General features: G+C 40.8%; 1 protein-coding gene across 3 annotated transcripts; it reads right to left on the reverse strand.

Moving 5' to 3' along the window:
* Positions 1-19,440: 19,440 nt before the first annotated feature.
* Tmem67 (transmembrane protein 67) lies at positions 19,441-60,107 on the reverse strand. 3 transcript variants are annotated; one of them, XM_036178045.1, is made up of 29 exons: positions 59,866-60,107; positions 58,326-58,414; positions 56,727-56,820; positions 53,528-53,627; positions 51,782-51,851; positions 51,606-51,680; positions 49,082-49,144; positions 46,920-47,074; positions 46,694-46,802; positions 45,890-45,967; positions 45,063-45,128; positions 43,118-43,274; positions 42,494-42,617; positions 41,382-41,487; positions 38,368-38,424; positions 36,583-36,681; positions 33,953-34,051; positions 33,646-33,732; positions 32,357-32,456; positions 32,127-32,266; positions 30,360-30,500; positions 27,098-27,178; positions 26,479-26,595; positions 25,812-25,928; positions 25,603-25,707; positions 24,932-25,034; positions 21,969-22,111; positions 20,763-21,122; positions 19,441-19,702 (listed from the first exon to the last, which is right to left on the reverse strand). In XM_036178045.1, the coding sequence occupies exons 1-28, from the start codon at positions 60,086-60,088 to the stop codon at positions 21,042-21,044; spliced, it is 2,979 nt and encodes a 992-aa protein (XP_036033938.1). In that variant the 5' UTR covers positions 60,089-60,107; the 3' UTR covers positions 19,441-19,702; positions 20,763-21,041. The 3 variants fall into 3 exon arrangements, with proteins under 3 accessions (XP_036033938.1, XP_036033937.1, XP_036033939.1); XM_036178044.1 differs by lacking the exon at positions 19,441-19,702 and adding an exon at positions 19,726-19,905; XM_036178046.1 differs by lacking the exons at positions 19,441-19,702; positions 33,646-33,732 and adding an exon at positions 19,726-19,905.
* Between the last annotated feature and the right edge of the window lie 841 nt (positions 60,108-60,948).

Genomic DNA, 60,948 nt, shown 5'->3' on the forward strand with positions numbered 1-60,948 from the left:
AAACAATTCAAAGCTGAACCACATATTACATAATGCCTTGTGTTAGAAAATCCATGACCCATAAAACACTTACCTACTTTGTGGGCTTTAAATAAAGCAGAGTGGTGTGCTTTTTTTACAGTCATCTTTCTGTCAGAATTCCAATTATTCTATGACTCAGTGGGTATGTGTCTAGCTTTTTAAAAGCTCGGTTTTTTATTATTTTGGATAAGAATGAAGAAGTTTTCATATGAAGTTTGCAAAGGAAAAGTTTATTTAACAATGAGCTGTTCAAACACGTACACATTTTAGTTCATGTTTGAAAGAACGTGTTTTAAGTGATGCTTTAAGAATTGAGGTTTACCCTTTTGGGAGGAACATTGTCATTGGTCTCGCTATCTGAATGTGCAGCAATTCATTTCTGTCTAGAAACTGAAATCTGTGGCAAGGATGGGGGTACCCAAGCAACCTTGGTTGGGCGTTGGGATACAGACCACCATAAGAAGACTAATCAATGACTACACACATGAGGGGCATCCCCCCCATTTTCACAAACCTTGTCTATAGGCTCTTTTAGCTTCCATCTACAGCACAGCCTGGCTAGCTGTTCACTTTGTAGACTTCCACCGTCCCCTGGGAACTCAGCTAGACCATCTTTCTCAGAATCCTTGCACACTGGGGTAGGCTGAGACTTGTCCTACCAGTAGGGTATGTTCCAAATGAGGCGTTCACCTTCCTCTGACCCAATGAAAGTTCTGTGTGTCTTTACCCCACCATGCTCACTGGGTGGCACAGGATCCAAATAGTCCTCTAAAGGAAGTTGAGGTCACAGAATAAGTGGCCACATACCAATCACTCATATGCATGTGACTATGAACTTGGAGAAAGTGAGAAATAAGATTTTGTCATCTTAAATCACTACAGTTTGAGTGTTTATGTCTATTTTAGTAGTAGCTCTCAATGCATTACCTGTTGCTGCTCTTGGTCTCCTTGTCTGTCTGTTTGTGTCTGTCTGTCTCTGTCTGTCTCTGTCTCTCTGTCTCTCTGTCTCTCTGTCTCTCTGTCTCTCTCTCTCTCTGTGTCTGTGTGTGTGTGTGTGTGTGTGTGTGTGTGTGTGTGTGTGTGCATGTGGTAGCCATAGATTGACAATGAATGTCTTCCCTTATCACTCTCCATTCAGCCATACTGACTGGATAATGAGCTCTGGGGATCCACACACCGGTCTCTGCATCCCTGGGACTGGATTTCCAGATGTGTGCCACTGTGCCTAGCTTTTACATGGGTGCTGTGGATCTGAACTCAGGTACAAATGCTTTCATAGTAAGCATTTTATTCCTGGACTGTAGTTCTCTATTCATGACTAAATTGGGGTATCCGTAGGTGGATGTGGGATTTAAGCCTTCACTGTGTCAACATGACAATCAGACTTAAGAGAAAAAGTTTTACCAATTCAACTTTTTACAAAGTTTACAATTTAAATACTTGAGGTAATTTTCGTTGAGTAACTGTTTGAGTGGATAGTGACACAGACCATGTAATTCCCCTGTGGGAACTGTGACAAATGTAGTGATCTCCACACTAATGACCCAGCAGATGTGTACATGACAACCCTTTGTTGATCAGCAAAATCACCAATATGCACAGACTTGCAGATCAATATTTGTCTGAGCACACAGCTGACTCTGGATGGCTGTGTGGCTTCTGGACTTTGTAGCCTGGTGTCAAGCTGAAAGCAGCCTGGGGAAAGGCATCGGAACTGCTTACACTGGATGGGGCTCCCAAAAGAATTCAAGTTTCAAAAGCTTTAAAGAGCAAACAACCCTCCCAGCTAATGTTCCAGTGTGACCTTGCTTAGGACCTCGGAACCACATTCTCTCAGCCGTGGTGTTAGTTAACCCTTTCACCTCGTTGCTTCTTGCCCCGAGATGGTAGTTCTGCAATCAGCTTCAAGGTAGCCCCATTCAGAGGCTGTCCCACAAAGTGGACCCCAGGCTACTCACTCTGGATTCAACCAGAAAAACTTCATTTTGATGTGCTTTGAACATTGCGTTTTGACATAGGAATTTATTTTTGTTTGAGAGTGGGAGACCCCCATGGCCTTACAGATTTCATACCATCTCATTAGGTTTCCTAAGAATACCACATCAACGCCTAGTTTGAGTCTCACAAACCTCCAGTGATGTCCTTATCTGAATCTACAGCACATCACTTCCTGGGCTCCCACACAGTCCCACTCACATTCCACCATCTTCACTTGCTGGATGTCTCATAGACACCTCCTCAGAGTATTCCCGGAATACAGCACTTCTCCCTGCCTACTCTTCCATCTTAACTGATGACATCACCATCCTCCTGATGACTTAGCATGAAGCTCTGAACCGTACTTCCTCCACATCTAGCCAGTCCTGTTTGTAAGCTATCCTAAATTATCATCTCCTTCCTCTCCATCTTTACTGCCCCTGCCTTGGTATGGGGTCTGGTCATCAATCTTCATCCACCATTACAAGACTCCAAGCAACTCTGACAGAAATCTGCCTGATGACTGCCCTGACCATTCTCTAAACTATGAAGGAAATTATAGTAGTTGTTATTTAGTTGCAACTTTGTAGTTAACAAACTGCTTTCTTGTACATTCCCACACTTAAACCTCACAATATTCTATTTTTTGTTTCCTTGTTTAATATGATATTTTGTTGATTTTTGAGAATTTCAGTGTATTTTAATCATATTTGCCTTCCACTCCTTTCCGCTAATTCCTCCCAGATCCACTCCACCTTCCATCCTGCCCACTACTACTTGTTCTCTTTTTGAAAATAGCCTACCAAGTCAATTTGTGCCAGACCTCCAACTCACCAGGGGCCACACTGACTCTCCTTCTCTTAGAAGTTCATAGCTCCTCCGATAGGAGTGGAGGCTCATGCTCCCCTCCCCAGCTCTAGACTAGAATGTCAACTGGCTTCATCTTGAGCAGATCTTGTACAGGCAATCACAGCACTGTGAGTTCATGAATATAGAGGTCTGTCATGTCTGGAGTAAACTGTTCTGCTCTGCTCCTCCACAACTTTGGCTCTTGCAATCTGTCTGTCCCTCTTCTCTGATGGTCCCTGAGACACTGTGGAGGAATGGTGTGATACAGATGCAACATTTGTGGCTGAGCACTCCACTAACTGACACTTGTTTTCTGCACTTTGGCCAGTTGTGAGTTTCTGCATTGAGCAGGTCTGAGAGCTGCACTAGTCTGTGAGTACAGAGAATGGAATTTAGATGAAAGGTTGATAGTACGCTTTAATAGACTATTAGTAGTAGGCTCACCCCAGGAGCCTGTGAGCTCCCCAACCATGTTGGCCAGTAAATCTCACAACATTCTAACAAGAAGACATTGTCATTATGCTAATTTACAACAGGAAACTGAGGCATGAATTGTTACATTGACCAAGGAGTCTTGTAAAGACACAGAGCTCTGAGATTTGAACCCAATTCTGAGGACTGTGTGTGCCCATGACACTGAGCCACAGAGTCAAGCACACATCACCACTTCCTTCAGGAGCATTCCAGAGCTTTCAGTGCAGAGAAGAGCTTTAGAACTGTGCCTTAGAGCTTCTTCATGGCTTCATAGTACAGCATGAGTTGGAACTCACATTCTGGTGTGAAACCTTGGATCAGTTTAAGCAAGCTCTCTCAGCCACAGCTCCTTAATCTGCAGAGCAAAGCTAACAATAGTGTATCCCCTGGAGCTGTCATGGGCCTTGAACAAGATAGAGCATGTGATGTTCTCTGCATTTTGCTTGTATTGAAGTACTTAGTAGTGTTGAATGTTGGTACCAATTTAACAGTCTCATTGTGCTGGCTAGTTTATATCAACTTGACATAAGCTAGAGTCATCTGACAGGAGGGACCCTCAATTGAGAAAATGCCTCCCTAAGATTGGGCAAGCCTGTGGAGAGCAGTTCTCAACCTGTGGGTCATGACTCCTTTGGGGGCTGCATATCAAATATCCTTCATATCAGGTATTTACATTTCAATTGATAACAGTAGCAAAATTACAGTTATGAAGTCTCAATGAAATAATTTTATGGTTGAGGGTCACCACAATATGAGGAACTGTATTAAAGGGTTGTAGTATTGGGAAGGTTGAGAATGCAACTGTAGGGCATTCTGTTAATTAGTGATTGATGTTAGAGGGCCCAGCCCATTGTAGGTGGTGCCACACCTGGGCTTGGTGGTTCTGGGTTCTATAAGAAAACAGGCTGAGCCGGGTGGTGGTGGCACATACCTTTAATCCCAGCACTCAGAAGATAGAGCCAGATGGAACTCTGTGAGTTCGAGGCCAGCCTGGTCTACAAAGCAAGATCCAGGACAGGCACCAAAACTACACAGAGAAACTCTGTCTCGAAAAAACAAACAAACAAACAAAAAAACCCAAAAAAACAAAAAAACCCAAATAAACAAAAAAAGAAAGCAGGCTGAGCAGGCCAAGAGGAGCAAGCCAGTAAGCAGCACTCCTCCATGGCCTCTGCATCAACTCCTGCCTCTGGGTTTGAGTTCTTGCCTTGGCTTCCCTCAATAGACTCGGTGTATGTAAGCCAAATAAACTGTTTTCTCCTCAAGTTGCTTTTGGTCACGGTGTTTCTGCACAGCAACATTAACCCTAACAAAGCAATTCATCTCTTGCCATTTCCTTTCCATTTTCTACCGGCAGGCAGACCAGATCACAATCTGTTACTTTCTCTATAAAGCCTTAAAAATATCAGTTGATGACCAGCTCTCCTCCACAACACCATATGTGTCTGCCTCTATAGTTAGATACATGGTCAGATAATAAAGTCCTTAAGATCAGCATGGGATTTCTTCTGAGACTGGTCAATAGGTCTTCAAGAATGTCCCTGCCCATAACAGATTTGAATTGCTCTTCCTGCAAACGCTTCTGTCTAGTTATTTCTCTTATTTTTGCACTGCCTCTCCTTGACTCCTCCCACTTCTGACCTCAGGTTTGTCCTTGAGGCTCTTTCTTGCTCCAGCTTGCCTGCCCTGACTCATCTGGGGAGAGTGAGCAGATCTCAGCCCCAGACTAGTGTGTGTCTCCAGGCAGGGCTATTGCTTTTACTCTGTCCTCTGTTCACAGCTTTTGTGGTGCCGACAATTCCCAAGGACTGACCAACAGTGGTTCCAATGGGATGATCACAGCTCCTCTCCTCACTGTTGTCTGTTACTTCTTTGTCTTTCTTGTCTGATAGCTGAACTCTCCCAGGACATTGAGACCTCGTCCTTGACATCAGTATATCCTCCACAGAACCTGGTTTAGAATAAGCTTGCATTGAATGACCACTGATGGAATGGACTATTCCTTCCCACCCCAGTGGCAGTGGGTCCTCGGGCTCTGTAAGTTTTCAAGACTACCAGGAGGCATTTCATGGCACATACACTATAACTCCCATTACACAGCCAGGTACAGCTAAATGGGAAGAGCAGATAGTGATGACTGTGTATGAGATTTAGAATTTTCATCAGAATGTGAAAGCATATTACCATCTCAACTATGAAAGACATTTTTTTACCCTTTTCCATTATAGCATTATTCATCATTTCTATAAACTTGAGTGCTATCAACATCTTTTATTCATTTAGCTACATATTTCAGAATTAATGCTTAGTTTTTACTTTTTACCAAAGTGATTTGTTAATATTAATCTCTGACTTTTGTCCATTAGTTCCCTGAAGGAAAGCTTTTCTGATTTCCTAGGGTTTTGTTCTTTGTTTGTTTGTGTATGTGTGTGGGTCTGTGCTGACACATATTGTGAAGTATATATTACAAAATATTGATGAAATTGAAAGACACAATGCATTTTTTCAGCCATAAGCTAATCTTATCTGTTTGATTCAGCAGCATAGCTCTGAATAATTATTTTTGGCTGTAAAACAGTAGAGATGCCTAAATGATCAAGTTTCTTTTCACTCCCAAATGTTTTTATATGTGGTTCTGAGACAGAATTTAAGACCCTGATGTCTGCTTGTCTCTGATGATCTCAGAATTAGTCACCTGTAATGAGACCTGGCGCCCTCTTCTGGCAAACAGGCATTCCTACATGCAGAACACTGTATGCGATAATAAACCTTTGAAAGAAAGAAAGGGAGGGAGGAAGGAAGGAAGGAAGCTACAAAGCAACACATGCCGCACATAATCTCATTATGAAGAACGGTGTAAATAAAGGCATATGTTATACATAATGTAAAGAAAACTGGGAAATATGCTGAGCTAAAATATTATCTTGGTATCTAAAAAGTCATGGCATTTTAAAATTTGTATTTGTACTTTTCTATATTTCCTAAAACTTCTACGAAGAATATATACTATTTTGTAAGTTGAAGGACATTTAAATGTATCTGTACTAAGGGGTAGAAAACAGTGTCCTAAGGGTTGCAAGTCACTAACTGTCCTAAAGATGTAGAAGAGACAAGGGCTTCTCTGAGGAAATGGCTTGGTGCAGCAGCGTGGATGAGATTCCAGTCTGTGAGGTTTTCTGCTCTAATGACTTGAATGATACTTTCCTTAGCACTGAAGAAGGCTCTGTCTTTTGATAATGCAACATGACTTTCCTTATTTCCAGACAAACCTTACCAGGGCAACTAATATATGTGCATATATTTACATGTATAATCCTGTTAAGTCCATATAACTTAGACCCTCAAAGCCAGTGGTTCTCAACCTGTGGGTCTCAACTCTTTGGGTAGTCATATATCAGGTATCCTACATGGCAAAATATTTGCATTACAATTCATTACAGTAATGAAGTAACAACAAAATAATTTTATGGTTGGGGTTTACCACAACGTGAGGAGCTGTATTAAAGAGTCACAGCATTAGGAAGGTTGAGAACCACTGCCGAGTCTAAGCTATGTAGAGAGGAATTTTGAGCCACACTGACTGCATTTGTCCAGTAGGGTAAACAACCTAAATTACATCAGTCTTGAGGGAACTTTCCAGTGAGGAGCTTGCTGGTGACCTTGGGCCTTCCACAGCACTGTTTCCAACCTCAGTTTTCTGAGTCACAGATGAGAGAGGTAAGTAGCCACTGCATAATAAATCTAATGAATTAGGATATTGTTCCCTCTGTAAAATAGACAGTATCCTAAAAATAGAGTGAAGACTAATCTTTGAATACTGATAACTTTAATCCTACAGGATTTACTGAGAAATGTCTGAGGCTGGACCGTAGGGGGATGAGGCTGGTTTTCTGTTTAATCATTCCTGGAGGGGACTTCTGATGAGCTGTGCAAAGGCTATTCTGGAAGGAAAGGGTTCTTCAGAGAGGGAAGCAGGTAAAGCAGAGAGTGGAGATTTTAGTGGCAAGACGGGGTAGGGGTGGGGAGGCTGTGCCTGCCCAGTGCCATTAGCCCTTTCCTACAATTTTTTTTTTTTTTTTTTTTTTTTTTTTTTGAGACAGGGTGTCTCTGTGTAGCTTTGCACCTTTCCTAGAACTCACTTGGTACCCAGGCTGGCCTCGAACTCACAGAGATCTGCCTGGCTCTGCCTCCCGAGTGTTGGGATTACAGGTGTGCGCCACCACCGCCCGGCCAATTTATCATTTTTAAAATTTATTCTTCCCTCATACAATACATCCTGACTGCAGTTTCCCCTCCCTGCTCCCTCCACTTCCCCACCTCCCCTTCCCCATCCACTCCTTCTCCATTTCCCTTCAGAAAAGAGCATGGCTCCCAGAGATATCAACTGAATACAACATGACAAAGTTACAAGACTAGGTACAAACCCTCATATCAAGGCTGGATGAAGCAACCCAGTAGGAAGTAAAGGGTCCTAAGAGCAGGCGAAAGAGTTAGACACCTCCCCTCCCACTGTTAGGACTCCCACAAGAACACCGTGCTAACAACCACAACACACATGCAGAGGACCTAGAGCAGACCCATGCAGGTTCTTTGATTGTCGCTTCAGTCTCTGTGAGCTCCTGTGAGCCCTGCTTAGTTGATTCTGTGGGCCATGTTCTCATGGTGTCCTTACCTTCTCTGGCTCCTACAATCCTTTCTCCCCATCTTCCACTGGGTTCCCTGACCTCCACCTAATGTTTGACTGTGGGTCTCTACATCTGTTTCTATCAGTTGCTGGAATAAGACTCTCTGATGACAATTGGGCTAGGCACCAATCTATGAGTATAGCAGAATATTATTACCTTCCTATGATTTAGACCCTTTAACCCAACCTTCAATAATACACAATCCAGAAAACAGCAATGTGCTTTTAAACAATGGCAACTTTGAGGCAGGTTCTTTAGCTGCCATTCCTCATAGGTGAATAATTCTCCTTTGGCAACTTTTACAAAGAATTAGGGAGGGTTGAGTCACTGTTGGCACTCTGTGGTACTTTTCTGACATGTTCACTAAAGTTTAAAGAATAAGTATGAAGTGGTTCTGTGAAGCCAGGACTTTTTGATTATTAATGGAAATGTGTGAGCAATTGTTTGTTGTATATAAGATTTATAATACGATGCAAAAACTATTCTGTTAGCATAAGGACTGAGGAAATAGCTCTGCGACTGAGCACTTATTCAGCATGCTCATGGCCCTGGTACCCTGCCCCATGCATGCACATACACACACACATGTCACACACTCACACATATACACACACACACACTCACACACATACATATACACACTGTGTGTGTGAATGTGTGTGTGTGAGTGTGTGTGTGTGTGTGTGTGTGTGAGAGAGAGAGAGAGAGAGAGAGAGAGAGAGAGAGAGAGAGAGAGAGAGATTGGTATAAGAATCCCTCTTCAGGAGAACTTGTCTTTATTAGGAAAACTCAATTCTTGCCTGGTATGAACCCCCATCTGCAGAAGCTAAGTGTGGCTTATGACCCCACAAGGAGTCAGGTCCTGATGAAGCTGAGAGAGAGAAAGGAAGAAAGTGAGAGAAGAGATGTTGGATGGCACACTATTTGGAGCCCTGGAGGACTCAAAAAGTTTTAAAGTAAGTCACCAAGAATCTCTTCTGGACACTGTAGAGAAAGTGAAGAGGCAATCAACTCTGGCCCCATGTAAGCAGAAGTCCTTGGCTGAGCTTGGACAAGGCCAGGCCCAGAGTGAGCCCAGGGGCAGGCAGTAGGTGCAAGTTAAGATCCAGTAGCAAGCCTGGGTACTGCGGAAGTGAAGCAGGTGGGTTAGTGAGACAACACAGAGGTACCTGGAGAAATAAAAAGATAAACATGATTCCAAGGGACGACTGGGTTGAGAGTGCTTCAAGAAGGCAGCTTATCCAATTGGACAAGGACTTAAGAGAAATCCCTGGAGAGAGAAGGAAAAATACAACTATTTGTTCTTGAATGGAGTGCAGACGTCTCTAGAAACTGTATCATTAAGTATATTCTGCAAAACAGAACCCCAGCTCCTCCTAGAAAAAGCATAAACCATAAACCTAGCCAACCACATATGATAAAAGCAAAGCAAAGTGTGAATTTACTAACCACCTAAAACTGGAAGATGATTTTTAAGTCCAACAAAACAGCCATGGCTGTAATGTATGCATAATTTTAAGAGATTCTGGTATGGCAAAAGGTAAACAGCCATAAAATAACCAATGAAACATAAATTTAGCATGGAATGTTAGTTAGAATAAAAGGGAATTTTGTTTGCATTCTCAGTACTTAAATGTGGTTTTATGGGGTGATAAATAAAACTCTTAAAAGCACCATTCAAGAAAGTTCTAGTTGTTGCTGTCTTGGGACTGGATGAATGCTCCTGAATTAAGTAGTGTTGCTTGAAACCAGGCAGTTGAATTCAGTCCTGAAAGGAACACAGTGTATATCACTCACTGTTTTGCTGTCATTGTTGGAGGTGATAACAATAACACTTCTTTTTGGAACACAAGGAATGGCCTATTGTTAAATCAAGCTTTGAGACTAAGAAGTCTCTGAAAGAAAGGGTTTATTGAACTGTGACAAATGATACAATGTCTCCAAGCTACCAGCAGTATGGCCAGAGAGCAGGCTGGAGAAGGACAGAGTTGTACCATGGTTTGGAGAAGAGGCACACGTGGTTGACCCACACCCTACATAGGCTACATGTAAGAGAATCAGGCCCAGAGGGAGCCCAGGGGCAGGCTTTTTGGACCCCACTACCTTGCACAGCCTTGAAGGAGGAGGAAGGGCTTGGACCTGCCTCTACTGAATGTACCAGGCTCTGCTGACTCCCCATGGGAGGCCTTACCTTCTTTTAGGAGGGAGTGGGGGTGGGTTTGAGGGGAGCTGGAGAGGCAGAAGGAGGGAAGAGGGGGATCTGTGATTATATGTAAAATAAATATATAAAAATTTTAATAAAAGAGAAAGTCAGGACAGCACAATATGGTCAAAGTCCTTGGTAGAAAGTGTGTCCATGAAGAGAAGGCTTCTTGATTGTTCCTGAAAACAGTATGTCTTGTAGTCTTGATGGACAGCATACTGGAATGAATGTGGGGAAGCCTTTGCTTCGCCATTGATTTACTTTCCTGCTGTGGCTTACAATGGCTTCTTTTATATCTTTCATCCCTCTATTCCCTACCCATAAACTCAATTTGGGCATCTCTGGATCCTCTCACAAACACTTAGAAAAAAGGAGGAGAGGTAAAGTATGATAGGAAAAAGCCACTGTTGTTGACTATTAGACCTGTACTTACCCCTGCCAGAAGCAGACCTTTCCTAAACAGGGTCGGCTCAGTGAGTGGACTTTGAGAGCTGACCTGGTCTCTCTCACTTCTAGACAATGGTCTGTCACAGCCATGTAGCCAGAAAAAGAGAACTACTCTATGGTGATATTATATTTGTACTGAAATGTGATTTTATTTATATGTTAATAAATAAAGTTGCCTGGGGGTCAGAGCTAATAGCAAGCCATAGCAAGAACCAGGTGGTGGTGGTGCACGCCTTTAATCCTAGCACTCGGGAGACAGAGGCAGCAGGATCTCTCTTGAGTTTGAGGCCGGCCTAGGAGGCATGGGAGAAGCTACAGCCCGGGCTGAACCACAAACAGTGGTGGGACCATGGAGGCAGAGGCTGCTGCTCCGAGTTGCAGGCTGCTTCTCATCGTGTTGGTGACTGCAGTGATGCTGCTACCTGGGACAAAGGGTTTACCGCTGCTTGTTGAGAGAAGAATTGCCAGGGCCATCGTGTTACAAGAAAGCATTGGCAAAGGTCAGTTTGGAAAAGTTTGGCAAGAAAAATGGTGGGGAGAAATTGCCGTGAAGATTTTCTCTTCTAGGGAAGAACGTTCAAGGTTCCGAGAGACAGACATTTATCAGACTGTGATTGCTCCAAACCACAGAGGAGGCACAAAACGAAGAAACAAACAAAAAATCTTCAGGGGACCATGACCACGCCTAGGTGACAGGATCTCACAATGATGATTCCACATGGACTATGGCAAAGCCATTAAGCTGATTAACACCAAGGAAAGACGGACTTTGGACTACAAATTGCTCAGGACAATTTTAAGATGGCTAGCTGAAATGATCCAGAATCACAGACTACTCCAAAGACTTGAGACAAGCCCTGCACTTTCTCATTATGCAGAGACTGGACAAATAACACAGGACTTGACAATTAACCCCCCAAAAATTTCTTTTCAGGATTCCCTAAAGATGTCTTCACCCCCAGAAAACAGGAAGTAAATTTAAGAAAATGCCGCCCACATTTCCAAGAGGTGGGGTGGATGGTTTTTTGGTTGTTTAATGAGTTATGGATATTATCGTTGTTTATGATGCTTGGTTACAAGTTGTTAATTGTTAATGATCAGGAAAAAAGCTGAACAAGAAGATTAGATTCAGAGTTTTTGTTTAAAAAAAAAGAAAAAGAAAAAAGAGAATATAGATATGAGGTAGATCATTAAATCTACTCTGAGAAAAAAGATAAAGAAATAATAGGATAAATGGGTAGATCATTGAATCTACTCTAAAAAGAAAAAGGGGAAGATATAAAAATGACAGAAGGTAGATTATTGCATCTATTATGAAAAACAGAGAGACTATGGATATGATAAAATAAAAAGGGAGATTTTGAATCTACTTTTAAAAAGGAACTACTTGTTTTACATAGGATAAGTAATGAACATTTTTTGTCTGAGTTTATCAAGTGTTACTGGACTGGACATTGTTAATATATAAAATGGACTTTTTGTCTGAATTTGTCAAATGCAAATGGACTAGACATTGTTTAAGTATTTATTGCTTGTATATATTGTATATAGTAATTGTACTTATTGGATATAGTGTTTCTTGTATTAGTTAAAAACTTTTTTAAATTTTAGACAAAATAGAGAAATGTGGTGATATTGTGTTCCCCAAAATATTGTTTACCCTAATAAACTTATCTGGGGTCAGAGAACAGAACAGCCACTAGACAGACATAGAGGCCAGAAAATGGTGGCACACACACACCTTTAATCTTAGCCTTCTGGAGGCAGAGATCCACCTGGATTTCTGTGAGTTTAAAGCCACACTGGAAACAGCCAGGCATGGTGACTCAAGCCTTTAATCCCAAGAAGTGAGGGCAGAAAGCAGAAAGATATACAAGGCTTGAAAACCAGGAACTAGGTGGGTTAAGCTTTTAGGCTTTTGAGCAACAGTTCAGCTGAGATCCATTTGGATGAGGACTCAGAGGCTTCCAGTCTGAGGAAACAGGATCAGCTGAGGAATTGGCGAGGTGAGGTGGCTGTGGCTTGTTCTGCTTCTCTGATCTTCCAGCATTCACCCAAAATACCAGCTCCAGGTTTGATTTTATTATTAAGATTCTTGCTACACTACTCAGTGCATGGATCCACATTTAACTAGCTACAAAATCCAATCCAAAACAAAGGCTCACTTTGTCTCTTGCAATGTGGGAGGCCAAAGGCACAGATTAGGTGGATAAAACACTTAGGTTTCTTTTTTCCCTTGTTTTGAATTTTCTGCTTGATTCTGAGAAAATCCTTCCTCTAATGTCACTCCATGTCAAATGGTCCATCCAAGCCTCTGCATGCCTTCTCATGCATTCTTCCTACTATATTGAAACCTTCAACCTTATTTATATCCCAGAATCCATCTGCTCATCTTTTTTATTAATTGAAGTAGCTCTTTCATACCCATTCCTAGACCACACAAACAATTCAGGAATTCTAATTTCATATTTTTATCCTTGTACTTCATAGATAGATTTCACTACTGGTAGAGAGAATATCTTCTCTTAAAAAAAAAAAAGACAAAAAACAAAACAAAACAAAACAAAACAAAAACAAACTAAAACTTGCACGCAGAACCAGTGAATATGTTCCAAAAGTGACTTTGCAAATGTGATTAAGAATGTTGAGGAGGGGAAATTTCCTGAAAATATCCAGTGGGTGAGATAGAGCCTCAGAAATGCTTATAACCAAAGAGAGAGGCAAGAGGGTGAGGAGAGAGATCTGAGGGAGCTCTGTGCCTGGCTTCAGATGAGGAAGGGGCAGAGACATGGGATGTAAGCATCCTCTAGAAGCTGGTGAAGGCAAGAAATGGAATCATGGAAGACAGGCACCCTGGATGACAGCCTGAGTCCAGAGAAGTGGACTTCTGATGTCCAGCACTGAGGGATACGTCTGTTCTTCTGTGAGGCACAAAATCCTGCTAACATTACAGAATTAACAAAATGAGCACTGGACTGACTATAGACGCTTGTCCCTCTGTCTTCCCTTCCCCACTGTCTCCTTAACACATACGCAGCACAGTAACTGTCACTCACAACACAGCGTACACGTTTGTAAATTAACTTCTGGAGAAGCCGCCAGCAAGGGTGGGGGTGGGGGTCATCACAACAGATGACCCAATCAAAATCTCTGTTCAGTTCTTTCTTTCAAATGTTTCCGCAGTGTCTGTAGTACCTTCCAGACAATAAAAAGGAGACACTGAACGAAGGTGACCCGGCTCCTCCCTCAGTGAAGTCTTTACCAGGACAGCAGCAGCAAATTGTACCCAAGGTCCAAAACAGTTGAGGAGTGTGTTCTTAGTATTTGGTGAAAAGTCTTGTTTATATTTGCCATGCCATTTGTGAAAACAAACAGAAAGATTCATAACTGGAAGACGTGCAAGTTATTTGCTCGCAAGTTGCTCCAGTAAGCTACAGTTGCAAATAGTTCAGGTAATTATGGATAAATGCCACCGTCTCCCCAAAGGAAAAACAAAACAAACGCACACACACAAAAAACTAGCTTCAAATTAGGGGCTCCTGATGGTGGAAACGAGGCCTGGTAATGGACTGGTCGTAGCTCTTCCCATCCAATCAAATTTTACGTGATTAATTTCTTTTTTTCTGTGAAATAGGAATGACCAGAAGAGACACAAACTAGGAAAGTAATAGCACATCTGTACTGGAAAGTACAAATATTTCCTAACAAAAATGGGGGAGGGTACATCCATATGCATGAATATTTTCACACAGGTAAAATGTATAATAGTTTCTCTTAATATGGAGGTTTCGATGTGAGGATCATGGTCTTTAGAACTATATTTCCTTGTAAATGTTTCTAGTTGCAATATTGATGTAAAACAAATAATTAAAGTAAGACAGATTGCATTGTAGAAGGGGCATGACTCAATATAATACTCAATATTCAAGATAATAGCCTAATTAAAAAAAAATGTTTTTCTTTTTGGTTTTTTTCGAGACAGGGCTTCTTTGTGTAGTTTTAGTGCCTGTCCTGCACCTTGCTCTGTAGACCAGGCTGGCCTCGAACTCACAGAGATCCGCCTGGCTCTGCCTCCCGAGTGCTGGGATTAAAGACATGCACCACCACCACCCGGCTAAAAATATTTTAAATGCTAATTGGTATTTCATTAAAATGAGCTAAAGAGATTCCGTACTCATCAGGTAATGTGCTTTTCTGCGTTCTGAGGTCAAGCTTGTGCTGTGGCCCTCCTCGTAGGTGGACGATGTCGATGGTACCGTCCAGTTCAAAAGCTGGGTTAGAAGAGCACACACAACATGCTGAGCTGCCTGGCTCCCCAGTGCAGTAAGAAGAGAGCCAGCGGAAGTGAGGGGAGATGGCAGGGTGATGAAGCTGCGGGCCGGGAAGGTGTGTGTGTGTGGGGGGGGGGGGGGGGTCTGTAGACTCTAGTTCAGTGAGCACACCCTTCACGGATTTTTTTTTTTTTTTTTTAAGAAAAGCCCCGCCCAACCCCGAAAAGCTCATTGTGATTGTGCTCTCTACTGCCACCTGCTGTTGTGTCTGGGGAAGTCTTAGTGCCTTTAAGTTTCACAATGGTCAGATTAAGATAACTTTATGTAGTGAAAATAATATGAAAGTTCATTTGTTCTGCACAGCCCTGACAACACATGGTAAACTTCTAAAGCTATTGTCATATTGGTGGCACCCTGGTGGTACCTTCTGGCTTTATTCTGCACTCTCAGCTCACTAAGAGGGTGAATACTTTTCCATGCACTTATACACAGTACTTGCATATAATCTACTCATATCTTCCCATATACTTCAAATCTGCATTAGCTTACATATAATACCTACTACAATGTCAGTGTCTTATAAATAGTTGTTAGATTGTATTGTTTAGAAAATAAGGAAAAGGAAAAAAGTTTGTATGTGTTCAGTTAGGACACACAAAATATATTTTGACACATAGCTAAATCCTTGGATCTCAGATTTGGAGGGCTCACTGTATTTATTTGAAGGTAGGAAAAGTGAGTTAGTTCCAGTTGTCATGAAAAAATATCTGAGAAATCTTAGAGGAAAGATTGGTTGAGTTCAATTTCAGAGGTGCTATTTCACAGTTGGCTGGAATCACTGGTGGTCTTGTGAAATGAGGCATGAAATGGCATAAAGCTGTTTACCTCATGGCAGCCAGAAGCTGAGACAGGAAGAGGCTAAGGACCCTTCAAAAGCACACCCCCAAAGACCCACCAGATAACCCATTTTGTATGAATTCATCAATGGATGAAGTCATTGAGAAGTTAAGACTTGCATGATCCAGTCACCTCTCATTAACATCACTACCTGAGAACCAAAATTTCAATGCATAGGCTTCAACATATACATATCTGAAGCATCTAGGGAACTGAGCTTGGCTAAACTCTACATGTGGTTGTGATACAGCTTGGTGTGGGGATTTTTAATGATGTGTCAATGCTTTTCAATTTCATCATCTTCCCAAACCTCAAGTAGACTGTCCTATGTGATGGACAGCCAGGTACTGCTATGAGATTAACTATGGTAGGATGAATTGGCCCCCGTTGCCCTAGGGAATGGCACTATTGGAAGGTGTGGCTTTGTTGGAGTAGGTGTGGCTTTGTTGGAGGAGCTGTGTCACTGTGGGGGCGGGCTTTGAGACCTCCTATGCTCAAGCTATGCCAGTGGCATAGTCTACTTCCTCTTGCCTTCAGATCAAGATGTAGGATTTCCAGCTCCTTCTCCAGCACCATTGTAAGGCCTGTCCCCACTTTTTCTCCCAGGATACCCTTGAGCAGGGAGAAATGAGGAATGTGTAGATAGAAATATAGAAGAGACAGTTAGAAACATAGGATAGCCTCGGGAGGGCCTGGATCAAAACCCACCAGGCCCTTCTGTCTCTACTAATGGGCTTTTAAAGGAATGCCAAGGGGTGGAGCAAAAGACCTTTCCCCAGGACAGCCAAGTGTAGACCATTCCAAACACCTGGTGACCATGCATGTGGTCAAGCCATCCCCTAATGCAGCCCTGCTGTGTAAAGCAAGCTCAGATCTCACTAGAAAACTTTTGTGGGCGCCCATACACTATGTCTGCATGCACACTGCCATGTTCCACCATGATGATAATGGACTAGGCCTCTGAAACTGTAAGCCACTGAATTAAATGTCTTCCTTTCTAAGAGTTGCTGTGGTCATGGTGTCTCTTCACAGCAATAGAAACCCTGACTAATACAGTAACACATGAGTATTCTACTATCAGATTCTAGAAACAGAAGGCACAGTGCTAGTTTACATGAAAGTACCAGTCAGAAGGAGACACTGGCAGGGTTGAGGGGATTCATACTTTTATTTGGGATTTCCATGAAAAAGGCAATCCGAGGCAAGGCGATTGGTTTAGGAAAGCATAGTTTGAGTAATTTCAGAGTTCTAAGTCACCTGACTGATCATTTTGTTTCCTGGCCCTGGGATGATCAAGGCAGAGGACAGTTGCCTCTTGAGGTGTGGCTCAGGATGAATTAGTCTGTATAATGTACCCCAGGCATGCTTCTACCTAACCTCACTAGTTCTAAGAACTGGCTCCAGGAGGAGCAGAAACTCCCAGCAAGAAAGACTAAGGTGCTGAAACATCATAGCATAACACAGAAAAGCACAGAATATGTGTATTCTATCCAAACTACCTGTGCCACCCTAAACTGCTTTGTGCTTGCTATGCTAGTTTGTTTTGGATGTCCTTGGCTTCTGGTTTATCTCAATCAAACACGTCTTTTCTTAGGCTGAAGCCCTGATTACCCAGAGACACAATTAATACATTTTCTTAAGTTATATCTCTGTGACTACAGCTGTACTTACTGGTTAATACCCCCTTTTCCTCTATCAGTGATAAGACCTTTTGAAAGGTTAGGGAGTGGGGAGAAGTGTTTGATTGATTGATTGATTGAATGAATGAATGAATGAATGAATGAATGAAATCTCCCTATTCCAAAGGCAGTATCCCCACATCCCCTCCTTTTCTCTATTCTGTATCATGAACCAAATCTCCAGCACTGGATGGTGACAGCTCCTTCCTTGCCATCCTTCACCTTGTGCTATGTAACCACTACTGGAGCCGTGTGCTGAGGTTGGAATAGCTGAAGAAGGCATCAGTCAGTTATTGAGACCATTAATCTGAGTTTTAATACCATGAAATTAATTCACTAGCAAGACAAAACATATATTTTGAGAGATTTTTAAAGCTAATAATAACAATAATTTAGTGCTAAAATCTAGGAACCTCAACATTCATAGGCTACTATTTGAAGCTTTTTTGCTTACTTCTGTGTGTAGTGCTAAAGTTAGACCCAGGATGCCATGTATTTTAGGTGTGATGGCTGTTCTTGATCGTCAACTTGGCTATGTATGGAATTTACTGAAGCCTAAATGGTTGTGCATACTTGTGAGGGCTTTTTCTTCATTAAGTCATTTGAAGTGTGAAGTGGATCTTTGGATGGGAAGATGAACCTTTGACCTGGGCCACACCTTTGGCTGGCAGCCCATATAAAGGACATGGTGGAACAAGGAAGCCCTCTCTTTCCCTTTGCCTGCCTGCTCTTGCTCTCAGTCTCAACAGCAAGTCCACTCCCTTATGGCATTAGAGCCTGATTCTTCACTGAAGAGCAGCTAAGACATCCAGACATGTGTAATGGACAACTACTGGGTTCTCAAACCATTTCTTGGTGGACAGCCATTGTTGGACTAGCTGGACCACTGCCTGTAAACCATTCTAATATCCCTCCTCTCTATATGTTCAATCTATACATACTGTTCTGTAAAGTCCTGTTCCTCTAGAGAACCCTGACGAATACACCAGGCAAGTGTTCCACTCCAGACTCCTGTTGTAAGCAGACCTTAATACAAAGCAGCATCTTAATATACTAATCTTTGGGACACCCCACATGGTGAGGAAAGGATACTATTTCTGGAAAAGATGTAGTATCTTTCCTGGTGAGGGAAAACCTCTCCTGTGAATTCACAGCTGCTTCTGATAAATCTGGCACATCTTCATTAAGACATTTGGCTTACTGCTCTGTGACTTAGATTTACTTCCCCTCAGATGATACTAGTCAATATTTACATACAGGAAAAAGACATAAGCTTCCTGCTTGAAAGCACTTCAGTTAAAAGTCATCGTAAATGTGCTCCCATTCAGGTCCCCAGCGTAGCTTCCTCCAACAGCACAGCTTGTTTACCCACGTATTTTAGGGATTGCCTGCTTCTGAGAAGGACACCAAGCACACAGCAGCTTAAAGGAGCCCTCTAGGGCTTGGTTCACAGGAGACACAGCCAATGTTTCCAGGGACCGTGTGAAACTGGTAAAGGTGCAACAGAAATAAACAAAAGGAAACGACCAAGGGAGAAGATGAGCAGAGACTTCAGGTGGGGTACCAAGACCACTGGCTGGCACGCTGGGTAAACAGGACCACAGGATCTAACCAAGACATTGAGTAACACACAAAACTAATGCAGAGTGGATTTTAAAGTACTTTCCCTTTCAGTCTCAGCCAAGTGCAGAAACAGATTCTGTGTTTGGAAATTTATTTACAGCACTCATCTTAGAAATAACTATATACTGTGGAATGAAGGCTGAAATTCTTCTGAGCAGGTGATTTTTTTTAAAGATTTATTTATTTATTATGTATACAGCATATATGACTGCAGGTCAGAAGAGAACCACCAGATCTCATTACAGATGGCTGTGAGCCACCGTGTGGTTGCTGGGAATTGAACTCAGGACCTGTGGAAGAGCAGTCGGTGCTCTTAACCTCTGAGCCATCTCTCCAGCCCCCTGAGCAGATGATTTTTAAAACTCTATGCTGCCTCATTTATTCACCTCTGTAGCTTTATAAAGACATCCCTTTTCTGTGGCCCTTCAGAAATTACAGTTCCAATGACCGAACTTTTTACTTCTTCCTTTTTCTGTTCAGTCATCCACAAAATGAAGGGAAAATGAAAGATCCAGCTTGGGCAGTGGCTGGACATCCTGTCTTGAAATATTGCATTCCTGAATGCTAGGTCTTCTGCTATATACAAAACAAAAAAGAAATAGAAATGTAAAATATTTTATTACATATTTTTCAATTCACAAATAAATACAGTATGTACACAGCACTGTATTTAAGTGGTTACATAGCATCATTGTAGAAAGCAGTCAGGAATGTTGGCTTTGGAGTACCAGGGCCCTCCAAGTATATGGTGTGCCACAGAGAGAATTAGTGAAGAGTATCTTGAGGAGAAAAACAGAAAATGATTAACTATATGGTTTAGAATTTACTTTAATTGTATTTTTTTTTTTCTGAGACAGAGTTTCTCTGTGTACCCCTGGCTGTTCTGGAACTTGCTCTGTAGACCAGGCTGGCCTCAAACTCAGAGATCCTCCTGCCTCTGCCTCTAGAGTGCTGGGGTTAAAGGTGTGTGCCACCACTGCCTGGCTATTTTAACTGTACTTTGAACCCAACATTTCTTATAAAAAAAATAAGCTACTAGGCCAGGCAGTTCCAGGACAGCCAGGGCTACAAAGAGAAACCATGTCCCCAAAAACAAAAAACAAAAAACCAAAACAAAACAAAAATTAAAAAAAAATAAGCTATTGACTTATGAAACCTAAATTTGCTTTCAATAAATTGGTCAATATAACATGATATATTTATAGTCTGTTATTTATAATATTTACTTATAATTGAAAAGCAACACTTTAGAAAAGTGTTCTTAAAGTATTAAAATGTGTGAAAAACTCTATGTTGGGAAAAAATCACCCAGCTTAATAAATGTAAATGACATGAGAGACCAGGTCTATAAAGGACTGGATTTGTACCATATCATACTTTGTCTAAGAGGGGCTTGCCCACTGACAAACAAGGTGAGTAAGTAGAAGGAAGCATGCTGAATCAGCAATAATACAAACAAAAAATTTTAAGTACATTTGAAAATATCCTTAAATATTTATTTAACTATAAACATAAATAAAACATGCAAATACTGAACACTCGCTTTGAACCTATAATCAAACAGATTTGTAACTATGAGAACCTGTGGGCTGATCAATTCTAAAATGGTGACAGTCACGGAGACTAGCTTACTTACCATTAAGACCTGACCATGGGAAGTAGCACTGGAATTCTTTTTTTCTTTTTCCTTTTTCTTTTTTTAAAAATCTTATTGTCAGTGTTAATGTATTACCTAGTAAATTAAATACAACACATAATGGGGAAATAGTCCCCTTTACTATATCTCATATTTTACAAGTTATAAAAATAAATTTTTCTATAGATTAAAAAAAGAAAGAATAATATGTACTACAAGTTTTAAAAAATATAGCTTGTGCCGCAATTATACTGAGTCCTTAAGTTCTGTAGTCACAGGTTAGATCAGAAATCTTTCATCCACTAGTGTTTTGGTTGCCAAATTCTTTTGTCCTACTGTATTGCGGATAAATCGAAAAATCTGGAAAAATAAAAGTCAAGAAGGAAATTAAATATTCATAAAAATTAAATATGCAAACCAATTAAAATAGCTAAATTAGTTAATTTTCCCAACCATTTCTTATCATGAATGAGATATTTTAATTACTTGATACAATTATTTTAAAACTATAAGATACTAGGAAATACTTTTTTGAATTAATATATACATCTCATGCACACAAGAATATACTTTTAAATACTTAAGGAAATTTTTTAGCTGCCTACAATGACAGGAAACTATAGAAACAGCAAAAGCATCTCTTTGGTAGGGACAGAATTTGCCTCTGATTCTAGATCTCTATCCAGGGATAATAAATCTTGTCCTAACTCATGCCTTCTTCCTTCATGCAGGAGGGTGTTTGGGTGCTATTAATAATGGCATTTCAAGAACAGCTGCCATTTCTTGCACTTTCCATTCCAGAGGCTTTACCACTCAGTTATTCACTAGGCACACAGGTGAGGCTGTGTGAGTCTGGTGTACAGCCCTGAATGGCATCTCCAGGGCTTGCTTTTTTTGTTTGAGTGGGACTCTTATAAAAATGAGTGCTTCCTTTTCGTATGTGGGATACTGGTAGTTAAGTATCTTCCTGGTTGCTCAGGGAACGTGTGCCCTCCACTGGACCCTAGCATTTTACTGTCCCAGGGAAAGAGCACAGAGTGTGATCTGCCGAATGGTTCTTCCTTTCTTTGGTAAGGTTAATCATATTCTAAACACTCCCCAAACCCTGCTGTAGGTGGATGTTCACATACTCTGTTAAGAAAATAAATACCCACACTTCTGGCACTTCTGCTTTAGACGAAACCCAGACTATGTCTTTAGATTTACCTCTTGTTGCAGGTATGTGAGGAAGGATGCTAAAACAAAATTCTGGCAAGCCAAGTCCACAACACAGAAGAACAGTAGATCAAAGATTAGGAGTGTGGCCTCATTTCCATAATATAGCACACTGCTGAAAGAATGGCCTTCATCTACAAAACATGTGTAAGATAAAGAATCAAAGTTAAAACCCAGCAATGCATAGCACAGGTGTTCGAGAATTTCTGTCTGTTTCCTATAGTTTGTCCTCTCTGCACTCAACACACAATTCTGTCCTTTGTGGGATGTGAACACCCTTTTAAAGACCTGATGAGTGCAAGAGACACTTTGACCATGAAAGACAAACAAAAATCAAGTAGACATACACAAAGGCTATAAACAGTTTTTAGGGGTTCAGAGAACCCCCAACACTGCCATAGAAGTCCAGCAAGGAGTCTGTTTTATACAAGGTGGTGACATCAGGTACTGGTACCATTCCACCATGATTGGTGCTAGGAACAAGGATGAATCAGTTTGTGAAAATTCCTCGGACTGTCAGCAACCCTTAAAACATATGCACTTCTCTATGTATGTATAGGCATGCAATTACATATAAGCAAAATGGTGACCGCCATCTCTTCTAGCAATGACACACAGGATGGCCCCTAGTTAATTATGCACCTTCTCTTCCTTCCAAGGGCGGCTCCCTAATGTTTCCTTAATGGTCACCTCTTCCTACACATCCCAAGTTACCTTCAGATACGACAGTCTCATTCTCTTTCCTCAAACCTTCTGATCCCCTGATTAGGGAAGGGCATCGCTATCATTCACTAGGTTGGAATCCCAGCTAGAAATCTAGATAATTTTTTGTCTTCCTTTCCTCTCTTCTTTTTAATTTGTTGTGGGTGGCAGTGGTAATGACAGTGGTAGTGTGTGTGTGTGTGTGCATGTGTGTGTGTGGTGTATGCACGTGTGTGGGAGTATACATGTCTGTGCATGCATATGATGGCTGTTGATGCTAGAGGGTGTATGTGGTGTATGCACAGGTGTGTGGGAGTACACATGTCTATACATACATATGATGCATGTGGATGCTAAAGGAAGGCATCAAGTGTCTCTGTCTTAAACCTCTGGGACAGGGTCCCTCATTGAAGTTGGAGCTAGGCTGGCAGCTGGTAAGCCCCATTTCCTTATGCCCCATCACCCTTGCTGGGGAAGTGAGGTTACAGACAGGCATGTGGTCATGGTCCAGCTTTTAATGGTTATGGTGGTCCAAATTCATGCACACACACCCATCTCTCCTTTATAGATGAGATTTCAACATAGCTCAGGCTGACCTAAAAGCCTGAGGTCTTATCTCAGCCTCCTGAGTAGACAGAATTGAAGGGGCATACATGCCCAGCTTTGTCTAGTTTTCCTTTCCTATTGCCTTCTTCTCTTAACATCTCTGGTGAACCCCTTTCTTCCTTGTATCCATCCTACTGCCTGAAACTTATCACCCTCTCCTGATGAAGACTGAGACAGAGAAATGGAGGGTAGGAAGAGAAGGAAGAGAAATGGGGAAGAGAGGGGCAGGAAGAACATAAGAAAACAACTGTCAATTGTGCTTTTAGAGCATCCTCCTTCAGCAACTACCTTAACACCCTCTCCTGACAGACACCCTACACCCCTCTCCTGACAGACACCCCTCTCCTGACAGATACCCTACACCCCTCTCCTGACACCCAACACCCCTCTCCTGACAGACACCCTACACCCCTCTCCTGACATCCACCCTACACCCCTCTCCTGACAGACACCCATAACAGGCTCTGCTTTAGTTTTTTTGCACATTATTATTACATAAAACCTTTAGAAGGTCATACTAACTTTAGAGAGAAGGGAACTTTAAAAGTTCAGATATGTTAAGCAACATTTTGAAGTCCACAAAGCTAATGAGTGTTGAGTCAGGTTTTAAACCTAAGGTCAGAAGACTCCAAAGCTGTATTAACAACTGGCTCACTTCTTTAATGCAGCCTGCACCATGCCACCATTCTGGACCACTTTACACACTTCAGTAGCCAGGCTCGTAGGCAGGGGCTTCGAAACTGCTTTCATAATGTGTCCTCACCAAAATAAAATGCTGGTAATGCACGCTCATAGTAGACAAACCCTATTACCTTATATTATAAACTTTTAAAAATACAGGTTAAGAATAATGGAATGACACATTTATAAAGTAATTTTAGTATTTCACACTTCCATAAATCAATTTACATATAGCTGGTGGTATAAATTAAGAATTTATTTTTAACGACTAGTCTATAAGATAAAGGGAAACCCACAAAACAAATTCTCTAAAAAAAGGGTTTTTTTTGCTTTTTGTTTTGTTTTGTTTTTTTTTTTAAATGAGGCTGCAGAGGTGGCTCAGCACTGGCTGTTAAGACCTTCCCAGCACCCACAGGCTGGCTCACAATTTCCTGTAACTCCAATACTAGAGGATCAACACCCTCGTCTGGCCTTGGTAGGTGTCAAACACATATATGGAACACAGACATACATTCAGGCAAAATATCTATCAACATGAAAGTTTACAGTATAAAAAAAATTTAAAATGATTCATATATCAATATAAGTAATTTTTAAGACTTTAGCTAAAAATGAGTTAGATATGGAAGATAAACCACACAGTACTCTTTAGACATTTTATAAGTCCAACATTAAATGAATATTCCAATAAAGTCTGGATTTAATGTATTTCTCTTACTATCTATTTGTGATATGGTTAATTCTGAAATTTGGCCTTTTTGCTTTCATTTAGTCTTTTCTATTTTGTTTTTGTTATATTTCAGAATAAAATGGAACACAGAAATGACTACAGTTCCATGAGGTTGAGTGAATGAAGTTTTCATTGTTTTTATATAAATTTATAAAAATCAATGAAAAAAACGACTTCAAGCCCCCCCCCCCCACTTGACAAGAGGACTCAAGGTCATCAGGACATGAGGGGTCACCGTTGTAGAAGATGCTCTTCTCCATGGGCTCCATGAACTCCATTCCTAGGACCCTCTCAAGAAGGAGCTTATCTTTTATAAAGTAATCCATTTCCTTATGGACCTAGTCGGAGAAGACAGTCATGTAAGAAACTGTATGAAATAAATGTTTTCCAATGAATGTGAAATAAGAAGTAGAAAAAAATAAGGAATGAATAATACACAAAGAAAAACTTATGTAGAATGAATCACACTAGTATTTATAATAAAACTAATTTTAGAAAAATTTTAAATCTTAAATTCTGTGAATATATTTAAGGCTAGATAGACTGAAAATTGATTTATAAGATGCTTTTAAGAATACAATCATAGCATAAGGATTTGAATGAGCAATAAATAACATTTTGGTGATATAAAATTCTAGTATAGACTATTTAAGAGACTCATCATTTGCTAATGCACACATTAAATTCACATCTTTCTTTTATATAATCTAACTTTATCTCTAAACCATAAATTGTTAATGACTATAAATGTTTTTTAAAAAATATTATTTGTAAGTATTAAATGAGACAGAAAACAAAAACAAGAGGTTCCCTGGCATGGTTGATTGAAAATATAACTGAATTCCCATTTAACTTTTCAAAAGCAGTGGACGACCCTTGCTTGCATACAGATATCAGCATACATACATGATCAATGAAAGAGCCAAGGAACTTGTTCATTGCATGGTACGCTTTTATACTTTGTTCAAAGGTACTTGCTGATGAACTCAGTAGTCTGGCAGGGCCATTTCTCTAATATGAAAAAAAGGAATGTATAAATATAACACACCTTGTGCTTTGGAAGTTAAATGACCTTAAGTATGGCAAAATACATGTGAGCGATCCTTTATACAAACCCTTGTTAGTGTTTCATGAATTCTGTCATAGTGTTGTCTCATCTGATCAGAAACTGCAATCTGAAAAGTCTGCCCATCTGTGTTGGGTACCAAACCTCTTTGGCTGCACAAATTTTCCTGAAAAATTTTAAAGGATTTAAATTAAGATAGAAATGATTGCAAAAGGCCTTTCTTAAAAAGAGAAGTGTACAATTTTTCTTCAGTTAGTATCATATTATAGGATTGATTAACCTAGTGAGATTTTGCTGATAAACTACATGAGACAAAGATTCTAATGTTACTCATGTTCCACGTCCTTCTCACTCCAGCTTCCCTGTAGGTCTCCATGTTGTCTCCTATAATCAGCTAATTAACCCTTCAGTACCAGTTCCCCACTGACATTCACTTGTTCTAACCTCTACTGATGACCGCAGCACACACTCATTTACTATTAGTCACTGTAAAATGGTGGTTTCCTAGTTGAAATGTCCCTTTTCTTCCCCTGCTGAGGAAGAACTTTCCTGCTTCATTTGATTACTCAGATGTAGTTCACACGGAAACTAAAGGACAAAACCAGGCTCTATTATTATTCAGGGTCATAAGCTGGTGCCCCTGCAATTTTTAAAAGTCGCCTGTGAACACTAGGTTTCCAACTTTAAAATAAAGAAGATGTAGAATACACTCCTACCGCTTCTCTCTTGAGATTCATATTCATTTCTTCCATGTTAGTGTCTGCATGTCCATGGACTGACCTCCCGTGAATGTAATACCCGAAACATCTGTGGGATAGTAGGAACACAGACACCTACAGAAAGAGGAGAAAGGAAAGCCATCAGAGGCTCAGCCATAAAACTACAAAAGTCGGTTTTTGTTAAAATCGTTCCCTCTCCCCAAAATGATAAGCACTGAATTTTTAGGAGGTACATGAGAAGAAAACCAAGGTATTGAGGGTAATATAGGTAAAGGAAAGAAGATTGGAGCTGTTTTCTAAGAAAGGAAGACATTCTGATGTATGATACAAATTCTAGGGGCTGAGGGTGAATGAATTATTAATTATTCATAATTAAGAACTGTGGATAAAGAAGAAAAAAGTTAAGGCAAGAGTATTAACTTGTGGAACATTATATCTATTCTTCATATTAACAATCATATTCTTCATATTAATAATCCAATCACCACAACTTGTTGAACTGCAACAGAATGGCTTCGTGAAACATATGGATACATTTGTAATGCCTCTCTAAACATACCTGTGTCTTTTCAAAGTGGGCCAATAACAGTAGCAGATGGGGTCAGAAAGTACTTACATTACTCATGGAGCACAGATCAACGAACTGCCGGATTTTGTCTTCTATGAATCTCTCATAAAAGGCAGCAAAGAAAACAACCTGAAACAGTAAGTCAGGGTCATGAGAACTTGCTGTCAGGGCAGCCATCTTCCTTAATAACCACAGTGCAGTATTTTCAGAAAAAAAGGAAGTTCCAACCAAGAACACAGCGGTCTCTAAAGGTTCCCATGGGATAAAATCCCACTTGTCAGTTCTGATTCTATCCTCAAAAGGAGGGAGATTTAGAATTGTGTGAAGAATTACTGAGTGAGTCCATTTGGAATTTAAAAAACCTACTTGTGCTAACTAAACAAGGAAAGACAAAGGTTGGAAGAGAGTCTTACAAATTCAGTATATGTTAGTGCTGGGAAGAGGGCTCAGTATATAAAGTGCTTGCTGCACATGCGTGAGGACCTGAGTTTGGATCCCCAGCAGCCGCATCAAAAGCCTGGTATGGAGGCAGTAACTTCAGCACAAAGCGGGGGAGACAGTGGATCCCTGACTCACTAAGAGACCCTCAGAGTCTAGTGGAGTGACTGAAGGAGGCACTGGATGCTGATCTCTGGCTTACACATGTACACACACACATCTACATGTACACCACCAAGTATGTATACCACCCACTCACATAAATCAGTGTATTGGTTGCCAAGATAGTCATCTTGAACAGAATAGCATATAAAAACATATATTTAGCATTAAATTTTAACTACTCATAATGTGTTAACTTTCAAATGAAATGCTTCTTAAGTGTCTAATTATATAGATTTAATAGCAATACGAGGTAAGGGAATTTTATCATTTAAAAATTTCAATTACAGACCTTTCTAGACATGTTTCAGATAAACATGTTTCCTAACCACCCTATTTAGAGCTGCCCCCACTGCTCCCCTATGCTAACCTCCACTCTTCTTTGTTGACATCTCACACCCCTGTCAGATATCTTCACAGCACTCGTCACACTCCCTAGTTAGCTCTTGTTAGAGTACTCCTTGAGTTTGTCCATTATGTAGAACATGCTTAAGTCTGAGAATGGATTAGACTCTACCGCAACTGACCTATAGTATGTCCTCAAACCAAGCCAAACAACAACAAAACGTAAGGACAACAACACCAACACCAACACACGCTCTTTTAAAGATCGTGAAAAGACCAACAGTCGGTTAGACGCATGGAAGGAATGGACACTAAAGCCGCCACCTGAGGCAGTGCAGAGAGGTTGGATGCACGTGTGAAGCAGCAGCAGGTAAAGGAATGCACAGGCTCCCTGAGGGATGATCCTGGAACCTGCCACAGAGAGGAAGGCCTTCTGACCGGTCTGAAGGCAAAGTGGGAGCACAGATGAGGTAGGTGGTGGCTAGCTGCCAGCTACAGTCCTAACCACCTTCCCCTTTCCTCTTAGCCATAGACCTGTCCTCTGGGCAGGACACACAGATGCCTACCTGAAGGGCATCAGCACAGTTAGGCGTGACCACACGACTAAGTTCGAGTTCAGACGACACCAAATGGTACTTTACCAAGACTCTTTCTTTAAAAACAAGATTTTACTTTTAAGAGTGTGTGTATCTGCTGGTGAGTGTGTGCACGTGCAGGCAGGCGTCTTCAGAGGCCAGAGAGGCCGCTGGATCCTCCAGAGTTGGAGTTTCATAGGTTGTGAGCCACACAATTTGTGTGCTTGGAACCAAATTCTGCTCCCCTGCTAGAGTACCTACTGCTGTTCTAGTTAGTTTAAATCACTAACTTAATATGGCCTAGCCACCTGAGAAGCGAGTTTCAGTTGGGGGACTTCCCAGGTCAGACTGGCTTTTGGGCATGTCTGTTGGGGATTGTCTTGATTATTAGACAATGTAGGAGAGCCCAGTTACCTATGAGCAGCACCCTTCTGTGGGTGGGTGGTCCTGTGCTGTATGAGAAACCTGAGCCTGGAGGCAAGCCAGCAAGCAGCCTTGCTCCACAGCAAGGCTTCAAGTTCCTGGTTGGTTTTCTGCCCTGACCTCCCTAGTTGTCTCTGTCCCTGGTGTATGGCACAGTGACAGAATGAGAGGAGAGCACTCTTAACCACAACCACTTCTTCAGCCCAAAGACTTAAAAAGGGGAAAGGAAAACCAGACTCCCAACTCCTCCTGTAAACCCATCAGCCATGATGGACCAGGAGAGGAACTCAGGGATGGAGGTTCCACCCGACAGAGGACAGGCTTCTGGGTCCCACTGAGAACAACGAGAACGCTGAGAACAGCCCGTTCTGCCGACTTCTGCTCTTCCTTTTCATGAGAAGGGGGGAGGGGGAGGGATGGCTTTTTTCCTGACATTGCTGTTTTGTTTTGTTGTTGTTACATTTAATGAAATGGGAAATGTTTCAGATGGCAGTCTGTGAAGTTCTCTACAATGATGCTACTTTAAAATCACAAAACACAGTGGCATGTGCACCATGCCTCCTAACACCCAGCCCTACACTCATCAGAAGATCTTATTTCAAGTTCTCTCTTCTGTGCGCTCTTCTCTCCTGGTGGTCATTCACTAACTCCCACTAGTCCAGGTTGAACAGTGTCACCAATGCAGAAAAAAGTGCATTCCAAAAGTCAGTTCTCAGGGCAGGGACACAGTTCAGTGGGAAAGCCTTGCCTGACAGATGTGAGGCCCTGCGTTCAATTCCCAGCTCGGGAGGTGTGTGTGTGTGGGGGGGAATGTCCATTCTCAGGTTATGGAATGCCACTTGAGTCCAAAGGAAAACAGCAATTTAAACAGACACAGAAAATGCCATCTAAACAAAGATAAACAACAAGAGAAAGAGAATACCCAAAGTACAGCAGCACATCTGGCCCCTCAGTTACATAGAAACTAGAGTCTGCCCTGGATCTGAGGCTCCAAAAGACCCTTCAGAGTCCACAATGGATAGGAAGTGAACTCTGAAACTAAACTGCCTGGGTTCAAATTCCAATGCTGCCAACTCTAATTGTGAGACTTTAAGGAACTATTTAGCTCTCCAAAGCCTCGGGTTTCCTTGCTTGTTCCATGAGGACACTAACTTAACCCATCTCTGAAGGTTGGCGTATAGACTAAGTTGTTATGTGTGTGAAGCAATTACTGATTCTCACAGTGCCTGGATCATGATTCAATATAAATAGCTATTATTATTTCCTTTGTCACCTTCTTTCTGCTGTAGAACTCAGCATTTGGAGATGTTAGGACATAAGCAGGGTTATAAACTGGGAATGTCACTTACAGTACAATCTCTTGTTACCTGTATTATTCCAATCACCAGCCAGATAGCGGTAGCCACGGCATATCTCAAAATACGGCTGTAAGGAGCTATGTAGTCTGACGGGTTTCTAGAAAGGCTAGATGATGAATCCATTAATGCTAAGTTTTTGAACCCCACAACCTGAAGGAAAAGGAAAAATGGGAATTTAAACAGACATAGGTAAAGAAAACTCTTCCAGACTGAAAATGAAATACTCATCTCTGCTCACCTTGCAAAGCTAAAATATCCAAGCTTGCAAGCAGTAGGAAAACCTAGACACAAATCACAAACCTAAAACTACCAGTAAGTTAAACAAACAACTAGCAATTCATGAGTAGTTAGCATGTGCTGGGTACTACACTAAATACTTTCTGTATTGGAAACAGTACACTCCAAACCATCTTCCAAGGAATGTACCCTCCAGGATGAAATGCAGCCATAGTTAAATCAGTCTGATGGTGTATAACATTGACTGCTATGTCTCTTCTTCTTGTAAAACAAAGGCTCTGAGAATTTTTATAGTAAGCTTTCTATACAATTTTATTTACTCTACTGTTTTTGCAAAGTTAACATAGAAGCATGAGATACCCTTTCAATTCATCAAATATTCAAATCCTTTTTACTCTTTTGGGGTTTGAAGTAGGCTCTCCTTCGCCTAGGCTAGGTTGGAACTTGCTATGTACATGACCTTGAATTCTTGATCATCTTCTGCCTCTCCTTCGGAGAGCTGGGGTTACAGCCCTTACTCCTACACCTGGCTTGGTCAAACAGTATCAGAAAGAACAATAGCACTGCTTTACCCAAAAGATAAGTATGCGGGGCAACAGAAGTGCTGATTAGTTTAGTTCAGCCATCCTATAATACATACAAATACTGGTAAATCACACTGTAGACTAAAACATCATATCATTGGTGTGGAGAGGATTTGCTGGAGTGGGGCCTCATGGATGCTCTATTGTACTCTATTGTAACGGAGTAACTCCTCTATTGTTGAGCTATATCCTCCGGCACTTGCTCTTCCCCCACCCTTCCTATAACTACTTGGGGACAAAGGTCTTACTAAATTGTCCAGGCTAGCCTTGAACTTACTCTGAAGCCCAGGCAGGCATTGACCTTGTGCCCCTCTCACCTCAAGTTCGTTCCCAAGTAGCTGCGATACAGCAAGCATACAACAGTGGTTGGTTCTGAGGCAGGGGTGGGAATATAGATCATATAGAAGGGAGATTTTTGAAAATATACAGATGAGATCATCTAAAAGCTACCAAAAATAATCTGCAATGGCAATGTACACAGGTGTTTTATACAAGTTCATCATGGGATTCTGCTGCGGACCACTGGAACAAAAGCTAAAAACCCGGAGAACTCAAATCCATGGAGACTCAAGAGGAATGGTGGTGACCGGGGCTGCAGGGAAGAGGACCGAGTGACTGCACGATGGATTGCTGCACTGGAAGGAAGAGGCCGAAGAGCTCTGGAGGCAACGGTGGTGGAGTTTGTTAAAGCAGCACCAATGTACCTACCACACTGACCTGTCTACTTAAGTGGTTCAGACAGTAAAGCTTCCAAGTTAAGTTTTCGCTTTTGTTTGTTTTATAGGAAGGATAAATGGGAAAAAATGAGACATTCCCTTATACTGTTTTGACAACAATACTTCACCACAGAAAAATGTTCCACCATCTGAGAACTTAAGATTATAGTCACATTTATGAAGAGCTAGTAAGAAGCTGCATTCAGGTGCATCAAGTGACTGTATTACACAGTTTATACCTCCAAAAAGAAGAGTGTGGCAAGCACTTGAAAGAGAGGATTAATTTTTCTCACAGTCTGAATCTCATTCCATTCGTTTGCTACAAAATATGTTCTCCATATGCTCACAGGCACAGTGGCACTCCGTACACCGCCCTCACCTGGGAAGGGAGATAAAATGAGTAAAAGCTTCTCTCCTTTGCTCTGCAAGGCAGCGAAAGAATTCTGGTCCAAACACTGATTTCAGTTACCTTCAACAGCTTTAAGAACTTTTCCTTTTGGCCGTTCCCAATCAATAAAGAATATATCGATGGTGATCTGGGATATGAGCTTATGCAAAAATTGTAGAGCCTAAAAATCACATGCAACAAAACACCTGAGAAGTGTCAGACCAATTATAAAACCTACACGACTCTTCAAAGCACAGTGTAATCACAAGAGTACCTCATACATTCTGAATCACCAAGTGTACACAACTGTCACACACCTATTAATTCACCTTCTTTTTTCTTTCTGTCCTTAAACTAGGAACATGAAAAAGGAGCTATCCTCCTTCCCCTCCCCTACAGGACCCTGGCTTAAACGACTTCCTCCCTCCAGGCTCCATACATCACCTGACTTCTGTATGAGGGAGATAATTTGCAAAGCCCCGTGAAAGCAGTAGATGCCCCACTGTCTACTCCATTTCTGGGCCTGAGACAGGAAGCAGAGGTGTTGACACATTTCTCTCGTTTACAGGAGTGGTCAGTTAAACCTAGTTCTTGTCCCTGGGGCATTATTGATCAAAGAACAAAAATCTAAGTACAGGAGGGTAACTGTCCTGAAGAGTTACTTTCTCAGTAGATGAAGCAGATTTCACTCCCCAAAGTGAAGGGGCGAGGGTATGTGAAAAGCTGCCAGCTACATGGATGAGGACTCGCTGAGGGGGGTTGCCACTGGAAGATGAGGAGGAGAGATCAATGATAGCTTGTACAATTCCAATGCTTCATCAGAGTTGGCTGTTATTCTTCATTAACAAAGAGACAAAATCCTTGATGGAAGATAATTGTCCCATTTGGCCAGATTTTAACGGAAAAGTTAAACATTGAAATATCATCTTATCAAACTAGCTGCAACTCATGATTGCTCAGGCATATTTATAACTTCTTTGAAAAAATGATTTAAGGCATAACTTTAAATGGGATATTATAAATAAAGGCACATTTCCTATGTAAAATGATGGATGCTTTCTTTCCAAATCAAACAAATTTTACACCAAAACCATAAAAGTATCTGAATTTGGGGCTGGAGAGATGGCTCAGAGGTTAGGAACACTGGCTGCTCTTCCAGAGGTCCTAAGTTCAATTCCAGCAACCACATGGTGACTCACAACTATCTTTAATGAGATCTGGTGCCCTCTTCTGGCCTGGACACATACATGCAGGCAGAACACTATACATAATAAATAAATAAATCTTTAAAAAAAAGTATCTGAATTTGAACAACTCAGCAGCTTCTTAGCAGTCCTGTGAAAGTGGGTCACCTGTCCTTCGACACGCACCTTCATAGCAAAGGCACACCCCACATAAGTGACAAAACGTTCTTCCTGGACTGGCATCGGCAGCAAGACAGAGACAGACTTCTGTGCCTAAAATAACAACCACACAAGGCTTTTGGTGACCGTTTATAAACCAAAGGAAGCCTAAGTGACAGCAGTGACATCCCCAATAAATGGTGCACCAAAGGGAGGAGCGTAGCAGCTGTCTCAATGACACTGACCAGAAACGTCCCCAAATAGTTCTGCTATTAAAGCAGCTTACCAGTCACTCAGATATTGGCATTTAGGTTAAATTCAGAAATTCACTCACTTTGAAGAAAATAAGCCAATAGAGACCAGTTCCCACTGTGATGATAAAAAACACATTGGCCAGATCACCAGCATAATACATCAAGAATTTCATAACTGTCTGCAATTGAAAAAGAATTACAATTGTTAAAGATTCCATTTATTTTCATTTATTACCTGCTTATTACATTTATTTCTTCTCAAAAATTAAGCAGAAAATATAAGCTCTACTTCATTGTCATTATATATAAAATTATTTCAAGAACTTAAAGTATAAAAATATTTTCTTCTTCCTGTGTGTGTGTGCATGAAGTGGGTACATGAGTGTTGACTACCATAGGATGCATTTAGAGGTCAGAAGACAATTTATGGAGTTGGTTCTCTCCTTCTACCTTTTATTTGGGTTCTAGGAATAGAACCCAGGTCTGATGGCTTGTGTGGCAAGTGTCTTTACTTTAATGAGCTATCTTATTGGCCCATGAATATTACTACTTCTTACTTATTTATTTTTATTATTTTTGAATATTACTACTTCTTATTTATTTATTTTTATTATTTTAGAATTGTGTATGTGTGTGCACAAACACACCCATGTGAGTGCTGGTTGCTGCAGAGTACGGAAGAGGGCATCAGATCCCCTGCAAGTGGAGTTACTGGCAGTTGTGAGCTGTCCAACATGGATGCTGGGAACTGAGGTTGGGTCCTCTGCAAGAGCAGTACACTCTGAATCATTGGGCCTCTCTAGCCCACTCAGTATTACTTCTAATAATAGTAATATATTGGATATTCGTATCCATCTGCTACCAGTTACAAAGACCAACCAAGTTTGCCTGCTAGATTTCTTCTGAATCCTTTTCATTCCATTCCTCTTCAATCCACCTCATCTTTCACTTTATGAGAAAATGGAAACTGTTTCCAAATTACCTTAGTTGGGAATCGCTACCCAAATCTATCTTATCTATTTTCACAGTTATTATTATGTAATATTATTATTTGTTGCACAGAAGGATTGAAGCTTGCTCATGGTAGGCATATGCTGAGCTACATCTTTGGACCCTAGAGTTAGCTTTCTCAAATGTAAATTAGATTATGTCACTTTTTTCTTAAAAATATACAATGACTGCTCACTAAATTCTTGACCCACAAGATCCTTCTCAGTATAGACCAAAGTCAACTTTCTACTTGGCTTCTGGGCTCATTTCAACAGTCACTCAATGCTATCCACTTCACAGTTCCATCTCAAATACTTTGTGGACAGCAACTGTCAGTTTTGTCAAATATTCCTCCCTTTCTCTATCACAAACTCTGAGGAAGGCTCTGTTGTATTTGTTACTACCACGTTCCCCAGTACTGGGCACTCTACAACAGACCCGCAGTGACCACTGTGGAATGAACAGTTTAGAGTCCGCCTGTATGAAAGGCCTTCTTTGACCCTCCCATACAGGAGCACAAGCCCTTTGCTCTGACTCCTTATCATACTGGCTTTGGAGTCAGGAAGACACGCTGGCTAAACAATGACTACAGAACCTTTCTCATGCTCTTGCTTTGCAAAATAGAAACAACACCTGTTGTTGAGTTACTGCAAAAATTAAGCAGAAAATCTAAGCTCTAGTTCACTTTTATCATATAAAAAATGGGAATAATAATAATGCTCAATTACATAGAGCTATGTGAAGGTTAAGTAAACTATACATATAAAGCTTAAAATGTGCCTGGTACACAGTAAATATTCAATAAATGTTAGGTAAAAAAACTAAAAAAAATTAAAGATTAAGTGAGAAGTAAACTATAAAGGTAATTGAGTAAAATCTCTTTTGGTGTTGAGATACCAGTTTTCCTAAATAAAAAGAACATAATATATAACACACACACACAGAGTTCATGTAACAGTGTAAAAATTAACTAAATGTGAAATGCTAACTATATATTGAATGTTAAAGGCATGGATAATAGGTAGCTCATAAATTTGCACAAAAGATTTCAACATGAAAAATAAGGAGATGAATATTTTGAAAAGACAGCTCCTTCATATGAAAAAGAAAAACAAGGAACCTAATAAAAAAGAATGAGCAAGAGATCTAAACAGTTGACAAAAAGAAAGCCTTAACATTTAAAAAGCATATAAAGGCCTGGAGAGACGGCTTAGCAGTCAAGAACACTTTCTGCTCTTCCAGAGGTTCAACTTCCAGCATCCACATGGCCTCTCACAACCATCTACGACTCAGGCTCCAGTGGATCTGGTGCCTCTTCTGGTTTCTGTGGGCACCAGGCAAGCATGTAGTGCACAGGGATACATGCAAGCAAAACACCTTATATAAAGAATAAAACCTTTAAAGTGTATGAATAATAAAACAAAGGCAATGAAGCCAACAACGACATCTTGACACAGACGGCTACTTGTGCAAACACGTTAATGTTAGAAAACAGCAAGCTGTGGCAGAGGCAGAAACAAAAGCGGTGGTGGGAATGTGCACAGACCGTGGGATCCTGGGAAGAAAGTCAAGTCGCATATGTCCTATGGCCTCAGAATGAGTTTCCTAACTTACACTCCAGAAAACCAAAGGCAACTTCCTTACTCATCTTCTATCTGTACCTTATGGAAAAGATCCAGTAGAGTAAAAAAAAAAAAATTCATTTAAAAACTGAGTGCACCTGTAAATCAATCATGGGGCTCCCAATGCGCCTCTTCCACCCTGCTGTCTTCAAAAGAGATGATAACACAGCCAGTCCACCCAACACACCCAATGCAATCTAGAAAGGGGAAAGAAAAAAAAAACATTTTAGAACTTCCATAATTCCTCTTATTGCTCCTAAAAACCACTGTAAATAGAAAGTGAAATTACTTAAAAACTGATGGGGACCAGTTGAAAGGACATGGGAGATAAGCTGTAAGAAATTCCAGTGGCTAAATTTGGGGGAAATTGAGCAAGAAAATGAATGCTAATGGATTACAAAATCACCTAAATTAACTATCCATGAGATCATATTGACTTAAATAAATTAACTGAATAAATATTAATGAGGGCAAAAAGGAAAGCTCTACCTTATAATCAAGTTCCAATTTATAAATTCAGAAGAAATGAAGGAAATAAAGGAAAAAGCATCAGGCAAAACTTTCTGCAAATTTTTAAAATTAGACAAAATAGGGGAAATGTGGTGATGTTGTTTTGTGATCTAATGAATAAAGCTTGCCTGAAGATCAGAGTGAAGGAGCTAAGCTACTAGTTAGCCTTACAGCCCAGGCAGTGGTGCCACACATCTTAATCCCAGTACTTGGGATCTCATGCAGAGGCAGATGGATCTATGTAAGTTCAAGGCCACCCTGGGCTACACAAGATTGATCTAGTCTAAAAGAGAAACACAGCCAGGCAGTGGTGGCACGCACCTTTGACTCCAGCACTTGGGATCTCAGGCCTTTAATCCCAGCACTAGGGAGGTGGAGACAGGAAGTGACATGGCTGGGAGGAGAGGGGAATAAGGCAGGAAGAGACAGGAGCTCAGTCTCTTTATTTTGGCTGAGGAGTTGTCGAGGTGAGAGGTGGCTGTGGCTGTGGCTTGTTCCTTTGTCTCTCTGATCTTTCAGCATTCACCCTGATTCTGGCTCAGGGTTTTTATTAAGGCCAAATTAGGATTTGGGCTACAGACAAGCATCACCAGTGGGCACCAGCATTAGAGCACGGCCGCTGTGGCGATGGCTCAGTCAGCAAGTGCTTGCTGCACACAGGACATTAGTTTGGGCGCCCCGATCCCTGTGACAGCCACGTAAAAAGCATGGTGCATGGGCCATGATCCCAATGACGCAGAAGCACACAGTCCTTACAGCTTGCTGGCCAGCTAGTTTTATCAAATCTGTGAGTCTACTAAGAGACACTGTCTTAAAAAAATAAGGTAGAAATATATAGAGGAAGATACCTAAAGTTGATTTCTGGCCTTCATGTGTACACACACACACACACACACACACACACACGCACGCACGCACGCACGCGAGCGCCTGACCCCATGCACTGAGAAGGGCTTGATGCACTCCTATGGCATCTCTAATAAAACTACATAAACTCAATTTAACTGAGGGAAACTTCGAGAGAAATCCAAATTGATGGTCAAAAAAGCTAACTAATAAATGCTAACAAAGTATCATAGCCATGAAAGACAGAGAAATACTGGGGCACTGTTATAGACTGGAGGACACACAGATGTGACAACTGAAAGCAATTAAGTCTGAAAACTGATACAGAAAAACCTATAATACCCAAACACAATGCAGGTTAATTGACAGGATTACATCACTATTAATTTTCTGGCTACCATCACTGTACCATGGGGAAGTCAGGATAAGAGTGCATGGCAAATCTATTTTCACAATTTTATTTACATCAAAAAATTTTAAAATTGAAAGTGTAGTGTAAATATTTTAACAAGGCAAAAGGAACTCACATCTGTCTGGACAAATGCATCTCCTTGATTCATCTCATACTTGACTGAGAAGGAAATCTGGTAAAGAGAACAGATCACTTATACTAAAATTTGACACCATACAACTACTTTCATAAGAATAAATTTGTAGCTGGATTTTGCCATAAATACCACCTTTTTACAATCACTATTATGGATGTTGGCCTTTATTCACAGAGAGATGCTTTTTTGAGAACCTTTATGCTGCATTAAATCTCTATCTTGAACGTGCATGAAAGGAAAGAGGGGTTTATCAGGAACTAAAGTCACTGACAGAAGTTCAAGGCAAATTAATCGTATTTCATTTTCAGATAGATTTTTTTTGTCACTGAGAAATACTGTATCAAAAAATTATCAACTAGCTAGACAACCACATCCTAAAAAGGCAGAATACTCAAATGTCTGAGCAGGAAACCTGGGGGCAGCACAGTATCAAGGCAGAGAAAGAATCAGAAAAGGGTACTGGGGGGGGGGGGGGCAGTTCCCTTGGTTTACCACGGCCACAGTGAGTTTGGGATAGAGAGGGAGTTAGCTGTCAGCTGTTTTGATACCAAGGGAAAGAGGGCTGACCTCCGTGATTTTCAAAGAAGGAAACTGGCAGAGCTGGAGGGAAAAGAACACAAGATTCAAATGGCTGGAAAAGGGAGGGAGGGAGCCAGTGGCAAGCTGAGGAAAGATCTGAACGGCTGTTAGCTGCTTTAGTGTGTTTTTAAGGTGAAGCACCCCAAGAGTTATACAAGCAAAGGAAATGATCTATCAGAGAGGCTGGCTGAATACCAGCTGGGGAGGAAGGGGTGTCCACAGGCACAGGATCACTGGGGAGGAAGGGGTGTCCACAGGCACAGGGTCACTGGGGAGGAGGATGGGGTGTCCACAGGCACAGGGTCACTGGGGAGGAGGAAGGGGTGTCCACAGGCACAGGGTCACTGGGGAGGAGGAAGGGGTGTCCACAGGCACAGGGTCACTGGGGAGGAGGAAGGGGTGTCCACAGGCACAGGGTCACTGGGGAGGAGGAAGGGTGTCCACAGGCACAGGGTCACTGGGGAGGAGGAAGGGGTGTCCACAGGCACAGGGTCACTGGGGAGGAGGATGGGGTGTCCACAGGCACAGGGTCACTGGGGAGGAGGATGGGGTGTCCACAGGCACAGGGTCACTGGGGAGGAAGGGGTGTCCACAGGCACAGGGTCACTGGGGAGGAAGGGGTGTCCACAGGCACAGGGTCACTGGGGAGGAGGAAGGGGTGTCCACAGGCACAGGGTCACTGGGGAGGAGGAAGGGGTGTCCATAGGCACAGGGTCACTGGGGAGGGGGAACAGACAAGAATGGAAAGGAAACAAAGCTGGGTCCCTCTCAGGTTTCCCAGAGGCGATCCAAAGGGATTTATGTTGGGAAAGCAGGAAGTAAATGAGTGGTTGTTGGTCAAAGAGAAAAGGCACAGCTGGATATCTAAAGCTCAGATAAAACTTCTGTAATGGCTGCCTGAGAAATATAAAATTATGTAATTATACTTTAATTACAATGTATTAAAAATTAAAAATGATTAAAGAACTGTATATTTTGCACTTAAATTTGAGGTATCATCAAATCAAGGTAGTTCCTGGCTCTAAATTTCTCTTTTTCCTTTTAAATTTTGTGTGCGGTGCGTGCGTGCGTGCGTGCGTGCGTGCGTGCGCGCGTGCGCGCGCAGCTCAAGGTCAGAGGACAGTTCTCTCCTTCCCCATCAGCAGGTTCCGGGATCGAACCCCTGTGGTCAGGCTCCTGTGGAGCACTGAAACCCACGAAGCAACCAGGGGGTGCTGCTGCTCTTGTATTTCTTATGTTTCAGTTTCTCAGCACTTCATTTGCAAACTGGACAAGAATAACATTTAAAGAAAAGAGTGCCTGCATTAACACAAATATACTTAGTAGGAAGTTTTAAGCCAGGCAGCCTTTTCTGTTGCTTTTTAGCTTGTTTCTAGACTTTCCTCTCTCATCACAGTACATGTAAACTCAGTGAGTGGAGGCTGATTTTACCTAATTGTATCAGGTACTACAAATGCGGACAATACATCTTTGAAGTTCTATTATGTCCCTTTTTTGTTTAATGCAAGCCTGGTCACAAGCTGAGAACAAGCAGGAACAAGCGCACCAGCCAACCAAAGAAGACTAAAATAATAATAATAAAAAGGAGGATGACAGAAATTAAGTTCTGAGTGAGTCCCAGAGGTAAGGAAACGTCCTGCTTCTCATGTTTCCAGAGGACAGGTAATACACTAATCTTCTGGAGAAAAGAAAGCATCCAGGATTTCCTGTTTCACTCTGCCCTCTCATTTACCCCTCCGCCCAGCAGGAGTGCTCTCTCTGAGGGACAGACCAAGGAGAACTGGCCATGTGCGGCCAGGATTTCCCAAGCTTATTCTGTGGGACTGCCTGCCTTCTGGATGTATGACCTCTCTTTCTCTCATGAGCGGGCCCTCTCAGACACAGAAGGCCTTCATCTCTTCAGTGAACTGAGGCTGCAGACCGAACTTCACTCTCTAGCCTGCCTCTGTACTGGTTATGACACTGACGGGTTCATCTTTCCGTCTGCTGAAGCGGCTCTATGCAGTGACGAGTCCACAAGACCCACGGCACCTTCTGCGCTCCTGGCTTAAGCAGGCAAGCAAACAATAGCAGAATGACCAGAAAAGACAGATCCAGATGCTGGGTCTCGGTGTCACAGGACAGCAGGGGTACTGACCTCCATGGGAACCTGCACTCACATGCACATACCTGCCCCACCCCCACTACACAATACACATAATTAAAAATACTAAAAATTTCATCTATTCCTGCCTTTTAATACTCAATTTCCTCAAGAGTTCAGTTTCTTTCATTAGATACTCCTAATTAATATTTGAATATATAAAAAAGACTTGTTTAAAACTTTAAAAAGATTACCTTTTGACCATTCTAAGCTTCACCAGCACCATATTAATATTTACAATTACAAGAGCACTAACGAATAAAAGACTCACCTTCACAGACTGGCTGTTAGCATTTTTGAGGTCAATGTCACTGTAGGCAATGGTAAGTAAGGGAGTATATATGTTCCCATTTTTTGTGTTGGGTACAAGGCGTATGCTATTGGAAGAAAATATACTCAAAATTATAAATATACTTAACCTTTTAAGCATATACTTATCATTTCTTTTCATTTCTGATAGACTTTATATTTTAGACTCAGTCAGTCAGTAAGGCTAGAGGAGGCTAACTACAAATTGAGTGTTAAGCCATAGCTCCTCTTCATTGGTTAAGAACTGTAACCAAAGCATTCTGCAGGAGACAGGCTGACACATACAAATGAAACCACTGAAGCACTGGGACTGTCTTTCAGGGACAGCTGTGTCACATGACACCCAAGGAGTGGCAAACAGAATGTGGATCTTCACATGACAAAGTCTTACGAAAACACATGTTACATCTCATTTTGCTTTAGGCCCAATTTGGCAAGTACAATATTAGTATAAGATGGTTAGTGAACCCAAAAAGAAACATGCCAGCATGGCCTTACCAAGACCGAGTCTACCCTAATTAGGTTTGATTTCATTTTTATTAGGAATTCCACACTGACAGACTGAGCATGATGTATAAGAAAACTTTCACAGTGCCCAACTCCTAACCTCATCATGAAAATTCAAATGATTAGTGAGACAATAATGAGCAAATTAAGTACTTCAGCGTGAAAACCACTGCATTCAGAGCTCACATTCTAAAACACTGGAGTGGGGGCTCAACCACAGACCACACAGTACCACTCTAAGGTGGTACCACTCATTTCTCAGCTCTTATTAAAGTACCCATTTCAGCTATTGCTCTTCACTTCCTTCCTCCTTCAACCCACTGTAATTCACCAGGTACAGTGACCTAGAGCAGGAATCTGGCAAACTCCTGAGGTCCTTCTGATAGCCCTTTATCCCTTAACCTTTACTGGTCTACGCCAACCTAGACATGGCTAAGAAACCTTATGTATTATTTCAGCTCGCTTCTCTGTCCTGTTTCGGTCTGAAAATCCCTGGCAAACACTCTCCTTACGGCACTGTCTTCAATACTCACAAGTCTAACTTAGTCATTAGGCAGGTTTACCTACCTCAGTGCTAGCTGGGTAGCAATTCGGATTACTCTTGGCTGACTGCCTAGGTCATTTTCTCGTCCACTGACTGCATCCACCAAGAAAATGCGCCGAGTGAGAAGCCACTTGCTGGAGCTACTGTCTTTTTACAAAAAGGAAAAAAGCGCATTAGGAAAACTGCTTTCAAACCACTTACGATGGCACTCACAACAGTGACTGACGAAATCCAGATTAACACTTAGTGTTGAAGTAAGATAGCCACAGAGATCTGTTCCTGTAAGAACTGTCAGTTTTCTCTGCTCCCTGCCAGGGTCATCTTTTGTAGCATGGATAATAACAAAAGAAGTTAGCCTGTCTCCAAAGAGGGTCAAGAACAGGGAAGAAGTCAGTTTGCAGTTCCACTCACTTTCCTCAGGCTACTCTCTCAGCAAGGGTTGATTCTTAAGGTTCTGAAAATCAAATTAATAAAATAGGCCTAAACACAGCAGCCATGCCACCACTTTATTGTACCTTGGGGCATACTATCTAAAATCATATACTAAGAGGATTCATCATTATCATCATCACTGGCTTATCAACATTATCATATTGGCTTACATCTATTGAGTTCAGCTATGAGAAAACAAGAGTAGAAAGTCTTACCTTGGTTCACAAACATCTTATTGTGTTGAAGATTTAGATTTAACACAGGAACAGCCCAAATATAACGGTGTTGATCTTCACCAGTATATTCGAGATAAACGTCATAAAATATAGGACTGGGAAAGTCAGCCAGGATTTTAGAAAGAGAAATTTCACACTAGGAGGTAAATAAAAATAAAAGCATTATGATTCAAAATTAGAAAGTATATGACCATTAAACTTTTTAAAAAAAAAAATTTGTGAAGTATCTTTAAACTACATTATTTGCATGCACTTCCAAGAGACTTCCAAAACATGAATTCTTAAAGGCCCTACTGAAAAAAAAAAAAAAAAAATCCAGCCAGTAAAGAACTCCTGTTTTTAATCTGTACCATGAGGAGATCAGTTTTTACTTTTAACACGAGTGCATATCAAAGATGAGGTTTAAAAGCTGCTATTGTCCTCCAGGACAAGGGTGACTCTTTCTCCTGATGTATAACGATGTATCTGACTGGCTCCCTCACGAAGGCGAAGCCCATCTCTCACCGCCCCTTTCCAGTCTGTGCTCATCCGTTCACACTAATCCATTACAGCCCTCACCGTGTATACGCCAGGCCATTCTATCTTCCCACCACTGCAAATGTGGGCTCCACATTCATTCCTTTCTTACCGTGCTCCATCCAACTTATGTTATTAGATAACCTGAGCATCACTGACTCGAGTCTTTCTGTTTCCCTGAGAATTGGTATTGTGTGCATATCTACATATGGACAGCTCTGCCATTCTCTGTCTATATAGGTATTTGTTTAGTGAGCTGTGAACTACTTTTATGAGTGGCAACCAGTTACATTGCAAAAATGGTTTTAAACCTAGCACAACATTTATGTGATGCAACAATTTTAATAACCACCTAATACCATTGGGTCCCATTGGAGCACATTTACCAAGTACCTCATGTGATGTGTGAGGACTGAACGGGACATCAGTGATAAAATGCACCATCAGGTACAAAATGCCCCTGCTCACTGTATGTAGCTCATGTTGTTAGGAAAGGATGATGGTGAAACACCCTGTAAGTCACTTCTTATCAAGAATAAATTCATGTTTATGGTAGAAAATTTGGAAAATATAAAAAATGAAACAAAAATCAACTCTGGAACAACTGTCCCAAATTGATCAATAAAAATGTTTATCTTCTTCCAATTAGTTGCTTGTGATGGCACTGTTCACTGTGGTTTTGTTCTATGTGCATGCACATACAAGCTAAAAAACATTTTTATATGCTACTGAGGATCTTTCAAATGTTAAATGGCTCACAATATTTCTTTGTACCATACTACAACATCCAAGTGAACGAAAGTTGTAGGAGGAAGGAAAAAGGAAGTTTGGAAAGAGAGGGGTATATCAAAGGAAAGGGAAGAAAGCACTGTTATTTTATTGGGAGGTAAAGTGAACAGGGAATTACATTTTTAGTAGTCACTAACTTTATTATAAAGCTTTCAAGAGTAGCATTATGTTTAAGACACACAAGCCTAGATGCAGATAAACAATTGACTATGAAAATCTAACATTATAGAATATTTAAAACTCTGTAGATGCCAATGTACCTTTGTCTTTTGTGCCCAGATAATACAAGATTTATGAACTAATGAAATTGTTCATTACCCCTAAAAGAATTTCTGATTTAAAAAAAAAATCTCGAGCTGGGCGGTGGTGGTGCACGCCTTTAATCCTAGTACTCGGGAGGCAGAGGCAGGCGGATATCTGTGAGTTCGAGGCCAGCCTGGTCTACCAGAGTGAGTTCCAGGAGAGGCACAAAGCTATACAGGGAAACCCTGTCTCGAAAAACAAAAACAAAAACAAACAAACAAACAAAAACAAAAAACAAAAAACCTTCACCCAACATTGCAGTTACTGGAGAACAAAGTGAAAACACAGGCTGTCCAACAAATACAGACATACTCACAGTTTGCTGGTAGGTTGTTCCAAAAGAATAAGCTGCATCTAGTCTTGTCTCTGTGTCTGGACAAAGCTTTAGCAGAAGAATACAACTGATGAGTATCTCTCTCAAGTGATTTCTTAGCTGAAAAGTTCTCTGGCTCCTATACTAACAAATGTTTTATTTTCTACTAATTTAATGTGCAAAGGCCATAAAAAAGTTAAGGGAGGCTGTTGGGTGGGGGCGGTGCATGTCTCTAATATCAGCACTCAGGATACAGAGGCATGAGGATCTCTATGAGCGTGAGGCTAGCCTGGTCTATAGAGTGAGTTCCAGGACAGCCAGGGCTTTGTTTGTCTCAAAACAAACAAGCAGACAAATAAACAGTTAAGGGAGCAATTTTTGTTATAAATTAAAGTTATGACTTAAAAAAACAGTTTTAAGAAATTCCAACTGTGGGCTGGTGCCTTGACCTGCGGAGCCATTTCGCCAGCCCACGTTGGAGGACAACTTGTGCAGTCGGTTCCCTTCCTTGTCCCATGGTGGTCCCTGGGACAGGAGCTGGAAGAAGGAAGAGATCTGACTGCACAGGTTGTCCTCTGTCCTCCACACATTACATGTGTGCATGAGCGCGCGCACGCGCACACACACACACACACACACACACACACACACACACACACACACACTATGTGATTTTAAAATTCTACTTTCAAGAATCAGCAACACCCCTCCCTCCACCGCGCTAGTGCCCATCACAGTCTCTTCAAGCAACACGCTAGTCTGTTCCTTTTGTCCTTGCTTCAGACAACAGTAAAGTGCGTTAGTAATACTTTAGCTAGAATCACACTCACCTGTAAAACACCACCTCCTAAAGTTTGCCATTTGATAAAATTTCCTCTTATATCATAGGAAGCAGCGACGAAGTTCAGCTTTATGTTTTGGTTAAAGAAAAACAACAGTAAAATAATGTCAAATTCTCTATGGAGGGCGTTTTTATTACTATCTTGTCAATGTTAACCCTATTTTTGTTAAAAAATTCAATTCAACTAAATTTATGTGACATAGATTAACCCACCATCTCTGCATCTAAACACACTGTAGAACAGGACTGGGGTTTGGCAGGAGAATGACTTAAGAACACAGAAGGACACGAGTGGCAGGCACCATCCTCCCAGTCTGAGTGCCGAGGGAGGTACAGTATTGCATTCTGGAAAGCTCACCAGGTAGAGGTGGGAATTAGGAGCTGTGGGAGCCATGAAGTGCTGAGAGCCCCGGGCAGTTCTATGAACTGTCTTAAAAGGGAGGGCAAGTGCAGTGAGCTGAGTCTGCACCTGGTGATGAGGCCTCTCTTCTCAGGCCACCAAGAGCCACCATATCCACACAATCCAGTCACCAAAAGTGAGAGAGCCCAACTCTACACGATGCAGTTTCTAGAAAGGCTGATATTTATATAGCTAAATATGTACTTTTAAAAATAATCCTGGAAATGAAGAAGTGTGACTAGTAACTGTCCCTTTGTCCTGACACGGGGGACTGGGGGTTGAAGCCAGGGCCTTGTGTATGTCTCATACCACCACTGAGCTGCCAGTTACTTATCTTAAAGTTAGTAGATCACGTGTAGTTATTCCTCTAGTGATGTGGATTTTATACAGTACCTGGTTTTGTCCTTTAAAACTGAAGTTTGTAGGAAGAGGGGTAGTACCAAGAACCTGAGGTGCCAGTCCTGGCTGGTCTCCATAAAACAGCCAAGGAAGGTTCTGTCTCCTATGAACAATGAGACTTGTCTTAATAAAAGCAGAAAGTAGTTCATGTTAGGAACTTTTGTGAAAATAACTGCACTGAGTTCATTTAAGAACATTTCATCAATCCAAACCTCCTTACCAGAAAGGGATAGAATGAGCACTGTTCAATCCAGCAGTACTTTCGAAGATATAATGGAACAGACGACATGCATCAAATGTGGTAGAATCGTAAGAGTTCATGTTCATCACACACATATTTCCGAGAGCTTGGCAAGATGTCAGGTTGGCATGAATCTACACCAGGAGGTGGAGTAACAGTAGTAACGTAAACAAATGTTGATAGAAAAGTTATGTAGACAATTAAGTGGACAATAAACTTTTAAACACTTTTATTTCTGTGTCTGCGGACTTTGCCTGCATGTGTGTCTGCACCAGGTGCATGCCTCATGTCAGCAGAGCCAGAAGAGGGCTTCGGTTTCCCTGGGACGGAAGTTACAGACAGTCGTGAGCCACCATGTGGGTACTCAGAACTGAACCTGGCTCCTTTGCAAAAGTAGCCAGGGCTCTTCATTGCCAAGCTATCTTCCCAGACCCAGAAAATAAACTCTAATACATGAAGATAAATAATTAGAATACTTTAAACAAACATTTTAGGAAAAATACTAGCATGAGTACCTGAAAGAAGTAAAATACAGAGACTGATATTTTTCAAAAAGAGAATATTTCAAGGAACACTGTGATTTGTTCCACTTTAAATTTATTCCACTTTGCTTGAGCATTTTGTTTTTATGAAAAACAAAATCAAATCATTAGTTGAGTTTAACCTCTCCACTTCCTTTCCCAGTTTTCCCTGTTTGGAAAATGCAGCTCCACTTTGTTACTGAAGTAGAAAACTTGAGGAGGAACTTACCTTCCTGCTGCCCCGTCTGTGAATCTCCACCCACACCTGTGCTCTCCCTCACTCAGACAACTCTAACATGACTCTAAAGGATCTCCTTGCTCCTGCTGTTGCCCTAACAAGCCTATTCTTCATGCCACAGCAATACTTTCCCAATCTCTGGTGTAGAAATCCTCTGGCTCCCCCCCAGAGCCAATCACTACACTCTAGCTCCACCTCCACTTCCCCTGCGCAGGCTGCTCGGCCACTCCTTCACTTCCAGCTTCTTATGCGCCAGTGAGTCAGACAGTGGATCCTTGGCGCCATGATCTATCTCTACTCCAGTGGTGGCCTCCTCTCAGAACGCTCTTTCTTGGTATTTACACGGCCTGCTAGCACTTCTTTTGGCCTTTGCTCAAATGTCACTCTCTAAGAGAAGAGAGCCTTACGACTCTAGATAACACAGCATAGGCCAGCATGCTGGTGCACAGATTTCATCTCAGTCCTCAAGAGGCAGAGATAGGTAGATTTCTGTCTGTTTGAGCCAGCCTGGTTTACATAGTGAGTGAGTTTCAGACCAGCCAAGGCTTCATAATGAGATCCTATCTTAAAAACGACAATGACAAAACAACTAAAAACAAAAAAACAAAAACAAAAAAAAGCAAACAAAAAACTAAAAAGATATACTTTCTTTGTTCCTTATTCTGATTTATTGCCTTCATGCACGATTAATGAGCTGACATTTATTTAGACCAAATGTAAAAAGGAATGATAAGTACATTTTGGTTACTTACATGAGGGAGTGCTTTTCTGTCTTCTGAATATTAAAGCTGAGAACAAGCCTGGCACATACCATGTCACGCATAAGATACTTCCTAAGTGACATTCAATTTCTCCAGACAGTAAATTTCAACTGTGGCAGTTTGAATGAGGATCACCCCATAGACTCATGTGTTTGAGTTCTTGGGCCTACTGGGTGGAGCTGCTTGGGAAGGGTTAGGGGGTGTGGCACTGGGCCACCACCTGCCATTCCCAGTGTTTTCTCTTCTGCTGCTGTGGATCAGGATGTGAGTCTCGGGGGGGCTGTCCCTGCCACCATGCCTGCTCAGCTGTCAGGGACTCTGACCTTCTGAGCTCTAGGCCCAATCAAAGGCTTTCTTTTACGAGTTGCCTCAGTCCTGGTGTTTTGTCACAGCAGCTGACCAGTAACTAAGACACTGACCATCAAACAATCCTGGAGACAATCAGTATGTGTATTCTGCATAATAGTTTATAGACTCTATTTCAACCAATAGAAAGGCTTTATTCTTCTTATAGAATCTGACTAAAGAGATGTATCCACTGAGAAAACTTTTATCTAAGTAAAAAAAAAAAACACTACTATTTATCAATGTGAAATTGATTTTGGAAATATTTAAACTTACCCAGCATGCAGCTGCTGCTGCCTGCAAATACTTGGCAAACCATTCTGAGTTTAATGACATACCCTATAAAGAGAAAGATGAAGATCCTATGTGTTAGGAAGACATTAATACATACATTAACTGAGAAATGAACAATGCTGGTTTCTTGTTATTAGAAAAACAGTCCACTGGAATTTTAAAAAAAGGCTGTTGAGTGTCTTCCACTACAATTAGAGCTGTGTGACAAAACAATGACACGTAGACAAAGGATGAGGTGACAGAATATGTCTATGCTCCCAAATTGCAGATGCTGGCTTCACTAACACTAAAAGTGAGTTGGAAAACAGAAATGAGAGTGTGCCTGACTGAGTATGGATGGTTCATATTTGCTGATTTAGGATTATGGTAAGTGTGTCAGATCGATGAGCACTGAAATCTAGGAGAACCACTGCTACACAATGGAAAAGTTGGGCTCTACAGAGTATTATCTGACATTTCCAAAATGGTGCTTTGTAAACAATGAAGGACATCAGAATAACCCCATACCAAAAGGTACCTGATTTAACCAAAGGCAGCCAGAACTGCCAGGAGACCAGGTCAGGTATGCACGGTTTCTGTTTTGTTCTGTTTTATTGAGACAGGTTTCACGGAGCCCAGACATAGGCAACTGTGACCTTGAACTCCTGATCCTCCTGGCTCCACTTTTAAGAGGAGTACAGAAGTGTGTCATCAAACAAACCTGTTTTCATAACTGATTTCTGAGAAATGTAAATATAAACCTCTGGTCAAAAGCTGAGACTCTGAGAAAATAAGTGTGAGTTACAGATTAACAGGAAAGACACAACCAAATCATTTAGAATGGCATCACGGCCGTCAAATACATTTAAAATACAATTATGAGGCACTGTTTTCATCTCTTTAATAAGCAAAGTTTTCTTTTTTAGGAAAAAGAATAAATGCATAGTGAGGTTGAAGAAAACACACGCATTCACAGTTATACTCACACACACACACACACATATTCACACATGGACAGTTATACTCACACACACATATTCACACATGGACAGTTATACTCACACATGCACAGTTATACTCACACACACATATTCATACATGGACAGTTATACTCACACACACAGTCACACATGCACAGTTATACTCACACACACACACATATTCACACATGGACAGTTATACTCACACACACACATAGTCACACATGCACAGTTATACTCACACACACACATAGTTACACATACACAGTTATACTCACACACACACATTCACACATGGACACTTAAACTCACACACACACATATTCACACATGCACAGTTATACACACACACACACACATATTCACACGTACACAAACGTTCTTTATGGCAGACTGTTAATGAATAAACATGAAAGGCTGTTAAAGGGAAAAATCACAAAAGGAGACTAGCTAGTACATTAAGAAAGAGCCAGTGCAGTGTAACCTTTGAAATTCTCCTCACACCATCTACAGCCATACCAGTCTCAGAAGCTAACCTGGGTCGGGCCTAGACAGTCCTTGGACAGGAAAAGTTCTCCTCAAAGAAGCACCTGTTAGCCAGGCAGTGGTAGCGTACACCTTTGATCCCAGCACTCGGGAGGCAGAGACAAGCGGATCTCTGTGAGATTGAGGCCAACCTGATCAACAAAGTGAGTTCCAGAACAGGCTCCAAAGTTACTGAGAAACCATGTCTTGAAAAACAAACAAACAAACAAACAAACAAACAAACAAACAAAAGCACTCTTCAATTACAAAGGAAATGGTGAGTTTAATGTACTCATGATAACTTCATGGCAGGTGTTCAAAATCAACAGTATCAGAATGGGAGAGGTAGACAGACTTCGTATCCTCTCTGACGTGATGTAAAGTACTGAGCTGAGCACACCATTTATTTCTTTACTGGCTTTCTAGCAAGCATACATTGAATGTGATGAAAGACAAGACAGATGCAGGCTGGGATTGTCCCACAGATGGTAAGCCTTGGAACCTGAACTGTCAAACTCATGAAAGACAGGGAAAGACTGAGGATTTATCTCATAGTGGAAAATAAAAAAGGACATAACCTCTAAAAGCCTGGCAATTTCAGGGGAAAAAAAGACACTGCTGTGACTTCTTGAAAAAAATTATATTCCCCTCCCCCTGAGACAGGGTTTCTCTGTGTAGGCCTGGCTATCCTGGAACTCACTCTGTAGACCAGGCTGGCCTCGAATTCACAGAGATCTGCACGCTTCTGCCTCCTGAGAGCTGGGATTGAAGGTGTGCGCCACCACCTCCCAGCAATTTTAGTTTTAATTGCGTGAAAAAGTAAATACACATAAATTAAAAGGATGAGCTAAAGTATCTGTACACTTTTAAAATATAGTGCTGGGCTATCAGACTCATGATTTTAGCTATTTGTATTTTAAAGTGATTTACACATAAAGATTTCTCAGTTTGTCTGAAATTAATCAAAGGAAGAAATGCAGGACAACTTTTCTCAACCAAACAAGAAAAAAAAAAATACTCACAAGCTCTCCATAACGTGCTGTGGAAATTATACGTTGATGAAAATTTCCTGTGTTGCTGAAACATAATCCACCTGCCTTCACAAATTAATAAGAGAAAAAAATCTAATTATAGAAAGGTTTATTTATTGAATTAAAGTGTCTACTGCTAAATACTTCATCCCCTTGATTGTCCTTACTAAAACATGAGGCTCTGAACATGCACAAGACCTGCTGGTGTTCACGAACGTTGGTTCACAGCGCACACACCTGGTCAATATAATAAAAATCATTGTTAAAATGTTGATGAGTGACGCTGAGCCTAATTTAACTGAGAACTTCTCTCCCCTAAATGACACATTAGAACACAGTAAGTCAACTAAGTAATTGATTATATAAGCTTAAAACATTAGCCTACCTTTAAAGAGTTTTACATCATTATTATAAGGTAAAATATAAATGAAATTGGCTAATCATAGAGGTTCATCTTTTTAACTCCATACATGAATGTATAGCATGGGTAACATTAAATAGCGAAGATTATAGAATCATTAACAGAGCCCATCAAACTCATATAAATGGTACTAATCAATTTGCATACGTAGGCATATCAAACAAACCTTTTCAGTGTGAGCTGAGAACACATGCATGTTTAGCCTTACACCAAACTTGCAAGAACCCTTTAGTCTATCATCTCTGATGTTTTCAACTAGGGAATGAGATGGAGAGAGTGGTCTGGACTAGTGGGGAATGAGATGGGTTCATAAGGACATCAATTGCCTATGAGATAGACAGGTTAAGAAGCAGGCTACAGCACGGCATGAAAATCAGACCAGGCTGGGAAGCATTAGAGGGGAAACTTATAAATCAGTCAGCCTAGGAGCTCCAGGCAGCCTCAGAGAGGAAATAACCTGCTGCTCAGTTTCACAGGGAAATCTGTTACCTTCTACAATAAACTTAAGAAAGGAAAGAGAAAAACAGTGCCAAGAGGCAAGTTATCCGTGCACACTTCTGAAAACACTGAAAATGCTGGACTAGGTGTAATATGTTTACACTAGAGGAATGTGTGGAGAAAGGGATGTGCTTATGAATTTATGTGCATGTGGTAAATGCACACATAAAGGGGGAACAGAAGCAATACAAAATTCGGCCACAAATCAGTGTACCTGAGTTATGACAACATTTATTAATATGCCCTTGTGCTGGTTGGAATGAGAACGGCCCCCATAGGCTCATGTATTTGAATGCTTAGTCATCAGGGAGCGGAACTGTTGGGAAGGATTAGAAGGTGTGGCCATATTGGAGGTGTGTCACTGGGGTGGGCGTTTAGGTTTCAAAAACCCAGGCCAGGCCCAGTCTCTCTTTTTGCCTGTTGCCTGAAGACCAGCATATAAGGCTTTCAGCTCCTACTGCAGTGCCATGCCCATCTGCTTCCCACAATGGTGATCATGGACTAACCCTCTGAAACTGTAAGCAAGCCCCTAACTAAATGCTTTCTTTTGTAAAAGTTATGATGGTCACAGTGCCTCTTCACAGCAAAACAACAGTAAACAAGACACCCTTCTATATATAACATTGTAAGATAAAATGGTTTCCATACTCTATACATACTATTCTATCGTTTATGTACAAGTTACATAACAATGAACAATAGCTGCCTTTTGCTAAGCAATTACTACAGCACGATGCTAAGACCTTTGCACATTTATTTTGAGGCAGGACAGCTTATGAGAACTATGAAGTGAAGAGTACATTTCCATTCTAAATCCAAGGGATTGTGACTATCTAGTCATACTAGTAGAAGGCTAATTGGAGACTTGAACACAGTTTTTCATGGATTCTGAGTCTCAGCTCCTTTAATGCCTATTCATATACTTTTTTGAGATATATAGCTAGTACATAAAAATAGGATGCTATTAATGAAGTCAGTTTTTATATATGCTTACCTGGTTCCTAAAGCATTGGCTTTTGTAAATGAGTTCTCCTTTTCATCACAAAGCTCGCAAGTGGCTTGGGATAACAAAGACCCACTAATATTTCTTTCCACTGTACAAACACAAGCAAAACAAGGAATATCATATTCTATACTCAAATATTTACATAAATGTATAATTAGTATTGTAATAATTCTAAAAGCAACATCATTTGCTTGAAAGGCATGTCAAGCATGTATATATAAAGTATACAAGGAAAATCTTCCCTACTCCAACTGAAAATATACAGAAACCAGTTTTCTAAGTGATTATAATAGTAAATCAACATTTTTCCTAAACACAATTTCTTAACATCTTTCCTGTCATACTGAGATGAGGAATCTATCTTCATAGATTGCTGGCCAGTTTCCATAAATGGGAGGGCTTTTAATAATCTCCAACTCATATACCCCACCTAGCACTAGACTTGATTTTTAGACACAAACCTACAGAAGTGCTTACACCAGCGCAAAACAGTCTTCACTGTTTTTGTATTTGGTTATATGGGATTGTATTTAGTTATACGGTATTTGGTAGAGCAGAACCAAAATGTCTAAAACAGCAGAAGGGTGATTCCTATGTTTAGCTTTTTTCAAAGTATAATAGATTTAGCTTCTGAATTCTGTGATTTTTACTATTTTAAAAATTGTAAGCCACAGGCAAGGTGGCACATCATCCCAGCATTTGGGAAGTGGAGGCAAAGGCATCAGGAATTCAGGACATCTGTGACTATACAGTGAGTCTGTCAGCCTGGTCTACATGAGACCCTGTCTCAAAACAAATAAGATATTATACATCCCACTTGTAGGGAGAAGGGAGGATTTACAAGGGTACAAAGAGATAAAAGAGGGTGGAGGCTGAGTATAATTATAATTAGAATATATTATATACATGTACAAAATTGTCCAATCAACAAATTTAATTAATAAAAAGTAAAAATATTATATATTTTACTCAATAATTTGTAGGATGATCCTTATATTTATTGAATAATTTGGACCTCTAACTGCTGTCCACATTATGAAAATTTCTTTAGTTTGCAGTTTGGTTCTTGGTACTCTGTGTAGGTGGGTAGGTGTGACTATGCATGGGTGTGTGGAGACCAAATGTCAAATGGATGTCTTCCTCTATAATGTTCTGCCTATTGTTTCAGACAATGTCTCTTGCCAAATCTGGAGCTCACACTTTAGGTAGACTGGCTAGCCATGAAGTTTCTATGATCCAGGCTGCTACACACACACACACACACACACACACACACACACACACACCACTCCTGGTGCTGGCATTATAGATGTGTGTACACATTTGACTTTCACATGGGTTCTGGGGATGTAAACTCAGGTCCACATGTTTGGCCTCAAGTACTTAAATTAACCCACTGAGCTATCTCTTCAGCCTTGGATTTGGGGACTTTTATTTTATGACATCTAAATGTTTTATGTAATCAAATTTATCAATTTCCCCATATTTAGCTTTAGAGTTGTTTTTCTATACTTAGAAATATTTACATACAAAGAATGTAAGTTTGTCTTTAAGAATTTTCATGTTTTACAGTAAATATTTAAATACTGGATTTACTTGGAATTTAAGGATTGAGGTAGAAACCCAATTTGATGTTTTCTTAACACCATTACCAGTTAATCAGTCTCATCCTTACTGATAATGCCAGTTCTTTATACCAAATTGGTTGGTGCATAACAAATGATTGGGCTCATTTTGATTCTGTCTTAAGTTCCACACATGCTGCTATTGAAAGCAAAAATCATAAAAAATATCTGACAGTATAGTTTCCTCTTTCAGAATTCTCATGTATTTTGTATATAAACTTGAGGATCTGTATATTGTCTGGGACAAATAAATCCTGGTAGATTTTATTATTAATATCATTCTTTAATATACAGGCTGGCAGGACAGATGATAGTTATTATATTTAATCTTCTCAACCAAATACAAAGAGTGTATTTTCATTATTAAGGCTTGCTTTTGGCAGTCCCTCTGAAGCTGCCATGATGTTCATCTGACCTCAGTCTTTCTTTTCTTTATCTTTTTTTGATGCTGGCCAGGGCACATGGCTGACCCGGAGTCAGCTCCACTCAGCAGCATGGCTTAGCATGGCTTTCCTCCTTCCTCAATCCCTCCTCCTCTGCAGTAGCCAAGATCTACCCCTTACCTGCCCTGAGGTGGTTTTCTTTTAAACGCTAATGAAAATTGTCCTTAGCTTAAAAAAAAGAAAAGAAAAAAAAGGACTTCTTTCAAAGCTCGTTTACATATATCTTCAATTAATTTATCTTATACATTTCTTCTAAAGTTTGATTCATTATTTTCTTACATCACATTTTCTAATGACTTCATTTTTACATAGAATGTAACTTTTGAATATTAATTTTGCAACTTAAACTCTGTGTTTATAGGAATTTTTAATGATTTCCTTGGGTTTTCCAAACATACAATGACTTTATATTCAAGTAATGACTTTAAAAAAATTGTTTCTTTCCTGAGAACACTTCCTACTCCTGCTTGAGCCCAACAGTGTCTGTCCTTTTCCAGGCACTGACATTAACAGACATGCTTACTACTTCTCCCTCTCAGAATGATGTCATGTCTGGTGGGCACACCTTTAAACCTAGCCCTTGGGAGGCAGAAGCAGGGAGAGCTCTGTGAGTCCAAGGCCAGCTGGATCTACAAAAAATGTTTCAGGACAACCAGGGCTATCTAGATTCCCTGTCTCAAAGGAAGGAAAAAAAAGAACTACGGGCCAGCAAGATGGTTTGGAGTCCTACCTGAGGTCCACACGGTAGAAGGAGAGAACTGACTTCTGCAAGTTGTCCTCTCGACTCCAGACAAGCATCTACTACACAGGTGAACATCTAAGGGCTTATGTGCACATGCGCATGTATAAATACATAAGTGTAATTTTAAAAAATAAAAAGAATCATATTGATTTTTGAGTTGAGATATGTATATCACCACGTTTTATTAAGGAAATACCCATCTGATGTTGAACTGGGAAGAATTCTTAAAATTTTTCTTCTCAATGTCTGCTGTGTTAAATATCATGAAATTTTGTACTACAATAATTTTTTACACAACTACAAAGCATTTAAATTGATGTCCTTTATAAAATAAAAAAAAAAAATCATCACTACCATTTTGGAAGTACTGTTCTTACCTAATATATGACCAGTAGGACAGTGGCATTTTCCTTCAGCAGTAAAACCGCTAGGGCAAGAAATACAGTCCCAGCCATCTTTGGTAACACCTTTCTAAAGTTAAAAAATAAATAGATTTTCTTCTTAATTAACTTCCTTTTAAATTGATCATACAAATTCAAAATTAATTGTCACCTTTGCATTCACAAATATAAAATACAACAAAACTCAAGAGAATTTAAAAAATAAAAAGCCAGTTATCAGTTTACTGTTATCTGTTCTATAATATTTTAATGCTTAAAAATTCAAGTTTAGCCAGGCGGTGGTGTCTCACGCCTTTAATCCCTCGGGAGGCAGAGGCAGGCGGATCTCTGTGAGTTTGAGGCCAGCCTAGTCTACAGAGAGAAATCTAGGACAGGCACCAAAACTGTACAGAGAAACCCTGTCTTGAAAAATCAAAAAATAAAAAATAAAAAAAATTCAAGTTTATTGGCCTTTAAAATTTAAGTTACTATTCCAAGTGGGTTTATAGAATATCAATGATATAGTTATTAATTTGATTAAAGAGAATTCAATAGAATACTTATCTAGTAAAGTGGACTAGCAAAGGTTTTAATAAAGTTTGACATCATGAAGATTTGACCTCATATCACATGGTTTAGGAATAACAGTCATTAAAAATACAGTTATGACTGAAATCCATAGAGACTAGTCCTAAAAACAAAATAATCACACCAATTAGACTTTGTTGAAGAGACTGGACTTATTAACAACTGTTTCTACATTTGGCCTGCTTCTGTAACACTAAAAACGAAAATAGCATGAATAATATCACTGGAAAATAAACTTGCCCCAAACTATATTCTATCTACAGCTCTCATCCTAAGTCATTCAGCTACGACTAGAACTTCCAAAACATGGACTAAATCTAAATATGGCAACTGGATCCACAGGACGAGGAGTTCCAAGGATAACTGCTAATGATAATGGATTCTCAGACTAAGAGAATAAGAAACATTACAATAATGTTACAAAGACTCCTGATTAGCTAAACTGATTGGAAAGGAAAATATATTTCTACTAATTGAAAATTAGCCTATGAAGCAACTACTAATTGATTAAATTTCCCCAAATCAGTATGTAATGAAGAGACTAACCAAACCACAAAGCATATTTGAATTTTTATTGATGCAACTGGCATTGCATAAACTTATTGCACTTTGCATAGCATTATGAATATCAGTCATCACGTGGGACTCCTGACACCATAGGTCTAAGCTTTCTATACCAGAGCTCCACCCGGAATTGCTCTATGGATGTAACACTCACCACCTTCTCTTCTTTCTACCCGAGTTACTCTACGAGGAAAACAGAAACAATTTTTCACAGCTTGGTACTTTGGGATATCTGACTCAAACACTTTCATAACAAAATGAATTTCTGCTTTTTCCCTGAAGTTTTCATGTAGTTTTATTGATCTCTCAAATGTGCAATAATAAAGTTAGCTTAATAACTTTAAAGTTGTGGAGAAATGGGAAAGGTTATACTGATGTTTAAGAGAGAAAGACATTTATTACTTTTTCCCCCCCAAAAGTTATTTTAAACTAAGTTTTTCATACCATGTTTTCTGGACACTTTTTACAAATAATGGAAGGTCCTCCATTATTAGAGATCATACGATATCCTGGTAGACATACACATGAAGTTCCTGAAAGGGAAAAAGGCAATTTTGTCCTCAGAAAATAAAATTTCAAGACAAGGAAACTTAACAGTTCTAAAGATCTCAAAGCTGGGAGGGGTGGTGTATGCCTGTAACCCAACATCTGGGAGGAAGAGGCAGGAAGACCAGGCAGGAGTTCAAGGTTATCCTCGCTACACAGGGAGTGGGAGGCCATTTGCGCGCGTGTGTGGGACCATTGAGTGGGTCACTGAACTTTAGACCTTGGTTTCTTACTTAGTAAAATGGAGAAAATAACAGTACCTACCTAATAGCGTCAAGACTTAGAAATACGTCTGGTATTATGTTGCTACTATTTAAATTGTAATTATTATTAAACTATGAAAACTATTTTCTTGTCACTAAACCATACGTGTGTGTTTAATGAATTTTGTCAATATCTTATTGGAAAATTATTTTCACCCAGTATATCACTGTTACTCTTTGTTGAGAAAGACAATAAATAGTGTATGGTATTTACTATTCGACTTGCTGGATAATTAAGCTCTAAGGACCCTAAGCAGAAACAGCACCCGCAGGGGTCTATTACAACACCAGAGACACACACACATACATACACACACACACACACACACACACACACACACACACACACACACACACACACCTTTCTTCATAACCATGGAACAAATACAATGTAGAATACGGTTTCTCTCACACTTCCTCTCCAGACACCCTGTTGTGCACTGCTCAATGACTGAACTGAGATCTAAAGATGGCAGTTAGCCAAATTGAGATTCAAAGCATTGAAGTAAACAGAAAAAGATTTATTCTGAGTAGTTTCAGAGAGAACTAGACCAATTGATGCAATTTAGGAGAAAGATTAACCCAAGTCTAAAGAGACATTAGGTGCAAACAGTAACAACCAGCAATATAAAAGGGATAGAACCTAAGGAAACCTGTAAGAGGCACTGGTGGAGAGTGCGGGAAAAGAGACAAGAGCTCCCTTAGCTTCCAGTGTACATCATACAACTATCACAAAGTCTGGGTTTCAATTTCCTTATGAGTACAGTGTACAGAATCTGATCATAGCTAAGGTCGCCTCCAGCTCTCAATTTCTTGAATGTGGGAGTAGGGTCACGTGAGAAATTCACATTTTCCCCTCTTTCTTTCCTGTCAGGGTGCCTCTCTCGTCACCCCATGTTACTTCTTTACTCTTTCTATTCTACTTTTGTCAGGAGGCTTTCCCGGTACTATCCTAAGGATTCCATTCCAGGGACTGAGCCCTGGAAATGAGTTCCTGGTTAAGGTGGAGTGACGGGACCAGAGTTCCCGATCTTATTAGTGGGCCAATGCAATCATCCCCAAAAACCCTTTTCTGAGGCATGGTGGCTGTGAGTTTTCGGAAACACTATTCTAACAAAATATCGTGCTGTCAAGAGTGTGTCGTTTTGGTCAGGGTCCATCCCAAACCGCCTCACCTAGGCTATCCCGCCTCTGGTTGGCGCCACAGGGCTCACAGGAGAGCGCAGAGATGTCGAAGTACTGATTGAGGCCGCACGCCTCCGGCCGCTGGAAAGGGAAGGAGAAGACCTGGGCCCATGAGACTTCGCAGAGGACCAAGAGAAGGAACGCGATGCCAGCGGGGACCGGAGAGCTAGATTTGACCGCCATGGCCGCCACAGGCCCAGCACGCGTCACCATGGTACCCGCTCCCGGTACGCAGGCGCCGGCTCCCCAGCAGCCTCCGCGGTGACGCTATGAGTCCGCTGAGCTGATTGGATAACTGGGTTCAGGAACGCTCTTTGCCTCGCCTGGTTGCTAGGTTACCACGCACGCGGGAAAAGATGGGTTAGGCACAGACTAAAGTGGTGGGGGGGGCTATTTCAAATGTATTTTTAATGTGTTTAATTAATACACGTACTAATTAAATGTAATAATAATGTAAACCTGTATTTAAAATGTATTACGGGGGCTGGAGAGATGGCTCAGAGGTTAAGAGCACCGTCTGCTCTTCCAGAGGTCCTGAGTTCAATTCCCAGCAACCACAGGGTGGCTCACAACCATCTGTAATGAGATCTGGCGCCCTCTTCTGTGTACATAATAAATAAATAAACCTTAATATCCGGTTACAACACTTAGTATTGTTTCATGAAGTTAGCAATCTCACACACACACACACACACACACACACACACACACACACACGAGAATTTGTCCAGGCAATATAATTTTTCACAAAAGAGGAGTGAACATTTAAAAAAAATTTAAATTAAAAAAAAAATCACACTGGGTGGTGGTGGCACACACCTGTAATCCCAGCACTTAGGAGGCAGAGGCAGGTGGATCTCTGTGAGTTTGAGGCCAGCCTGGTCTACAGAGCTCCAGGACAGGCTCCAAAGCTACAGAGAAACCCTGTCTCGAAAAACAAAAACAAAACAAAACAAACAAAATAAAATATCCCACCATGGTAGTGGTTGTTTCAGGTCCTGAGCTTGAAGCTACACAGAGAACTCCTGTCTCAAACAAACAAACAAACAAACAAAACAAAAAACAAACAAAAA

This window comes from Onychomys torridus, chromosome 2 (assembly GCF_903995425.1).
Source record: "Onychomys torridus chromosome 2, mOncTor1.1, whole genome shotgun sequence".
Taxonomy (NCBI): Eukaryota; Metazoa; Chordata; class Mammalia; order Rodentia; family Cricetidae; genus Onychomys; species Onychomys torridus.

What these genes read in the sequence shown, in the direction of transcription:
- Tmem67 (XM_036178045.1), bottom strand. Translation starts at nt 60,088, where the DNA reads ATGGTGACGCGTGCTGGGCCTGTGGCGGCCATGGCGGTCAAATCTAGC. An exon ending in GCCAATGCTTTAGGAACCAG is followed by an intron (nt 51,852 to 53,527) that starts GTAAGCATATAT and finishes TATATTGACCAG; the next exon opens with GTGTGTGCGCTGTGAACCAA. An exon ending in CCACACTCTTCTTTTTGGAG is followed by an intron (nt 30,501 to 32,126) that starts GTATAAACTGTG and finishes CTTTTCCTTCAG; the next exon opens with GTTGTGGGGTTCAAAAACTT.